This window comes from Uranotaenia lowii, chromosome 3 (genome assembly GCF_029784155.1).
Source record: "Uranotaenia lowii strain MFRU-FL chromosome 3, ASM2978415v1, whole genome shotgun sequence".
NCBI classification, from domain to species: Eukaryota; Metazoa; Arthropoda; class Insecta; order Diptera; family Culicidae; genus Uranotaenia; species Uranotaenia lowii.
This window is the reverse complement of record NC_073693.1, coordinates 249957818-250029906: the sequence shown is the minus strand read 5'-3', so window position 1 is coordinate 250029906 and position 72089 is coordinate 249957818. Positions and strand designations below refer to the sequence as shown.

At 36.3% G+C, this 72089-nt stretch overlaps 3 protein-coding genes across 4 annotated transcripts; all 3 read right to left on the bottom strand.

Annotated features, from left to right (window-relative positions):
• Window positions 1–1441: 1441 nt before the first annotated feature.
• Window positions 1442–6775, bottom strand: LOC129753278 (uncharacterized). Its single transcript, XM_055749077.1, has one exon. It carries the CDS (start codon window positions 6773–6775, stop codon window positions 1442–1444), a length of 5334 nt encoding a protein of 1777 aa, XP_055605052.1.
• Window positions 6776–28186: 21411 nt separating this feature from the next.
• Window positions 28187–31045, bottom strand: LOC129753277 (uncharacterized). Its single transcript, XM_055749076.1, has one exon. It carries the CDS (start codon window positions 31043–31045, stop codon window positions 28187–28189), a length of 2859 nt encoding a protein of 952 aa, XP_055605051.1.
• A 12852-nt stretch (window positions 31046–43897) lies between these two features.
• On the bottom strand, window positions 43898–45137 carry LOC129758797 (uncharacterized). 2 transcript variants are annotated; one of them, XM_055756422.1, is made up of 3 exons: window positions 44253–45137; window positions 44087–44182; window positions 43898–44027 (listed from the first exon to the last, which is right to left on the bottom strand). In XM_055756422.1, the coding sequence occupies exon 1, from the start codon at window positions 44978–44980 to the stop codon at window positions 44303–44305; it is 678 nt and encodes a 225-aa protein (XP_055612397.1). In that variant the 5' UTR covers window positions 44981–45137; the 3' UTR covers window positions 43898–44027; window positions 44087–44182; window positions 44253–44302. The 2 variants fall into 2 exon arrangements, with proteins under 2 accessions (XP_055612397.1, XP_055612396.1); XM_055756421.1 differs by having other exon boundaries at window positions 44087–45137.
• Between the last annotated feature and the right edge of the window lie 26952 nt (window positions 45138–72089).

The following is a 72089-nucleotide window of genomic DNA, read 5'->3' as shown; positions in this document are numbered from 1 at the left end:
AATATGACTGAAAACATTTTAAAGAATGGAGAATTCAATATTTTGAATGTCTGCTTCTAGTGGGTTGATTCTCGGCTTTCAGTCTCAAGATTTTTTTTTAGTAAAAACGACTTTATTTTTACATATCCAACGTTTCGATCCTCATAGGATCTTCATGAGGGACTAAAAGTTAATACAAAATTAAGTTTACGGCTACTGAATCTAAGTGATTCTTACCGAACGAGTCGGCGTTTTTGATCCGGAATATCTGCTTTTGCATCTGCTCCAAGGTCGTCAAAAAAAAAAATTTGAGTTTTGAAGAAAAAAAATCTGATTTTCTGCGATTTCGCCCAAAAATTCTTTGACGGTTTTCTGTGATGGGGTTTTCTTCAGTTTCATTCAAAAGTCTTGTCAAATTGCGTTACCATTCTCAATTTTTCCGATTTAAAGAAAATTATCCAAAATTAATATTGACATTAAAATTTAATTTTGAAAGAACGTCTGAAATTTTAATTATCTGTGTTCTATGACACTGATTCTGTGACGACAATCGGCTCAAAATTATCTGAAATCATAGATTTTTGTATGTGTTCGGGGGGTACCAATCAAAAAAATCCTCGGGTGGACAGATGAGGTCGTTGACCCGCTTCCAAGCTACCTTTTGTTATCCAGGACACGTTCGCAGAATGGTCATCAGCCAACAATAGAGTTCGCACTTTACAGTTTTTGGATTGCACCTCACAAATTTATTAACAACCGTTTTATGAAACAAAAACTACGTGAAACAACTTTTATTCTTACTATTACTAACAATTTGAACTTAAAATTATCATGCTACACAAAATATAAATTAGTATAAAACTGGAGTGGCCGATTGCCTTCTTCGTGCAACGACATGCACCGGAGATCCGAGTCCAACTGCCGAATACCGCCGACTCGATACTGCTACCGCGAATTGTTAACTCTCCGGAGTTCCATCCGCGATGTTTTCCTTATCAGAGAATCTTCGCCGTCATTATCACCCGTCCTTATCGGTGATGATACTCTGATGATGGATGATGATGCACTCGCTGAGAATGGGTGACGAAACAATAGACCGATAGGTTGGAGGGAGATCATGGTCTGGATCAATTGCTTTGTTTCACCCCAAAGCGCTTGTAGTTTTTCCCGCGTTGGGTGTTGGGTGCCAAAGCTGTTGTACTCGAACGCTATCGCACTCATCAGCGGTGGATATTTTGTTTGTCGTGTGAGAATATCATGGAACAATTGAACTCAACTACGCTAAATGATCTCCTGGGCACTGTCGAGGTTGGTCTTTTGATTCGGGTTCAGTTGTGGTACGATCGTTGAGTTGCATGCGTCATCATCGTACATTCTCACCCACCCAGAAATTAGATGCACGGCTACATTTCTGAAAAGATAAAAAACTTCGACCTGGACCTGGACATTCCTTTTTGGTTTACTATTCGTGTGAAGACCTCTCTTCTGGCCTCAAGATTTTGTTGTCGGTGACGGGCAGAAGGCATACTTTCTCGATAGGACGCATCAACGAACCAGACGCTGTTTTTAGAGTTACCACCCAAATGACTCCGTCAGTACCCGGATGCACCTCTTCAATGCGGCCCATCTTCCAGCGACAGGGTGGAAGATTCTGCTCCACGATTACAACCAGCTGGCCAACCTGGATTGGCAAAGCGGGTTTCCACCGTTTGGATCGTGCTTGGAGTTGACACAAGTACTCCGTTTTCCATCTTTTCCAAATTGATTGGAGATATTTTTGCATCAGCTGCATCTCGCTCAACCGATAGTCCTTGACGTCTGTGAAGTCTGGTTCTGGCATAGCTTCAAACGATTCCCCGATAATAAAGTGTGCCGGTGTTAACGGTTCGAGGTCGTTTGGATCGTCCGATAGTGCTGTGATTGGACGAGAATTTAGGCATGCTTCCACTTGTGTTAATAAAGTCGCAAAGTTTTCAGGTGACACAGGTGTTTCGCCGATGGTTCGTAGTAGGTGCTTCTTTGTCGACTTCACCGCTGCCTCCCACAGTCCTTCAAAGTGCGGAGCTCCAGGAGGGTTGAAGTGCCACTGGATACCTGATCTGCTGCAATCCCTGGATATGTCCTCACGGTGTTTCTGGTCCTTCAGTAGGGCGAACAATTCCTTCAGTTTATTCCGCGCGCCGACGAAATTGGTACCGTTGTCGGAATAAACGTCACTGCATCTCCCTCGCCTGGCAACAAATCGATGAAATGCCTGAAGAAACCGTTCCGACGAGAGATCGGAGACTAACTCCAGGTGTACGGCTTTTGTGCACAGGCAAATAAAAACCGCGACATAGCCCTTAACCGCGGCACGACGTGGGACAGGGCGAAGGTAAACGGGACCGAAGTAATCCACCCCCACTTTCTTGAATGGTCTAGCTATCTTTATTCGATCCGCCGGGAGGTCCCCCATAAACTGTTGGACAGGTGTTGGTCGAACTCTAAAACAAGTAGTGCATTTGTGGATTATATGTCTGGCCAAATTTCTACCACCAAGGGGCCAAAATCGAAGGCGAACTGTAGCTAGAAGAAGTTGCAACCCAGCGTGCAGCAAACGACGGTAATAATACTCCAGAATAAGTTTCGTCAAATGATGACGCGCCGGAAGGACAATTGGGTGTTTGGTATTCCAGTGCTCAGCTGAGTTCCTAATCCGTCCTCCAACTCTGATGATTCCATTTTGGTCCAGGAAGGGGTTGAACCATCTCAACGGTGATCTTCTGAGCACATTTTCTCCTTTTGAAAGTGCATGGATTTCATCCGGAAAACATTCTAATTGAACGCAACGAGCGACTGCGCTTTCTGCTTCAAATAATTCAGCTGTCGAGAGAAAAGATTCAAATTTAACTGCTTTCCGTAGGAGCAGAAACCTCCGAAACCGTAACAAATATGCCGTGTGCCGAATCAGCACGTTGTAGTTTGAATATCGTTCCAAAAACCACGCATTGAATTCCGTGTTTTTGGAAACTCCAACCGCCACCACCTTCGTCTTGCGCCTTTCTTCTTCTCCCGTTTCGTCGTTACAATGCTCGAAGCAATCCGGCCATTTGGGTTCTTCGAATTGCAGCCAAGTAGGTCCCTGCCACCACAATCGATTATTTCCAATTTCTTCCGGCGAAATCCCACGGGAAATAAGGTCCGCAGGGTTGTCGATTCCAGGGACGTGCCTCCAAGTGTATCCGTCGGTAAGATTCTGAATCTTGCTGACCCGGTTCGCTACGTATGTTGACCAAGTAGATGGAACAGCTTGCAACCAACGCCAAACGCAGGTGGAATCTGTCCAAAAATACGCCTGCCCTTCGAATCTCATCGATCCTTTCGCCATCTCAAACAGCTCCGACGTTAAAAGAGCGCCATTGAGCTCAAGCCTTGGAATTGATTGGCTTTTCAGGGGTGCAACTCTAGATTTAGAAGAAACAAGACCAATTCGAACCTCGCCACGCTCGCCAATACTTTTGATGTAGATGCACCCGCCGTACGCCTTTTCAGATGCATCGGAGAAACAGTGCAGCTCCATACGAACTGCTTCCGGTAAAATGACGCAACGATCAACCTTTATCTCGTTCAACAGAGGTAGTTTCGCATAATATTGGCACCAGATCTCACCCACCGTCGAAGGCAATGGATGATCCCAATCGATTTTTTCTCCCTTGTCGTCCTGAAGTGTCCAAAGCAACTGCATAAAGATTTTTGCAGTGGTTACAGTTGCACCTAGCAAGCCGAGTGGGTCGAAAAGCGAGGCGATCACAGAAAGAATTTGTCGTTTGGTCCACTTTCCCGGTTTTTCAAACGATGGAATGTTGAACTGGAACATCAAGGAGTCGAATTTCGGCAACCATGTCAACCCAAGGATTTTCACCGATGAATTTGATGATAAATCTATCGCTGGATCCTTGATAGCTACATTTCCCTCGGGCATGCCTTCCAAAACTCGCCGAGAATTGGAAGCAAATTTTCGAAGCCGAAATCCTCCTGCTGCAGCAGCATTTTCCAGCTGAATCCTCAGCTCGAGTGCTGCTTCTGTGTCCCTTTCGCCAGTTATCACGTCGTCCATATAGGTATCCTCTGTGAACGCCTTGGCCGCCAGTGGAAACCTATGTCGCTCATCGTTCGCAAGCTGCTGCAATGTGCGGGTTGCCAAAAACGGAGCCGGTTTTGTCCCGTAAGTGACGGTGTTGAGCTCGTAAACGTTGACTTCCCTCGAAGTTGGTGGTCGCCAAAGTATTGATTGAAGCGGTCGATCTGATTCTTGGAGCCTTATCTGTCGGAACATCTTTTCCACGTCTGCCACGATCATGACTTGCTTGGACCGACTTCGCAAGATGATGGAGCGCAAGTCCTCCTGAATTACTGGCCCCACCAGTAAACCGTCGTTGAGTGAGATTCCTGTAGACGTCTTACAGGAAGCGTCAAACACCACGCGAACCTTGGTAGTGGTGCTTCCCTCCTTAATGACCGGGTGATGCGGCAAAAAGCATCTCTGGACTGTATCATCCCCCCTTACCAATCGCATATGGTCGAGCAGCAAATATTCCTCCATGAAAGTGTTGTATTCCTTGCGAAGATCTGGATCCCTGTCCAGCCTTCGTTCCGTTCCAGCCAGTCGTCGGAGGGCAATCTCCCTTGAGTTGCCAAGTTTTGAAAGGATGTCCTCGTTTTTGGGTAAGCTCACTGTATACCGACCATCGGAGCTACGCTGAACCGTCGAACTAAACTGCTGCTCACACCGTTTTTCTTCCTTGGTGAATGTTTTCGCCGAACCAATTTCCTCGCACTCCCAGAACCGAGATACGAGTTGCTCTAAGGATTCATTCACCGACATGTTGCATCGCACGTTGAATGCTGAACCGAAAGTTGCAGCTCCTCCACAGACCACCCAGCCAAATACGGATTCCGTTAAAGTAGGAAGCTGCTTGCCCAAGGGAATTCTTCGACCACTTACAAAGAATTCGAAAAAGGATTCGATCCCGAGCACTAAGTCCACCTTGCTGGATTCAAAGAACGCCGGATCCGCTAGCTCGATATCTTCAGGGACCGCCCATGTTTCCGTGTTGATAGTCGAGCTGGGAAGATTGGAGGTAACCTTTGGAAGTACGAGAAACTTGAGTTCTCGAGAGAAATTCGTAGTCCTGGAACACAGCTTCGCTGTAACGCTGAATTTGACGCTCGTAGCCGCTTGACCGATTCCCAGTATGGAAATATCCTCCTTTTTCCTGGATAGCGCCATCCGCTGACATAACCGCTCAGTTATGAAATTACTCTCGGAACCGGAGTCGAGCAGCGCTCGAGCGGGGAACCGAATACCCATATCGTTTTCCAGTTGCACAACAGCTGTTGCCAACAGCACGTGACAAGTTTTGGAGTTGATTGCCTTGGAAGTTTGACAAGTTGTGGCCGCCGTATTCGCCACCTTGGATTCCGATTCCGTGGTGGCCGGAAGAAGTTCTCTGGTGTGTGAAGAATGAGCCGTAGAATTGCCACCCCTTTCGCTGATCGCCATTCGATCCCCTTTCTCTGACCGGAAACAAACCATGGAATGATGTCGACCCTGGCAATGCCGACAGGAAAATTTGGACTGGCAATCCCTAGCCAGATGACCTGACCGGAAACAGTTCCGACAAAGATTGTGCGTTTTTAATATGGCATCCCGTTCCATCACCGTTAGTTTTTGGAATTTTGGACACAAATGTAATAAGTGTCGCTCCTTGCAGGCTGCGCAGACAATCCCGGAAGACTGCACCGCTGAATGTCCAGTTCTGGTAACCTTGGGCTTCATTGAAACTTGTTGAACGTTTTTAGAATCGGATGGTTTGGGAGGAAGTGATTCTAAAACCCTAATTCGCCGGTGAAGGAATTCAGTTAGTTCCTGCAAGGTGTCCTGTTCTGCCGCTGCTGAACTCTCTTCCCACGCTCTATGTGTTATGGGATCCAAACGCGAAACCAAGAAATTAACCAGCAAAAGATCCTTGTAATCGGAGGATTGAACCACCTGGTCTAACGTGTTCACGATGCGTTCGAAACCTTCAACCAGCACATGCAATTCGCCGACCGATTCTTTGGTGAGAGTGGGCAGTTTGAAAAGCGATTGGATTTGTCGCTTTTTCAACTGCTTGCTATTGTTATAGCGTTTCAAGAGCATTTCCCAAGCCACCTGGTAATTGGCTTTCGTAATTTTTAGAGGGTCGATCATGGCCTTCGGCTCCCCCAATAAACAACCTTTTAAGTAGTGGAACTTCTCTACATCCGGAAGTTCCTGTTTCCAGTGGATGAGAGAAGTGTAGAGGTCCCGGAAGCTCAACCAGTCGTCGATGTTTCCGTCGAAGCTCTGAAGCTTTATCTGCGGCAGGCGGACGTGATCTAAACCACCTTGAGCTGATAAATCTGCAACGCGACTCGAGTTGTCCAGAACCGTAGAATCATTCGAAGCCTTAACCCTGTCCAGCAAGAAGGATTTCGCAAAATAATAGCGATTGCTGAACTCCTTCCGCTCGTTGTCGAAACCCGTTTCATCGCCAGCAAAGTCGTCGTGGGATTTGATCTCGACCAGTACCTCGCAGAATTTTTCCCAAAGTTCATCGATAGCGGACAACCTAACTTCCACCATAGCTGCAGTAGTATTATCTGTGAAACCCTCTACAAACTCCCAGATGTCATTGAAGGAAGCTTGGATTTCCCTCAACCGGACCGTCCAGTACCTCAGCGTCGGAACCTTGGTGTCTTCGATGGGCTCCTTGATCGTTTTCTTCGCAGGCATGTCGATGACGTCACAGCTCACAGGCTACCGAGAAGTGCGGGGGAAAGTGGTGGTGTAGTTGCTGATAGTAGATCCAAGTTCGGCTGGACATATACTGTCCTAAGTATATTTACCCACAGAAAAATTATTCGCGCCAACCAATGAATTGCATAGGGGGGCCAAACTTCCGTCTTCCAATAGGGACCGATAAACCAGGGTTGAATTCGCAAACTTGAGTCAGTTTGTTCTAACGAACAGTTGTGCTCAGGGAATTGCGTCGCAAGTAAGTCGAAGAGGATGATTTTATTTAAAATGTGTATTTCTGCTGTCCACTTCGGCAGAACATATACAAGAAGCACTATTCTTCTAAACTCACCTAAGAAAAAATATTGCTGCACCACCTCTTCGCTACGACGATGCTGACCAGAGTAGGCAGGGCCAAGGAACACCTCGTTGAATGACTGCAGCCGAGCAGTCAATTAGTGAGAGAACCAGTTTCTCTACTGTGCCAATAGTTGTTGTGGGACCAGGTACGATTTACCACCGATTTCGATACCGCCTTCGGAATCGCCAAACGGATGGAAGGTTGATGTGATGACCAGGAATTAACTAACCGCACCAGTTGCGGATGGATGTCGATTCGATCACCGTGAGTGATCCGGATTACCGATTCACACCTGCAGCATGCACCAGGTTGAGTGTGACCAATGGATCCAGGCTCGCACCAGTTACGAGAAACCAATAAAACGTCGGTTATGCCACCCAGGTGTGGCTCACGATTTTCGGATTTGCTCAGAATTCCAGTTTCTGAGCGGGATAATGATCTCCGGTGGTGTTGTTGGGAAGAAATGTCGAATTGTGGGTGTAAGAATTTGAAGTCCAATGGCTTCGGCCGAACATACACTGAAGTTAAGTATATTTACCTTACAAAACAGGATTTTGCGCTGCTTCAGTGCTCCGTTGTTCCCGAACCATCCGATAATTCGATCTTCCAACAATAATCCAGAACAGAATTGTTCCACTATACTCGAGATAGTGGTCCCAGTTCACTCCAGCATGCGGTGGTAGTTCAAAGTTCAAGTTGCAATAGAATGTTGTGTTAGCATGAATCCGTTTCAAGAAAGCTTCGACTGAACATATGTAGTGTGGGTTCAACTTACACGTGAAACCTTTTCAGGGCGCAAATGTTCAGTGAAGTAGGAATCCAGATGATGCGATGAAGCGCGCGATTTTTCCTCCAGCAATGGCGGTGTACAAAGGGCTATTGTTGCATGCACTTACAATACCCAATGGCGGAATTTTGATGGCCGGCCAAAAGCGTCCAAATCACGGGTTAGCGTCCAAGGTGTCCACCGTACATCCGGTTCGAAGGACCAATGTTCGGGGGGTACCAATCAAAAAAATCCTCGGGTGGACAGATGAGGTCGTTGACCCGCTTCCAAGCTACCTTTTGTTATCCAGGACACGTTCGCAGAATGGTCATCAGCCAACAATAGAGTTCGCACTTTACAGTTTTTGGATTGCACCTCACAAATTTATTAACAACCGTTTTATGAAACAAAAACTACGTGAAACAACTTTTATTCTTACTATTACTAACAATTTGAACTTAAAATTATCATGCTACACAAAATATAAATTAGTATAAAACTGGAGTGGCCGATTGCCTTCTTCGTGCAACGACATGCACCGGAGATCCGAGTCCAACTGCCGAATACCGCCGACTCGATACTGCTACCGCGAATTGTTAACTCTCCGGAGTTCCATCCGCGATGTTTTCCTTATCAGAGAATCTTCGCCGTCATTATCACCCGTCCTTATCGGTGATGATACTCTGATGATGGATGATGATGCACTCGCTGAGAATGGGTGACGAAACAATAGACCGATAGGTTGGAGGGAGATCATGGTCTGGATCAATTGCTTTGTTTCACCCCAAAGCGCTTGTAGTTTTTCCCGCGTTGGGTGTTGGGTGCCAAAGCTGTTGTACTCGAACGCTATCGCACTCATCAGCGGTGGATATTTTGTTTGTCGTGTGAGAATATCATGGAACAATTGAACTCAACTACGCTAAATGATCTCCTGGGCACTGTCGAGGTTGGTCTTTTGATTCGGGTTCAGTTGTGGTACGATCGTTGAGTTGCATGCGTCATCATCGTACAGTATGATTTCGACAACCTTGATCTACTTCTTAAAAATTTCTGAATATATTCTATTTGTGATTATTCAGAAACAGTTAAGCTAAATACATGTCATTTTGCTGATTTCGGAAATCAATAATTTTAGATTAATTTTTGTTTTTCATTATTCATAAAATTCCATTATTCATAAAATTCCATCCAGATCCAAGACCAACTACTTTTCACAAATTTCCAACGAAAGAAGATTTTGTAAATTTATTGCTTCATTCAAATAATTTCTCAAAGCTTTCCAATAAAGCTTCGAGTAGTTGCTTTCGAAACAACTTGAAACAATATTATCATATCAAATTACTCGGAAAAGTCTTTCCGCTTAAATGTTTAATGCCTTACAGGAGGACGGGAAAACCGCGGCTTTAGCTTGATTCCGTGTCAGGTGTGGCGAAACAAGGTTATGCTAGTCTTTGCCACTGAACGCAGCTTGAGTTAACTGAGTTTTGCAGCAGTAACTAGTCCGCAAACCGAACCGCGGGATTTCTGGTTGGGTTTTCTGAGAGCCACAAATCGGGGCGAAATTCCTAGCGCTGCTGCTTAATTATTACTTACTGCAACCGACCGAAATGAAAAAGACCCCCTTCCGGGCAAAACCAGCAGCCAACAAGCCAGCCAGCCAGCCAGTTGGATTGGGGAGGGTTCAGAAATAATGTAGTTATATGAGCCAGAAAAGTACCAAATGAACGGTCCCAGGGAGACCCCGCCGTTCATTCGTCCGTTTCTATATGGGGGCAGCTTTGTAACATTGCTGTTGAATTGCTCCTAGTTCAGAAGAAAGTTTACCTCCTCTATTGGGGAGGGTGGGGAATTCGGTGCTGAAGTGTTGTTCCGTATCGCTTAGCTTCCGACTTGTCCAAAGTTATTTTAGTTTTAGTTGAACGCTCTTTAACTTTAATTAGATTGCCTTTTATATGCCCAGCAGAAGTTTTTTTTTTATGATGGGGGAATTATGAGAGAAAAATCAACGCGGAATTAACCCTGATTTGTTCAGTTACTATCAACTCCATGCGATTGTGTTTTAAGCTTAATTATGCAAAGCTGTCGTGATTTTGAGCTCGGCGTTCTTTTGAACTGAATTTAGTAGAAAGTTGAATACTCCTTGCAGCCATCAGAGAAGCAATAATTTCAGGGTAAAGTTTAAGTAGTTTTTAGTATTTTTCTTCTATAGAAGATTGCTAATTATAACTTCGATCACGTTATAATTAGCAATCCGAATCTTTTTTCGCGTTGCCTCTCTAAAGTTAGTTCCATTTGATCTCCTGGAGATGACATCCTCGTAATCGACGACTTCAACATGCCTGGCTTGAAATGGTGCTTTTCACAAATCGGCTGTCTGTTTCCAGATCCTGTGCGTTCCTCTTTCACGGCATCCTGCAGCGTCTACTTAGATGCCTTGGAAGAATATGGATTTTGAAGCTATCTTGCGCGTTCTGGAACCCATCGAATGGAAAGTCGAGCTCGATCTCATTGCCCTTCGAAACTGTAACTAGCACAAGTCGCTCTACGCTCAGAACGAATACCACAAACTGAACTCGGGATATAAAAAGACCAGTAAGCGCTGCTTCCGGAATTATCTTAATCGGCTACAGCGGAACTTCAAGACCAATCCCAAGAATTTGTGGAAGCACGTAAACAATGAGCGGAAAGAAACAGGGCTTTCGTCCCACATGTTTCTGGATCAGAGTTGCAAGATTTCAGATAATCATTTGAAATTGATACTCACTGTAATGAGTATCAATTCAGTAGCATAATTAATTTCGTTGTGACGCTCAAAGCTTTCGATGTCAAACGAAATTCGCTGAGCATCACATCTAGAAAAAAATCACAAATCCAGAACCCCGTTAGATGAATCTTCAGCTATATTCCCCACTTTTTTCCCTACTATTTTTTGACGATAATTTAATTTGTAACGAATCTATGGAATATTTTAATGTATCATACAATGTGATAAGCTTTTCACACTGGCGGCACGCCAAGTTGAACGACTCCAAACGCTTCGATATTAAAAAATACGAAAGCGTTTTAATGATTAAAGTTTATTGAAACTTTTTAATAACGAAAGTGTTGAAGCTCGTCGGACCTATGTTTCAAAAAAGTGTCTGTGTACACAACAAATTACCTTATAAAATTTGTGAAAAAGTTTCATAATATTATGTGCAAATACGGCGCTTTGGTACTTAACAATTTATAACATAATTTCATAGTCAAGACAACTTAAATTAAAAAATTATAATATTTAGCCGTTAGCGCTATGTTGGTTTTAAAGATTAAAAGCAAAAACATAATACGGGATTAAAAGCAACATTTCAAATCGATTTTTTGGCTATTTGAAATCAATAAAATATGCTTGGTACGCTAAACATAGAATACATTAAAAGAAAAATCGACATTTGATTTAACTCTCAAGGGCTGAGATTTGAACAAAAAGAAACGATCAAAACTCAGGTTATTTGGAGTATTTTTTTATATTTTCTCGGCTGTTAACATACGAAAGAGTAACATATGATGAACTGTATTACGATCACATTCATCAAATCTCATAAGGTCTCTTCTTCAGACCATATTGTGTACGAGTGTAGGATATCTAAATTTGGAAATATTAATGAAGATCATGTATTCTATAAAATATGCATCTATACAATCAGAATTCAAACCTCCTTTTTTATATCTACTAAATGAGAAATTTTATGATAGAGGCCATGGTGCCGTGATAAGCTGTCATTTGTCAACTTCTTTCAATTCTTTTTTCAAACGATCTTTTTTTAAACGTCCTTGGTCCTTGACATCCCTTCTATTTTCCAAAATACTCATTGGGGGTGCAGTTTTCTGCAGAATTTTTGACAGGAATATCACTTAGAGACTGAAAAAGATCCACTTCAAAATGATCTACTAAGCCGTAAATGATTAATTTATATCAAATCATATCAAATTAAACAATGTTTTTTCCAAGGGTTTCACGAATTTTTTTTAAACGGCAGTTTTAAACGTACACAAAAATCGTTTTTAAAAATCCGGTTATGATTATTGAAGAACAATTCATTTTTGATGCATGTGTCTAAGAAGCTCATAAGATCATAATCAAGAAATTAGTAGTAAAGTAGATTAACAAAAGAAGCGATTTCACAATAACTTTAAATGGTAGTTGAAAACTATTTGATCTATTTTTATATTCAATCTTCTAGAAGCGCTCTATAGAACGAGTGAATTTATCGGACATTAGATAGGCTGGTATGAATCATATTCTTCATTTTGGTTTTAGGATAGAAGCCTAAAACCGCCGATTTCATTTGAAAGGGAAAATGTTGATATTTCTTCATAACATTTTTTTTGGTTGATAAATGCTTTTCACATGTGGTCGATTCCAGTCGGATGCATAAGCTGGGATGCCATGCGTTTTAATTGGAATGGTTTTTTCGTTGGTTATAATCTTTTATTATTTTTAAATGCGATGAATCTGTTTCCTAACTCAATAATTTTTTTGGAAGATTAAGAAACTATTTTCTTCATTTATATTTAAACTCTGCATAGCTACCTAAGAATTTCAACTTCGTTTTTTAGGCTGCCGCTACAAGTAGAAGCAAAGCATAGCTCGAATGCTCTAAATAAAATCATCAAACTTTTTTCTGCAAAATTTACATAACACTTTCGGTATTTCAAAGATACTAAATTTGTAAGGCCCAGCGGATCTTGAAAATTTCAATTCTGAATTTAGGTGTTTCCCAGCTTAGTTGTCTTTGCGGTACCAAATGTGTTAATATTTATAACAATCAAATAGGTTGCTATTCAGATTTTGATATTTTTTTTTCTATTTTCTTGTAATGTCCATGAGATTTGAGATGTTTTTTCTGGCAAGCACATTAAGTCATTGGAGGTTTTTTTAAAGAATTTTGAGCTTGAGCATTTCAATTTTTGCGATTCTTTGTCCATGATTGCAAAAACTTTGCATCAACGTTTTAAACAGATTTAAAAGTACATTACTGTGGGAAACTATATAACGTGCATGTCTTTAATCGTCTGAATACGAGCGAGACTTATCAACATATTTCAATGCTAAGTGTGGTCATAAACACCTTTTGCTCATCCTGTAAAACTTTCATTAACCTAAGACAGATATATTATAGTCAAATTCTTACAAGTCATCATAATACATTCTTCAGAAAGATGTTTTAAAATGAAAACTTTCATTCACAATCAACGTTAACGTTTTACCCTGAGATTTAAAAAGGAAAAACCTCACTCGATAAAATCTCAATCTAATGAGGTTTCGCAACCTTGCTTAAGACAGAAATAAAATGAACAAATTCTTATCATTAACCTAATTAAACTGAACTTTTAACAGTATGTTCTCTATAATTTTCTTTTAAAAATGTATAACTGGCCTTTAACATTCATCAGGTATAACTGACAGTTTAAAAAGTTGTGGTATGTTCAGCCTTTTCTGAACTGGAAAACTTGTTTCACTATTTCATTGTTCAAGAGTTTGCACAAACATTATTCCATGGCATCTCTGCCTTCAAAAAAGTAGTTTTTCAGCTTGTGACTCTCAGGCTGAGAAGGCTTCGAAATTCAAGACAAGAACCGTTTGTGATGCTTACGATGAGATTACCTAACATCACACTGAGATTCAGGAAGTTTCCCCCCCAAACTCAAAAAAATCTCAATCTTATGAGATTTCACAACCTTGTTCTGGACAACAACACAGCTGATTCCGACCCCGAAATTTGTGAGCTCTTCGCCGGGAAATTCTCAAGCGTCTTTACAACTGGGGGCATTCCTTCAGAGCAACTAGCCAGGGCTGTCCGGAATATTTTACCTCTAGGTTCATCTTTGAATGGTTTTCTAATTGAAGATGCAGCTATCTCGAAAGTGACAGCAAAGTTGAAAAATTCTACCTCTACTGGCCCGGACAGTATACTAGCAACTTTTTTGAAGCGTTTTATGCCACTTTTGCTGACTCCCACACACATATTGTTCAATCAACGCTGGACAACGCTATTTTTCCCCCACTGTAGAAGGAAGCGCATATGTTTCCTGTCCACAAAAAAGGGGACAAGAGAGATGTTAGCAACAACCGTGGGATATCAGCTCTATGCGCGATATCCCAACTCTTTGAACTGGTCGTTATGGATCCTGTTTTCTCGTTTTGCAAGCCTCACATTTCCAACGACCAGCATGGTTCATGCCTAAACGATCCACGACTACCACCTAACTGCGCTTCACATTTTTCGTTCATGCTTCGCCAAGAAGATCCAAACTGAAGCCATTTACACTGATCTCTCTGCTGGGTTCGACAAAGTGAACCATGATATCACTATCGCAAAGCTCGGACGCTTAGGATTCTGCGAATCTCTACTGGACTGGTTCCGGAGTTATCTAATGGGACGGAAGTTATCCGTTCGAACTGGTTAATCCTTTTTTAATTCCCTGCCCTCACCGGAGTGCCCCAAGGAAGCCATTTACGACCGATAATTTTCGTGATCTACTTCAATGACGCACTCTCGCTTCTTGACGACACAAAACTCGCTTATGCTGATGACCTGAAACTTTTTCACGTTATGAACAACCAAGAAGACAGCGACTTTTTACAGCAGCAACTTTCCGTATTTGCTCACTGGTGCGACATTTACTGTCTGCCGTTGAACCGCAACAAATGCTCGGTTATATAATTTTCCCGTAAGCGGCACACGCTTCATGCGGAGTACATCCTTGAAGACGAAACCATCACCCGAGTGAACCACATTAATGACCTGTGAGTTATCAACGATCATCGGCTGGAGTTCAAGACTCACACGAACTTTGTTGTTGACAAAGCTTCTTGAAACCTCCCAGACTCTACCACGCTGCTAGAGGCTGTCCCTCTCAGTGTACGACCCCGAGGATTAAGAAACCAGCATTTGCAGCTTTACGTTCCCATTCGCCTGAACAACTGAGGCCAACAGCGATTTTGTCGGAATCTTAAAAACTTTTAATCGTTTTTATGATCATTTTGACTTTGACGTTTCGAGAAATGTGTTCCGATGGAAAATTTTAGACGTGTCCAGAACTGTGTTGAGTTGATTTTTAATTTAAATAAGTTATGTATCATTAAGTTATCATTTGATTCAATACGTGATCCATAGATTTTATCAGTGCATAGATTTTTGATACAGGTTTTAAACCGTTTTTCTACGTCACATAAAGAAGGTAATTTTTTTTCTTAAATTAAAAAAAAACTTAAGAAGTTTAAAATATAAAAAAAATATAAGAAATTAAATAATTTACATAGGTTAAGGTCAACTTAATTAACCTTTTTATATTGTGCGTAGAATTTAAAACTTGACATTTTTAAAATAGGAAACGCAGAATTATGATCCCCAATAAGTTTTTCTTCACAGTTCTGATTTTTACGATCCAAGGTTTTCAGAGATCCAGAGATTATATATCTGAGATGTTCATATGAAAGGTAATAAATCTTTCATCAACTGTCTCGAAGATGGTGACTTATTTATGCTGCTGATGAGAAAAAGTTAGATACAGAAGACTTTTTCACCTAGTTATATTACTATTCTCTTTCAGCAAATTGTATGAATTTTAAGGTTTATTTGAAGGAACTTCAAACCAATACTTATTTATTTGTCAAACCTTTTGTAGACTTGAAAAAATTGTATATTGAATAATAATTTTTACAATAACATGCACAAACCCGTTCGATAATGAAGACAAAAATTAATATGAGTTTATCTTTTGAATAATAATATTGAAATTTTAATTTTTTTAGCGTTTCATCTCTTAAACGTAAACACCTACGAATGGAAAACCGAATCCCAATTTAAAAAAATGGGCGATTTATTTATTCCAAAATCAGTTTTCTTAGTTCATGGTTTTTCGTTCGTCAGAAATCAACGTCCGAGTGTGCTCAAAACTAATTAATCCAACATGTCATCGAAACTACACGAAAAAATGGTGTGGCTATTTCAAAACCGTTGTCATGCTGATTTTACTGTTTCTTCGTTTAAGTATTATCAACCTCGCAGTATTGCATTGATTTAGTAAAAGTACGTATGATACATTATTGCATTTAATATACACCTGGTGATTTTCGACATCTCGCAATTTTTCGGGCCGAAAAAACTATGGTCATGATAATTTCATCATAACTTCTATTACAACTAGCGTCCGCATAGTAATTTCGCCGAACAAAACATTTTTTACTCAAAAACAAAAACAAACACAAGTTAATAGCATTTTTGGCACGTTGATTTAGTAACTCATTTTGTTAGGACTTTGGAGTCATGAATTCAAATCATTTGTCAGATCTTGTTTATCACCTATGGAATTAGATTGAATCGATTTGAGGTCATTTTTGAATGTTTCAAATCCTGGGATCTATAAACTTCGTTTTGGTTTAAACCTTATCCATGATTTTTTGTAGAATTTTTAAGTGACATTTAGGCTCATGTACCTTTAAATTAAAATTAAATTCAAACTTTTAGGTTTGAATGGGGAAATTGAATATTTTGTAACTGAAAAATCAAAATCATTCTTGGTTGTTCTGTGGAACCGAGCTCTTCATTGGTTTTTGTGCCAATTTATAAATTTTTCAAAGGAAATTTTCCGCTGAATAACTTTGTTGAAGACTGTGACATCGTATCTAATTAGGAAAAACAGTTATTAGCTGTTGAATAGAGGTATGTCTTTTGGCATTGAAAAACAATAAATTGAATTGACATCACTGCTGGATGCCTAGCGAGGTATTGACTACTTGACTACATTTCATGCAATACTTCGCTGGGCACCAACCAGTGATGTCAATTGAATTTATTGTATTTCAATGCCAAAAGACAAACCCTTGTTAAACAATAAATGAATTTTTTTTTCCTAATAAGATACGAGGTCACAGTCGTCAACAAAGTTGTTTAGTGGAAAACTTCATTTAGAAATCAATACTAATGATATGAAATCGCTTGGTACATCTTTGTACCTGAAAATATTCAATTTTCGAAGGTAATAGAAAGTATTAGAGAAACATGAGGTATCAAAGAAAGAAAGAACAAAAGTCGTAAATATTATGATTTTTTTCGAAAAAGATACAACGCCTCACCGACAGGACTTGAACCCGCAATCTCCGCTTCAGTAAAACGGCGCGTTAGCCAATTTCACCACGGTGAACGTGATGGAATCGACCGATCGATTATGTGCTCGCTCGCTTTGATAGAGAAACAAGAGAGATCCATAGTGGGAAAGATCACATGCGCGATACATGTACATGGTGTTTCGATAGAAAGTTTTAGAGCTGTTGATCGGTGGAGCTCGACGTGTACGCTCGTGTCGGTCGATTCCATCACGTTCACCGTGGTGAAATTGGCTAACGCGCCGTTGTACTGAAGCGGAGATTTCGGGTTCAAGTCCTGCCGGTGGGCCGTTGTATCTTTTTCGAAAAATTCATATTGTTTACGGCTTATGTTCTTTCTTTCTTTTATGCTTCATGTTTCTCTAATACTTTCCATCACTTTCGAAAATAGTTCATTTAGAGAATTTCTACATTGGTACAAAAACCATTAGCAGGCTGGGTTCCATAGAAGAAACAAAAATAGTGTTGATTTTTCAGTACCTACAAAATATTGATTTTTCTCATAAAAACCTGAAAGTTCAAATTCACTCATGTTAACGATACTTAAAAATTCTTCAAAAAAAATCACAGATGAGTTTTTAATCGGAACAAGGCTTTTTAGACCCCAGGGCTTGAGAAATTTTAAGAGGAGAAATCACCGTGAATTTGTTTATTTAAATTAATTTGCGACTTTATCGGCGAGGATTATAGAGTTGAAATGAAAGACGGATAGAAGATCAGAAGAAAATTCTAAGGTGGTGAAAAGAGCGAAGAGCATTTGAAATAGAAGCTTGACCACATACTAAATTCTTTGTCCCGCATCAATTAACTGTATTGAAGAAGTAGTACCCAATAGAGGAGGCACTACATTTTTCGATACAGTTAATTATGGATGGTTCGACCGCCATGTACGACGACGTATTACAGGACCCGACACTTAACGTTCTTACAAAACGAAAAAAGGATTAAAAATTACCTTTTATGTTGACCGGTTTCGGGCTCGAAGAAATTAAACACACTTGCAGCATCCTACTATGTCGTAATATTTGTCGAAAGGATGGTCAAATTTATAAGAATTTCCTTTTAATAAGGGAGAAGAGTGACGACGTAATCGGCGCCTCGTCTTCGTTCATTAGCGGTTTTCGGCCGTGCTAATGAACATTGACTCCCATGCGTTTAAGTGTGAGGTTTTTCTAACGCATTTCTTGTACCTCACTTTTTCCCAATCTATGGCGTGATCTAGTTGTGTTGCGTGGGAAGCTACACTAGATTCGTTGATTTTTAGGTTTTCTATTGCGTTCCTATGTTCTTTTAGTCGATCTTTTAACCTGCGCCGTCTTTGGCCAATGTATGTAAATGGCCGGGCAATTTTTGCATGGTATTTCATAAATACCTGATCTTCCATCGCCGTCTGGAATCTTATCTTTTAGCGAAACCAACCGATCCTTAAGAGTGTTCCCACTTTTGTATGCTGTTTTTAAACCATGTTGAGAAAGGACCTTGTTAATTCCATTATTGGTTAGCCTGGGGTAGAACGGCAAACTAACCCTTTGGGATTTTTCCTTCTCTGGTCTTACAGTAGTTTCATCTCTTCGAATTTTCTTTCGAGCGTGTTTTTGTAGGATTTTTTGTACAAAATCGTTGTCGTATCCGTTAAGGGCACCTGCTTCGAAAATTTTTAATTTTTCTTCTTCAAACTCATCTTTTTCCATGGGTATATTGTTTAGCCGATGGGCCATGGAATGAAACGCGGCTAGTTTTTGTGACCCAAAACGGTTCGAATCAACTGTGATATATCGGTCTGTTGAGGTTGGTTTTCGATAAATTCCAAATTTAATGCTGTTGTCCTCTTTTCTTGAAATCAGAAGATCGAGAAAGGGAAGTTTTCCGTCTGATTCTTTATCTACTGTCAATTTAATGGAATTGTGCTGAGCTCTAGGGTCTGTGGGAGATAACGTTCCTTAACAACGGCAAGGATGTCATCTACGTAGCGCGTCCCACGCGTCTGGTGGTTTTGCATTGCCATTCTTGAGAAAGTGCAACAAGGAAAAGTTATTGAAACGAATAATGTATAAGATACAAGATCCGTTCCTTATTTTATATTTACAATACATTATGTTTTCAAGTAAAGTATCTATAGCTAAATGTAACTGACAAGACATGTTTCGTCAAGGGTCGGAAGAGTCGAAAAGAAGGACATGCCATTTCAGAGTAGGGCCACTTACATTAGGGTCATTTTCGCTCATTGTCCATGATAAGGTCGAGATGGTTTTGATTAAAAAAAAGACCAAATGAAATGAAGAAAAAATTGAGCATTCAATTTTCATTCATTTAAAAAATCCGGTTCAATTCATGAAGTAAAGAACTTACAACAAAAATAGCTCATATGTCCTATTTCTGTCTTTTCCGCCATCGAAAAATTTAATCGAAACAAAAAGCAAAAGTTATTTGGTGAAATTCGGCTCGATAAATTGAAAAGTACTTTTTTTAAATTTGAAAGGCCAAATTTTTTGAACTTTGAGCTTTTAAGTGTTAATCAAATGTTTGATGTATGGCCTTAAAAAGTTTAAAGGTCATCAGTTAGCAAAACTTAGAAGCGGAACTTTCTTGTTATTTCTACTAGTTTACTAAAAATTTAGCGGCTCATTAAACTCGCTATTCGATTTTTTTCTTACTGGTTTTCATAAGATCAAAAGCTAAATATTATTTCAAAGCAACACATATTAGGTACAAAAACCCAGTAGAGAACATAAATTCCTGGTGATTAAATTTTTCTCTCTTAGAAACTTTTCTCAATCCCTTGATCTGAGGTTCCAATGATTCACACTATTCGACAGCTAGTAGTAGGACTTGTTCTGCTGTCATGTAAAGTACAGAAACTAAAGCAATCTTGTTAGTCTATGACGCTAATTAATGAAGTCCGCCATGGCGAAAAGCGAATAACTAGTCACCGTCCGTCGTCTTAACGTCTTTGGCATAGCTGCGCTGGCTGCCAGTATGAACTTGTGCAAAATAACCAACCATTTTACATCGGACGCTATCTTGACAAGGGCGATATTTACAATTATACAGCGTGGCAGCATTTACATTACAAAAGCGTCGGCGACAACGTCGTGTCTTCTTAACTATTGCATTGCTGCTACCAGTCAAGAGATTGTACTTAATCTCCGAGCGACGGGACAGAAATGCTGTGATATTCGACCGCCCATTTGTGTCCCAGAATTGATCCTATCACAGCTCCTCCTTCCCCAGAAACATCGTCTACCGCCAACAGCCTCAATCCCTCCAGCTTCAGCTTCAGCTCAGAATGAAAATTGCAATGTTTCGGACTGCAGGAGTGCAAACAAACTGAAATTTAATTAAAATTCAATTAACTAGTGTCGAATGTCGTACTTTGGTCAAAGTTCGTGCAACCGCACCGCGCCCTCCAGACGACCCGCACCCAACTTTCTACTGGGAAGCTGCTGGAATGAATGATTCTCGAAATCTGGCGAGCGTCTGTCTCATTTGGGGGTTAAGGCGTGGCTTCAGAGCTGATGCCGGCTGCAGGCAAGAATGGATGGATCAAACAAATTTGTATTCTTAAACCATTTTGAGCACTAAACTGTGTTGAATGGTGAGAAGGGGATAAAACACCCGTACATAAAATTGAATTAAGGAAAAGAGTTTTAAGAATTCAGTTTTGGATAATTGTTGGTGATTCATTCAAATTAGAATTGATATTGAAATTTCATTGACTTCAGTAATTTGTTCACTACAATTAGATTGAACTTTTTTTTTCAGATGTCACATGCATATGGCTCTGTATCGTAGGGATCAGGCTGGCCTATAGTAAGTAGACTCTGAATATTGGGTCAAGTGGGGTAATTATGAACACGGGGTAATTCCGAACAAGTGCCATACGCGCTGCTGTGGGGGATGAATGAATACAAAAAGTTCCAAAAGTGATAGTTTAACATCCAATTAATAGCTATAAGCTGTTTCCGATCTGTTTTCAAATCCTAATGATATCATTTCAGATGTTTTAAAAAACCATTACCCCGTGAAACGGAAATCGTTTTAGACAATGTTCAATGTTTTGAATATCTGATCACAGGAAATCCAGCTGGAATGTTGTTATCTCCTGTTTTACATCCAGTTTAGGATGCTTTGTCTGGATTTTGAAAAAAAATTGAAATTTTTTATTCCCACTGATTCACAGATGAGTGTTCATATTTACCCCATAGTTTTCGTCCTATGGGGTAATTATGAACACATGTTATTATTCATTTCCTTACATTTCTTTGGCCTTTTTATGGTCAAATGTTTTATTCATCAACTTAGGGGGCCATTTACTAATTACCCAAGCATTTCCAGACCTCTTTCCCCCTCCTCCTCTCGTAAGAAACCTCCAACCCTCCCCCCTTCTGTAAGATCTTAACACATTAAGGATCGCGAAGAAATCTTAGTCGGGAAACATCAATACTCGGCATTCTATATCACAAAAGAATCCACTGGACCCAAAATATTTAATATTTAAATAAGGTCCTCAATGTGTTTAGTGTTAAGTTTTGAATTTTTGAGAAATTGATTTTTTGAAATAAGATTCGGTTTAAAAAATAAAAAGCTATGTCAGTTCTTGTCAGTCTTTAAAAATAACATTTGAACACAATTTTATCAAAGTTCAAAAGTGAAAAAAGTGCATAAAACAGAAATTGAAAATAAGCTCAATTCGTAACCACATTTGTAAAAGTCTTCATTCCGTCTAAAAAATTAGCGATAAGAACTTGCTCTTTGGGGATAGAAAAAAGGCAGTCAAATGTTTTCTTAGATTAAGTGAGTGGTGCGTAAGCATAGTTTTACCTGTGATACCAAAACCGAAAACGTGTATTCCAGGAATAGTTTTTTAATACCGAATACAAGTTTTACGTCCTTCCTAATCAGTTTTTTTGGTGTTGATAAATAAAAAGGTTATAAATTAAACTTAAAGAAATGTTTATTTGACTTAAAATAAAAATCACCATTTGTTTGCAAAAGGTTTGCTGCTCGAGCTTTAATTCATAACCGCGTTAAATTTAACATTATTATGAACTTAAAATCTCTGTGGTCAACAGTCAAATGTATGAAAATTTTTGATAAATATAATAGATGAATTAGTCCACAAAGCAAAGATCAAAAAGGTCAATTTTCCTGTATGTTTGGACAACTTGCTGCTATTCAGAACATTAGATTTTTTTAGAAAATGAATATTTTTTGACTGAAGATTTTCTCTTTCAGTTTAGTGAGGAAAACTTCTGCAGTAATTCAATTATTTTTAGAGAATAGAGCTACTAATGTGAAATTTCGTAGATGTGATTAAAAAATGTATTAGTGTAAATATTTTTCAAAACAGTCGATCATATATAACTGACAAGCCTAGCAAAAAATGACTGTTCACTGATTCAAGAAGATTTCAATCAGTGTTTTTGTGAAACAACCATCTTAATAGAATTTCAAATTTTCTGTATATGTATAGGTTTCAATTTTATGAAGGCTGAAAAGCCTAGCTCACGACATCTAGGTGAAGACTTGATGTTTACTGCGCAGAACCTTTTAACGGATGTAAAAAATATCGAGTAGCTTAACTCGCCTAAAATTTCACACGAATGGAGAGGTCCTATCAATTAAAAATGTTCTGAAAAGACATAAAGAAACGGAAAAAACCAACCAAAACGTAAAAGATGCAACAAAGAAATTGAACTCCTGAAACAGAAGATAGAAAAATCAATAAAAAAGAACACTAAGTTACTTTGTCTGTTGCTTGATATATTCTTTTCGATTACATTTGTTTATTTTACAAGTTTTACACATGAATTGAGTTTTTATAAAACAACCCTTATTCTTAACACTGCTTATTATTATCAATACTTGGTGTTGAATTGAGATTTTCTGACATCATATAAATCATATTGGACAAGTCTCGGGGTAATTATGAACATAATTTTTTAAGTAAAAAATCACCATACACTGCTTACTATGAGTAAATGTAACGTATAACTACTATTACTTTTCAAAAATTTTATACCAAGTTCGTAATCCGTGTTCATAATTACCCCCTAGACAGGGTGGTAAATATGAACAGACGGGGTAATTATGAACAGACGTCTCAAGGACGTGGGTTGCGACCAAAAAAAAAAGTTGCTCTACAGAATGATGAAGAGCACGGAAACAATCATTGTTGGCAGCTTTTCAGAATTTATGTTAAGAAATAAACATATGGTGGCTGTAAGTGTGCCAAATGAAGAAATTTTGTTCATAATTACCCCACCTAGCCCTACCCAAACTTGATTTCGATTTTTAATGCAGTACCGTCAACTTTTCAACTTCAATGGCTTCTGAAAACTTAATGTTCACAGATAAATATACCGCTTGTATATCAAAAGTTTCAAGGTTGATGGAACATCTAAAGCGTGCTTCATTTAGAATTGGAACAAAATTTTGCTCATAATGTGGCGCCAGCACCTGACAGATTTGGAAGTTCTTGGCGCCCACCTGCTGGGAATTTTATCAGCTTCACGTATGTATTTTTGACATTCTGCAAATCGACTGTACTTTGTAAACAATCAACATGGAAGCCGAAAGAAGGGAAAAGTTTAGCACAGTTGTTTGGCTAGGCTAGCTAAACAGCTGAAGTTGATCAGAAATACCATATGACGCGTTATCAAACGGTATGAGGAAACATTGACGACGATTTGGAAGCCTTAAGCCAATCGTCGGAGTGGAACAGTCAACCGGAATCTGCGTGGTAAGACTTTGAAGACAATTAAGAAGAATCTGTCGGACCGTGATTTGGCCAAAAAATTCAGTGCTGCCGGACCCGTGAGGAGAATTCGACTCCGGGAAGGAATCAAGTTGTATCGAGCTAGCAAACAGCCAAATCGGACCATAAAACAGAATAGTGGGGCCAAAATCCATGCTCGGAAGCTATACAACCAGGTGCTGACCAAGTTGGACGGGTGTCTTCTGATAAACGATGAAAACTATGTCAAGGCTGATTTCGGGTATATCACAGGTCAAAAATTTTACTTGGCAACGGCTTGGGGGAATGTTCCAGCCAAATTTAAATTTGTTTTTTTGCTGTCGAATTGGCACAAAAATTTATGATTTGGCAGGGCATTTGAAGCTGTTGCAAAAAAACGAAAGTTTTCGTTACAAATGAGACAATGACGTCGAAACTATACCAAAAAACCAAAACCATCCCGTAATGTTTTGGCCAGATTTGGTAAGCTGAGTAAATTTTTAATTTTTTTGTACAAATGTATAGGTATAAGGGTGCTGTTCTAGACCACTGCAAAAAATGACTTTCTGCTCTCATATATTTTTTCGATGTCTTTAGGTTTTTGGTCACCAAACGTTAGTTTAAAATTTGAAATGATTTGGTTGTTCCTAGATCAGTATAACGCGTTTCAATTTAGTATGGAAATTTGTATGGAAGAAGAAATTCTTGCGTATTCAATCATCTAGAAACTTAAAATAAGCTTGAAATGAACTTTGTCTTAAGTTATTGGTTTTGCCTATTTTTAAGCTTCTTTTTTTGGAAACATGAAAAGAAGCTAAGTATTTAATAAAAAATGTTATGATTATTTAAAAATAAAAAATCTGAATTCAATGAAAACAATTTAAAAATGCGGGTTTTGCTGGCTAGAGTTTTCACAAATTTCAAGAAATGTTTTTATCGAAGTTAAATAAATCAACAAGTTCATTGGTTATGCAAAGCTATTTTCATGCGATTTTTTTTCATTCTAAGGTTAAACAACTTTTTAATGAGCAGCCAAAAATGGTAAAATTGAACAACACCCAATATCATTTCAGGGGTTAAAGTTAGTTTTAAGGTTTGTTTGCATGTAATGTACTGCAAGAATCATAGAATTTTAAAAATCCAAAGATAATTTTTTTTGAACTTTCAGTCATCTCTGGTGATTTTTTTTAATTTTTTTCCAATGCAATTTGCAATACAGAATTAAACCTCATTGGCTAATTCAGAACTAAATGATGCGCTACCAAAATGTTAATAGCTATTTGCGGCAGTAAAAACGATTAAAAAAAGTTATGAGAGAGGTAAAAATTTATAACAAATACAAAAAATTGTACTAGCTGTATGCGTTAAAACTAATGTTTGGATGGATTTTATTTGGAAACTAGCTAACCCGGTAAACTTCGTTTTACCTATTACTTAATTAAACGTTACAAAATGTTTACTTAATCTAAACACTTTTAACTTCTTCGTGCTCGTGAATCAGTTTTCATGAAAATCTTCTTCAAGTTGTTCGAGCTGTTTCCCATTTCTAGTTAATTTTGTATGGGAGTCCAGAAGAAGTGAGATTCGTGAAACTATTATGCAAACCATCTCTGACCCGAAAACCCTCGGATAACAAATTTCACTTAATTCCGATTGTCCGTTTATAAGTGATGGTGTTACAAAGAAAATGCCTCCATTATTATATATAAAGGGTGATACAGTCAAAATGTGGTCAATATCAACTTGACGTATATTTTTCAATTTAGCATTTCAAAAACCTGAACACCCCTCATTTTGAAGGTGTGTGTGTGTGTAGAATGTTGCTCCTATTTTGATTTTGGAATTCACTCTTCAGTTGTCAAAATGCCGTCCAAGGAAGAAGAGCAGCGTACCAGAATTTTGCTCTTGCATCGCGCAAATCCGAGCTACTCGCACGCAAAGCTTGAAAAATCGCTAAAAGTTGCCAAATCAACCGTTACAAATGTTATTAAAGTGTTTGGGGAAGGTTTGTCGACATCCAGGAAGTCTGAATAGGGGGGAAATCGAAAACCGGAAGCCGCTAAGGCGACAAAGAGAGTTGCCGGTAGTTTCAAGCGAAACCCTAACCTCTCTCTCCGAGATGCCGGGTGTATCGTCTACAACTGTGCATCGAGTCAAAAAACGAGCCGGACTATCGACTTACAAGAAGGTAGTGGCTCCAAATCGCGCTGATAAACAAAATACGACGGCCAAAGCGCGATCCCGGAGGCTGTTCACGACGATGCTGACGAAGTTTGACTGCGTGGTAATGGACGACGAAACCTACGTCAAAGCCGACTACAAGCAGCTTCTAGGACAGGAGCTTTATACGGCAAAAGGAAGGGGAAAGGTAGCAGATATTTTCAAGCACATGAATCTGTCAAAGTTCGCGAAGAAATATCTGGTTTGGCAAGCCATCTGTATCTGTGGCTTGAAAAGCAGCATTGTCAAAGCTTACAGGCCTGTCAACCAAGAAATTTACGTGAAAGAGTGTTTGAATAAACGTCTGCTGCCTTTCCTGAAGAAACACGGTTGTTCCGTACTGTTTTGGCCGCATTTGGTATCTTGCCATTACGGTAAAAAGGCCATGGGGTGGTACGCCGCTAACAACGTGCAGGTGGTTCCCAAGGACAAGAACCCTCCCAACACGCCAGAGCTCCGCTCAATTGAGAAATACTGGGCTATTGTCAATCGGAACCTAAAGAAGACCAAAAAAACTGCTAAGGACGAGCAGCAGTTCAAGGAAAACTGGCTTTCTGTGGCGAAGAAGGTGGACAAGGTGGCTGTACAAAATCTGATGGCAGGGGTTAAGCGTATGGCCCGACAATTCGGGTTTGGAAAAGCGGAAGTCTAAGTGAATATTTTTCCTGAATTTTATACTAATTAAACTCGAAAAAGAAATTTAATTTGATTTTTTAAATAAACGATTTCACCGATCTACCCGCGTATCTACCGTATCACCCTTTAACTGTTTTAGATCTAGAATAAGAAATCTGCCACAATTTAGAAACCATATTGTCTCGATAGAAAACTATACATTTTAGTGATTTATATTTGTAATGTTCCCGTTAAACTTAGAATTAATCTATCATGTAGACTATTCAGTCAGATGAAACATGATAATAAATGTTGATGTAAATGTTAATGTGACATTATGCAATTTTTGGACACCATACTGTGAAATCATCGCACCCCCCGTGTAGAATTTTTGTAGTCCGTTTTTGACGTGACTCAACTAGAAAATTTATTCTTTTGTTAATTTACAATGTTGTTAATAAATATGAGACCAGATTTCTTACAAATAAGTCTTCTACTTCGATCAAAACGAGTTTGCCGAAGATCCTACAATCAGTTCCGGAATCGGATTCCTGTTAAGTTACGATAAAGTTACTTTCTGGCGTTTTTATAACAAAGAAGGTTACTTACTATCTGATGGAGAATATAAAGCAAGATATTTCGCAAATACAATATTTATCCGGGAACGACAATTCACGGCAGTGAATTCGACCTAATCGGGACACATTTCTTCAATTAGCAAATCGTATTTGATATTTGGAGAATAATATTACAACTTACGGTTAATCAAACTACTGATCGGAACCTTGCTAGAATAGCATCAAACTCATTACTCAGCTAAGAAAATGCTGCACTTCGGAACGAGAGAATACAATTTCAGGCAGAACTATAATTTTCACCAACCAATCTATCAAACACGTTTTTCAATTTTTTCCGACTTTCCAACTTTTTCTTTTCTCCTTTCTCTTCTCATCTGTCTAACTATCAAACTGTCAAAGCTAATCTGTCACAAGATGGGTTTGATGTTCCCCCTAATTTCACCATCTCAGGGCCGTAGCAACACCCCGCAAAAAATCCCCTGTCATCACCTCAGTTCCGCCATCCTACCGCACCCGAAAGACCCTGTTTTGTAAATCTGGCAGATATTTAGCAATCTACCTGTTCGCGAAGGTGGTCCAGAGTTCTCCAGCAAGAATATATCCAATTTTTGGTAAATCCAGCTCAAGCTGCAAAACGTTTATTGTTCATGATTTGTGTTAATAATTCATATGATCAGACTTACAATTTAGTCTCCTTCTACTTTTACTATCACGAACAGATCGTACCAGAGAAATAAATGCAAAGTAAGCTAGAACTATACAGATATTATAAGCAAATATTTAGAAAAGAGAATTATAAATCTTACTCAACAGTGATATAAACGTGATATAAACGTGTTGATTACAATTACAAAATGTTTCTTGACACTTATGTCTTACTAATCAGCGTCGCGACGCCTCTTCCAATCTGTCAACCAGCAGTCATTCGAAATCTGTATGTGGTTCGTCCGAGGGACTTCGTAGCGCGCAACATCCTCCCCCTCATGTCGATAGAACATCTCGTTCGGCGTCATGTTCACTGCTTACATCCAAAAGCGCAAGTTTCGTACACGGACGACTTAGAACTCGCCCGTTGCTCTGCACATCAGCCATTCGAGATACTCCGTCTTTTCCAGGATACACCTTTATCACTCGACCCCGGATCCATCGGTTTCTCGCACCCTCATCAGCTATTACGACTAAATCTCCAATATCGATCGGACGAACATCCTCAAACCACTTTGTTCGTCTGGTAATAGTTGGTAAATAACCAACCACCCACCGCTGCCAGAAATTTTGTAATACACTCTGAATCAGGTCCCAGCTACACCTTAGAACTTTGCCCTTTACGTCAGCCATTTTAACACCCTGGCATACTCCTTGAGACCCCAACATCAAAAAATGATTGGGAGTTAACGATTCTTCATTCTCCGACTTAAGCGGTATAAATGTTAACGGTCTTGAATTAATCATGTGTTCAGCTTCAATTAGAACTGTATGAAAGGATTCTTCATCAAATTTATCCACAGATGGCAACGATTTCAACGCTGTTTTAACGGATCTCACCATCCGTTCCCAGCATCCACCCATGTGAGGTGCCGCAGGTGGTATGAAAAACCATTGAGTTCTAGTGTCGGTGAACGTACTTCCCAAATCATTGTTAATCGCCTTCAATTCCATTTGTAGCTCACGGCTCACTCCAAGGAAATTGGTCCCATTGTCTGTGTAAACCTCTTCAGGGGCCCCTCTACGTGCTACAAATCTACGGATAGCTTTTTTGCATGAGTCGGATGACATGGATGCAACAACTTCTAGGTGAATGGCTCTTAAAGTCAAACAGGTGAATAACACTACCCATCTTTTGACCGCTTTTCTTCCTATTTTAATTTGGTATGGACCAAAGTAGTCAATCCCAGTAAAGGTAAACGGACGTACCAGGGGTGTAAGTCGTACGCGTGGAAGCGGACCCATTTTTGGAGCCACAGGTAATACTTTGTAGACCTTGCACCACTGGCAGGCCTTTTTGGCTTTTTTTAATTCAACTCGTAGTCTAGGTATTCTGAACCGTTGTCTCAGTTCGTTGACGACAGTTTCATCATTCGCGTGCCCATAATGTCGATGATACCAGTCCAGTATAAGGTGTGTAATGCGATGATCTCTTGGTAGGATAATCGGGTACTTGGCATCGTGTTGCATCCAATCCGCGGCCTGCATTCTACCATCTACTCGAATCACCCCAAACTCGTCGATAGTTGGGCCCATGGAAGCTATGGGGCTAGATTTTGAAATCTTTCTCTTATTCAAAACGCTCGCCGTTTTATTATATCGGAGTACATCTGCTTCTTTCGAAAAGGAATCATTTTGCGCAATTCTCCACAATGTACGTTCTGCTCTTTTCAAGTGATCGCTTCCCATACCAATGGTGTCGATCTGCTTCCCCAGAAATGTCTTCATATAACAATCTTCAAAATAATGAACGTAGCCTGTTTTTCGTAGAATGCGTTCCCATTTGGAAAAGCGGTTGACGTCGATGATTGGAACACGTGCCACATGAGTATGAACACTTTCGATGCGTAATTCTTCCTTACTACATTCAGCGTGAATAGTGCGATCTCTTGGCCATTCGTTTTCATCCAGTTCGTATAGAAATTCTGGTGCCTTATACCAACGACTCTCTGCGTCAAATGAAGGACCTCGTCCCCACTTCGTAGCTTCATCAGCGACATTGAGGCGTGTGGGAACCCATCTCCATTCTTCAATTTTGGACAATTCTAGTATCTCATTTATTCGATGAGCTACAAACCGATTATAGCGACGCATGTCCGATCGTATCCATGACAGTACTGTCGTCGAGTCACTCCAAAAAAAAACTTCATGGATGGTGATGGTGTGTTCTTCCTCTATAACCTTCCTTAGCCGGGCTCCTATCAAGGCCGCAAGCAGCTCCAGACGTGGAATAGACAAAATCTTCAGAGGTGCAACCTTTGTTTTCGAAGATACCAGAGCGCATCGAATTTGATTACCTTCTACGACTCGCAAATAAGCTACTGCTGCATACGCTTGCTCACTCGCATCGACGAATATGTGCAGTTGAACGTGGTCATACGTGTTTTTCGAATACCCAGGAAAGTAGCATCGTTTAATTTTCAAGCTTTCTATATCTGGCAATGCGCTCAGCCACTGTTTCCATTTAGTGAAAATCTCTGTAGGTATTTGTTCGTCCCAGTCAATTCTCTCTCGCCACACCTCCTGAATGATTATTTTTCCATGAATCGTAAATACGGAAATCAGTCCCAAAGGGTCATACAAACTCATAACCAATTTTAATAATTGCCTTTTCGTTGGAATGGTTTTACAATTAACTAAATCTGCAATCTCCTTGCAAAATTGCACGGGAAAGGAGAATACATCGGAGGACGGTTGCCAAATCATTCCTAATAATCGTTGACCTTCTGAATCTTCACCAAAATGCATATTCTTTACAGCTCTTGGATTGTTGGCGCCGATTTGTTCCAGAACTTCGTTTCGATTTGATATCCAATTAACAATTTCGAATTTCCCCCTGGAGTGGACTTCAGTCACCTGCAGGGCTAATTCCACCGCTTCCTCGATAGTGTCAACACACTGTATGTAGTCGTCTACATAATGCCATCGGGTGATAGCATCAACTGCTCTGGGATAATCATGTTGATGTTCTGACGCATTCAAATTTTTTACAAACTGTGCATGCGCAGGCGAGCACGTTGCGCCAAATATGGCCACATCCATCACCATGGTTTCCAATGGTTTGTCCGGCGAATCTCGCCATAGAAACAACTGCGCACTACGATCTTCAGGCCGCACCAATATTTGGTGAAACATCTCCTTTATATCCGCTGCAATGGCTACTTCGCGCTCTCGATAACGAAAAAGTATGGACAAAAGTGAAGTAAGAAGATCGGGACCTTTCATGAGCATACTATTTAATGATACACCGTCGACCTTAGCAGCTGCGTCCCATATATCAGACGAACCTTCTCAGGCTTTTTTGGGTTTAGCACTACTCCCATGGGTAAAAACCACGTACGGCGAAGATCAAAGCGTTCGAATTCAGCTTGGGTGGCTTTATGCGCATAGCCTTTAAGTTGATAATCTACAATTTGTTGACGGATCTTGTCATACAGAGTGGGATTTTTCGTTAATCGTCTCTCCAAACAATTCCAGCGTTTCTCAGCCATGGGGCGACTATCTGGAAATTCAATGTAATTATATTTCCACAACAAACTAACTTCAAAACGGCCACTTGGTGTACGTCTTGTTGTTTCTGATAGTATTTTACAGGCTCGTTGGTCTTCTAGCGTCTGCAATTCTGGTGCAGCTCGTATACCCAGACTTTCAATCGAAAAGAAGTTTTTCACAAATTCGTGCAAACTATCATTGGCTTTCGTAGCACAAATGTGTAACTGGCGATGTGGCAATGTAATCGCTTTCCCTGGCACTCGACCGAAAATTGACCACCCAATCCGTGTTTTGGTAGCAACTGGCTGACCCTGTCTGCCTTCTCTAGCCTTCAATGTCATAAGCAAATGAGCATTGCTCAGTCCGATAAGTAGTCTCGGCACTGCGCATTCATAACTTTTTACGGGCAAACCTTGTAGATGTGGATACTCCTGTGACATGCTGTTGAAATACAGACTTTGTTCAGGCAGATCGAGACTTTCAACAGTATATACTTCGGATAATTTATGACGCCTAGTCTCACTAGTTCCTGCGATCTCAAATTCCATAATTCGAGTATTAGAGATGTTTTTGTTCACTCCCCCAGTCCACTGGAGGCAGAGCGATGTTGTAATTCCGTCGCCACCTAGTTCGTTTGCTAAAGATTCCTCTAACATCGTGACAGAAGATCCGTCGTCCAAAAATGCAAAGGTTTGTACATGGCCTTTGCTACCAAAAAGCGTTACAGGTAGTAGGCGGAAAAGAATGGATGATGTAACCTCACGATGTATAGACACGGTGGCATGCTGCATTACTTGTGGTTCGAAATGTAATAAGCGATGGTGTTTCTTTGAGCATTCATTTATCCCACAAACTTCTCCTTTGCACGGCCATCTACTATGGGCAACAAGACAACGTCTACAAAGCTTATTATTTTGTTTAACTAGCTTCCAACGGTCATCTATATTCATACTTTGGAACTTGAAACATTTCTCCAATGGGTGAGCGGACTTCTGACACGCGACGCATGTTTTCACTCCAACATAGTTCAGCTGTTCTGTCTGACTCGATTCGGGTTGTTCAGAGTCATCGACTATTTCAGCGTGCGTGTGAACAAATTCCTTTCCTTTGCTTTTCGATGTTGTATTGCTTATTCCGCCGTTCATTACTAAGCGACTAGTAGCGGTGGTTACGTGTTGCATGTATTTGGAAAAATCATTAAGATTCACGTGGGAGAACTGTGTCTGATACATAGCCCAGTTGAATTGGGCTGTAGGTGGTAATTTGTCGACAAGTTCTTTAAGCAATGTAGGATCAGACAAATGGTTTTCCAAACCTACGGCTTTGAGATGGCTACACATGTTTTGTACAACTAATCCAAAGTTCAGCAACATATCTAATCGATGTTCTTTCGGGGCTGGAGTACTGCGTACCTTATTGACCATGTGATGTACGATCTGTTCTGGTCGGCCAAATAAAGTTCTAAGCGTCTCTATCACTTCAGGAACCGTCGAAGGGTGCAACAGGAAACTGCTCACGGCTTCTTTAGCATTGCCTCTCAGACTCTGTTGTAGGCGAAGAAGATTTTCAGAATTCGAAAAACCGCATAACTGTGTGGAGTGCTGATAGCTGCTATAAAAGAGTGGCCAATCCACGGGGTCTCCGCTGAACACAGGAAGGTCTTTTTTCCCGACATGACGGGCAGCTAACTGCTGCGGTGTTGGTCCAGAAAGATTATCACTATGCTGATTTGATTCGAACGATGGATTTGCGATTGAAGCAACCGGAGCGGGGGGACAGGGCAGTTGATGAGGCAACGTGGGTGGTGCAAATTGTGGGATATCGAAACAAGGGCTTCTTCCCCCGATGGGTGTACTTAGATGTGCATCGATCGGTGCATAGTGGTTTTCAGAGGGAGTGCGTTGTATAAAATTTTCACTTACCGATGGTCCAACATTTTGGGGGAGGGTACTGTTACCTGCCGCTGCCTTACAGTTCTGTAACTGTGTGGGTCCGTTGTTTATTTCCGACGATAAATTTTTATACTGCTGAGAAAGTTGATCCAGCCGACTCATAAGTTCCTGTTCAACAAAACGCAATCGACTCAATTCACGATCACGCTCTTCCAATGCTTTCTCAGCTTGTTTACGATACTCGATACGTTCCTCTTCCTGACGTCGTATTTGTCTACGATATTCCGCCTCCTTTTCCTGCATTTTCTCCACATCCGCACGATGTTGTTGTTCAACCAACTTCAGCTGATTCATCAATTCAATTTCTCGCTTTCGTCGAATATCGTTTTCCTGGGCATGTTGTTGTTGTAAACTCTGTACACGACGAAGGTTTTCGGTTTCCAGCCGCCACTTCTCGAATTCTGGCTGTGAAGGCTTCGGATAGGCTCCAGTTCTTTGTTCGCTAGATTCCACATCCTTTAGCAGGCGTAGAAAGGGTTGTATGTCTACCATTGGGAATTTAGAGGCACTCGGATTTTGCATAGAAGCCTCATCTGTATCAACAGACTCAATGTCCTGACCCTCTCCTATGGAAATGCTACCAGTAGTTCGTTGTAGTGACGTATGATCTAAATCCACAATCCATTCAGCGAGATCAAGAGCAACTGCTGCGGGGGTTTTCTCCTCATTCACGACAGGTTTATTTACTGGGGTCGACGTTTTCGCGGCTCCCAGCTCGCTCACTAGCGTAAACTCTACTGTTTTTCCGGAATCCACGGGTTTGGCAGCTTCTGACGTCTTTGGCACGATGTTCCGCTCGGATCTTGCAACGGTTTCTGACTGTTCTTTCACCCAATCCGTTACTCTGCAGGATCCGGCTTGACTGCTGCGTTTACTCCGAGCACTATCCCTTTCATCTTCCTCATCCTGCTGTCCAAGCAGTTTATATTTTTCGTTGAGATAAGTTTTATCACGATCCAACTGCGCCTTGGCTGCTGTTTCGTGCAGCTTCCGCTCTTCTTCCAACCGTTCCAAATCACGAGCTATGCGAGCTCGACGAGAGCTGCTAGCCGTAGATTCAACCGTGATTGAACTAGGTGCTGGTGGAGGGACCCGGGGCCTGCACATCACGCACCGATACGCTATCTCGTGGGCGTTGGCAGTAGTCACACCGGCACACTTGAAATGTTCCCATCCTTGGCAACCCATGCACTGAACCATAAATTTATCAGCGTCATTCCGTTGATCACAAGAAAGACAATCTTTTTCATGACCTCGATTTGCCTCTACGAAAGTAGCCTCGAAGAGTGTACCGCAATTCTCAGAGGTATGGGACGATGCAATTTGGAGGTTAGCTTTCATTGCCTCTCGAATCGCCTTAGTCTGCGATCGGGTATGCCGCTGATTCTGGTTGGAAGCCATGGTACTTGAATAAATTCTTGAGTTTCTGTTCGCGAAGGTGGTCCAGAGTTCTCCAGCAAGAATATATCCAATTTTTGGTAAATCCAGCTCAAGCTGCAAAACGTTTATTGTTCATGATTTGTGTTAATAATTCATATGATCAGACTTACAATTTAGTCTCCTTCTACTTTTACTATCACGAACAGATCGTACCAGAGAAATAAATGCAAAGTAAGCTAGAACTATACAGATATTATAAGCAAATATTTAGAAAAGAGAATTATAAATCTTACTCAACAGTGATATAAACGTGATATAAACGTGTTGATTACAATTACAAAATGTTTCTTGACACTTATGTCTTACTAATCAGCGTCGCGACGCCTCTTCCAATCTGTCAACCAGCAGTCATTCGAAATCTGTATGTGGTTCGTCCGAGGGACTTCGTAGCGCGCAACACTACCCGTCTTTTTCTAATCGCTTTAAAAAGTTGAACAAAGTTTCCTATTGCGGTGTTTAAGTGCTTATATTGAAGTAAAATAAAAAAGACACAGGTGATAAAAGATTTGTAGCAACTCTCGTACAATTCAAACATGGAATTTTCATAAAATTTCATCGTTGTGATTAAAATTTTCGGGAATGGGCTTGAAGTTTGTCGGATAAAATATGGTTTAAGCCTTTTGCCCCATCGCACCCCTCTCGACAAAGTAGTTGACCACCGCGAAAAACTTTTCCCCCCAGTTAAGATGCTAATGATTGGAAATTCATTCGTACTGTGCTGGCATGAGCGCTAACTAAGTACCGGGTAATCAGCCAAACATTGTCGTCAGCATCGAGAAGAAAGATAAGACAACGTCAATGTAAGATGAGCAGACCGAATTCAGGCAGAGCAGTTCGTTCGTTGGCTGCATAAATGAATGATGAAGCATTATCTCGAAGATCCGTTTCGGGGTTTACTTGCTTTGCCAAATGCTAACTATAGAATCTTTTGAACCTTTGTTTACACGATCAACGAACGGTTTTGGTTCTGGATTTACTCGGATGAATACTAATTTACAATTAAGATTGGTTTCGATAGATATTACTTTGAGGGAGAGACTTGTTTCGAAGGGTCGTGCATCGATGGTTACGGAAATTGTCTGACCGGAAAGTCGGAAGTTTTTAATCACAAGATTGTAGCTACGTTTTTTTTGTCTATTTAGGTTAATTAATCTTGAGATAATGCAAAGTCACGTGTTACCGCAATTTACGGTTCGAAGAACAGATTATTAAAAATTGCCTAAAGTGAAATATCGTAAGCCTTAATCTAAACGTTAGAGGGGGTGCCAAAAATATGAAATCCGAGTGCCATTAAATCAATGGGTCATTAGAAGTGAGCATCTGTGATCAGCTACAATAGTTTCAATTTCCTTAAGTCTGCCCTTGAACGGATTCGGCACATCGATCGATTCGAACAATTCAAAGAATGAAAAGCAATTTGCGATTGGGACGTTCCGTTTCACTCTCCATATCCAATTTCATCTGATGGCCACACCAAACGCGCAATAAATGCCACCCACAACGATGACCGAACGGGAAAATTGTGTAACGGGCAGTCTAAGAGTTAAGTCCATCTTTTGCCCGGGCACTACGTGATTTTGTAGAATCTTTACGGAAAAGAGGGATGAAAAACAAAACGAGAAAGGACCCAAGCGTAAGTGGCCAGGCCAGGGGCGTAGTGTAACATTTCTTCCTAGAGTGAGCGGCGGCAAGGCAGGGAACGCGTGCTTGAATCTCCGAAAAGAGGCACTTCCATCGTTTAAATCGTCCAGCAGCACAACGCATCACGGTGTTTCTAGTAGAAAAGTTTTATTTAACAAAAATAAGCTTCCATAATTTTTAAACAATTGGAAAGATAGGGATTTTGCATTTCATTGAAAATTTTGTAATAATTCTTCTAGTAGGTTTAGTAGATTCGTTTTAATTTTGGTTTTAATGATTTTTTTATGTGAGTTCAAAGATTCCACTATTTGAACACTTGTTCCACCTCGTTTTTATGTTTGATGTCATACGTTGGAGGTATTTGTTTCAGGCATTTGATGTGTGTTAGATTCAACTTGAACTTAAATTGAATTTTTTTTTTAAATAAAAAAGGTTATTCCGTGTTAGTACATTAACTCAATTTGAAGAATTTTCTATTTTTTTTAATTTATAACCAGAGCAAAGTAAATATCAAAGCATGACAAATATCGGGAGCATCTTGCAACAGTGGTTTACCTGTTTATCACAGCACTTTTTAATTTTTTTTTAATATATTGTTATATAGGTATTATTTAATGATGACATAGCTTGAGCTAGTTTTTTTTTATGTTTTTGATTGACATAAGAAATTTAAAACATCAAGCAGACGAACCAGCCAAAGGCTGAAAGTCTTCCGAAATAAAGAGAGAAAAAAAAAGAAAAAATCAAGAATTAGATGAACAAATTTTAACATTTTTAATGCTGCAAAAAAAATTTCCCAGTATGACGGATTGAATTAATGATATCACCAACAAACTTTATGTTGGTGTAATTATTAACACTGCTGGTGTCAAATATTTTTGGACAATCACCAAATTTATTTAAATTTATTTTTAAAGAAAGATATGTATCAGATAAATTTGCATGTTTTTGGCCGATACACCATACTAGGGGTGATCCCAAACTTTTGGACGATAACTTAAGTGTCTATTTTATTAATTAAAAGTACATTCTTAAATTTTTACACAAAATTTTTTGATTGTGTTTTGAGAAGTATAGAATAAGAATTCTAATGCAACTCAAATTTTGAAGTTTAGTTCACCCTATCGTAAGATGATTGGCTTTGAGTATTGAGTGCAATTTTTTGAAAATGTTCTAACTTTAGGTTAAGTTTTAGGTGCAAAACTAAAACATTATTTATTGGCAAAATACCTCCGAAATAGCTATTGCTCATTATCTTTCAAATGAGATCAGAAGATTTGCAATATGTCCTAAGACGGCTGAGATATGAACGATCAAAATTTGTATGTTTTTAGCGGGTGATCCCAAACTTTTGGCCGGCAGTGTAAATATGTACGTCATAAACAAAATTTCAATCTTATTTTCATCAGTAAACAACCAGTAAAGGGAATAATACAGCGCCTACAGATAGAAACAAATGATGAATTTACAAAAGAATAGCCAAATATGGGACAGATTTGCGGTTAAATTTAATACGCATCCGAAATATACTCGCAAGACTGTCCCTTAAATATTTTCTCCTCAGCATCAAGAAATTCCGAAGCCAAAAAACTATGGACGATATTCTACAACAATTATTTTAATATCTGTGAAGAAAGAAATGGAAAAGGTAAAGTTTCAACCCAGAAATCCACGAAAGTTTATAAAAAACATTAAAACCGTTTTTCTTGATTTGTTGTTTTTACATATGGGACAGTCCTGCCGACAGTGTCCTAAATGTATTAAAAATAATGTAACAGTTTTATTTAATAAAAAAAATGCAAAATTTGGTGCGAGCGAAACAAAAAATTACTGCAATTGGTGTTTTTATGCGCCATGGTCCTTACGGCATCACACATTAATAAAAAAATTGCATATTCTCCAACGTTTCGTCAAAAATTTTCATCAAAAATCAAATTTGTTGCAAAAACCTCTTTTCGAGTAGGTGGAAAATCAATTTTTTAGAAAATTAAAAATTAACTACCGTGACTGCGGGTATTTCCGTGTACCGAAGCGATTTTTGTTTTTCTAGGCTGAGTAAAAAATTCAAATGAATGATTCATAAGGTCACAAACCCACCCTTGGTTAGGGTTTTTATGTACTTTAAGGAAAAAAAATATCGTAGTTGATGAAATACACGAAAAAAGTTTGGAAAAATGCATCTAAAAAATCTGATTCGTGCACATAATTCCGTGCACTCTCTCTTGCATGTTTTGAATTCCGTGCACTTTTGCACCTAATTCCGTGCAATCTGAACTTTGTTATTTATCTACAGTTTGTGTTGATTAAATAAATGGGATGACTTTCAAGCTATAATAAACCTGGTAATAAATCTGGCACACCCCAGCCCCTCCCCATTAAATACTTTCGTAATTAGTGAATGACCCCGAAGAAAAATATAGTAAACAAAGTATAGCAGACTCAACTTTGCATTAACGCTTTGCAACACCAGAAAGTGACGTTTCAACCGAAGAGTGCTGGCGTATTTATTTTTTCTTGGGCTGTGTAAAGCCATAGTACATGGGAAATGACAGGTAGGACATTGCGCTTAACCTTACTCGAAAGCTCCGTGTAAGTACACAGTATGCTTGCATACCAACATACATAGTTATGAAAATTTGGCAGTTTTATATGGATTAGCAATCAAAATTATTAATTCTTCCGCCGAAAGCCATTCGATTCTTTTGAAAAGGGCTTCAGATTAAAGATTGATTCTTCAGGCTCATCGGAAACTATTTTTTGCATTGGATTTTCGGATCTGAGCTATAAATAATAAGCATTCTAAAGTAATTTTCATCGTCGTCCCTCTTTTTTTTGAGAGCAAGCAATGTAATATTTTCTTCTGTCTATGTTATACATTTGATAAATGATCTAAAATACGTCGTATATCTGTGACAAAAAGTCAATTTGATTGAATTTTTATTCAAATCTAAAAAAAAAGGCCACACAAGGCAAAATGATCATCAAATTTAAGTTTTAAATCGAGAAAAACCCCATTGAATATTTCATTTAGCAGTGTTGAAAAGCCAAAAATTGTTCGTTGCATTAAAATGCATCAGTATATGTTTTTCTCATAATTTTATATCTTGTCAGTTTTAAGAAAAATGTGATTTTTTGATAAATTCCATACATTTATCAGTTTTTTCCATAACTATTTTTCGAGGCCTCTTACTAATACGTTGAAATAGAGTGGAATGGCATACCTTGTATATTTCAAAGTACTATGGTGTAAAGCATAAAATGCTGTAGGTATTTGACAGCATTGTCCGTAAGTTCAATGTCTACACGATAGCATAAAATTATGTTGGATATAAATAATTTTTCGGATAGAAAAAAACATGTTTTCAGGAAAATGCATGGAATTACCCGCAGTCACGGTACGTCAATTTGGTGTCCCATCGACTTTAGAAATTTGATGGATAAACCGTATGATTATTTGTGAACCTAACTATTTTAGTAGCCATTGATGTTGAAAAGTGCCGCAAGTTGCTCCAGTTTACGGGACATAATAATATGGAAACATAGATGTCCAGGTTCTACCTTTTTCAATGAGTGGCAAATAGACTGCCCCAAATTTTTATGGGAAATTTCAAACCTGTGAAATGTTATGCAATGCAGGCTAAAATTTATCCTAGGCCTAGTACAAGATCTCATGCCAAATTTGGAGCTGATGGGATCACAGGGAGGGGTCGCTTAATGAGCCTGAAATTTGTATGGGATTTTGAGACATTATGTTTAGGAGGAACATGAAAAAAATATATTTTCCTCAATAGCTTTGCTCCGCTTTGGCCGATTTCTTTTGAATACACTAAGGTCTTTTTTTACGCGGTTTGATTTTGCTCAGTTTTTCTAACACGGCTTCTTTCTGCGCGGTTTTTTTTGCCATGGATATAATTCTTCTACATGGCTCTCGCGAATCAATAGGTTTTTTGAGCGAAAATATTCCGAGTCCTATACTTTAACGACAGAATTCAAACCGCGTAAAAAAACCTTAGTGTATGAGTTTCCTTTTTTTTCAGCCACTTTTAATGAATTGGATTGCAAAATTATTAGATTTTCAAATATTTGGTTGTGGTTAATATTCACGGAAAATAGGTCAGGCGAAATTGTAAGAGAGGGTTAGATTACTTGATTTCCTTTTCCTGTGTTCTTCATACCTATCTGTTAGGGAAAATTATCCTTTTAAAACCCATTTTTGCGCTAAAAAATTCACAGAAGCTTAGTTTCATGATTAGGGTAAGTGAGCCTTAACTTGGCATGCTCCTAATCTTGGCATGCCAAAATGCATTTTGGTGATTTTCATGTCAAACATACGCCTAAAAATGAATAAAAATTAAACATAAAAGGAAATCGCATATGGCAACATTCTGCATAGCATTTGTCCACAATTGAATCCAAATGACTACGTAATAATTTTTTTTCGCATGACAAACTGCAAATAAAATTATGATCTTCGGAAAAAATCTAAAATGAACCTACCTTGCTAGTGCATCTGCCATCTTCGGATTGTTTTTTTATAAACACACTCCCTATGAAAAAATCACTAAAAAAATACCATTGGTTGCAGCAAAACATGACAAAAAATATAAAATTATAACTTACTCCAAACAACGTACATTTTCTATCTAAAATTGAAGAAAATATAAACATATTTTTTGCCTAATCTTGGCATGCCATTCCACAAATAGAAGTATGCATGTATGTGTGAAAACGACATCAGCAGGCAGTCGGTAGCCGGCAGCCGGCGGCCGTTCGTCGGCCGACGGTGCACAGTGGTCTGGAAATTGAAAAGCCGGTCGAAAGTAAAATGAATGATTGAAATAAATTAAAAATATCATGAATGTATTTTGGACTATAATCAATTCATTTATCTCTCAAGCCGACTCAAGCGTATTTGGCATCTTAGTTGGAATTATAATGCTACAATTTGAGCTGCTCTTTTATGGTAAATTTCGAGAACTTTTCTTCTCAATAAAATTTACCTCTCAGTAAATTAATTTACCGAATCCGAATCCGAATTGATATCTTGGATCTAAATGTTGAAGTTACTGTATCCATACCCAAAAAATTCCGCACTTTGAAATGAGGTTTAACGTATTTTGATTTAATTTGATTTGTATTGAAGATGAACATTTGCTGCATAAGTGTCGCTTTGAAAGGAATTGTTATTAAGCTCAAATTATGACACTCTAAATATTATGTATATTTAAAAAAATAATTGCACTGCAATGTTGAAATACTATGTTGTAACAAACTTGAATTTTTATTGTTTGCAATTTCATGAGAAATCAAAAATAATGTTTCGACCAAGTTTGTTTTCTATTATAGATCACTGTGCATCAGCAAGAGGTGATGACGTTTGTTCTCTGTAGGAAAGGAATATGCGAAAGGAGCGCTGCCGAGTTTGGGTGATGATTTTGCATGAGTGCGAGTGGGATGCAGCTTGAATTTCACCCAGCTTTCGAATTTGTTGTTCGCTTCCATTGGCTATAGTTTCCAAACGAATGAGTGAGATGCAATTTATTTCTATCGGACTGGCTGAAGTGAGCGAAAGTTTGTTTTGTTTTGCTATCCCGGTGTGCGCAAACGATTGCTAGAAAATTCTTAAGGGCGACTAATATGTATGATTCAAAGAATCGTTCGCTGACTTAAGTTTTAGCTTTAGCTTGCTTCTTGCCTCGATCATAATGGTTTTTAAAATGTAGGTCCTCCTTTTATGGGAGTGGAATAAAAAAAATATGAATATTTACTATCTTATGTTAACCTGTTAACTTCAATGGAAACAGATCTATCATGATTGCATGTTAAAGATTTAGTAAACGATTTGTTTGCTTGATTAATGAACATATTTATGTTAATCAATGCAACAGTTTGGAACTTATAATAGAAATTATAAACACACAAAAACTGAAATAAACAAGTAAAGCTTTTTTACGTAAGATTATAATTCTACATGCAAATATCAATTATAAAAATTGATTGACATTTCGTACTTTCGACTTTTTGAAAACAATACAGAACATTGATGTGCTTCTTTCCGGGATATTTTCAATGAATTCGTGGGGACTGTTGTTGTATTAGTGAGGCAAGTTTTTCCTAAAGACGGCCAATTTAAGGAACTTATAAAGGGCCAAAATTCGGCGCGGGGGCTATAATGAGGAGCATTTCAATCAATAGTTTGATCAGGTTTATCTCAAATTATCAACCGCTTTCAAGCAAGGACATATTTTTACTGCATTTCAGACTAGCAAGCAATCATATTTGTCGAAGGACTTTTGAAGGTACACATTACAGGAAGACTGCAATCATGAGAAATCTAGTCAACCATGCCTTAGGGGCCAAGATTGGGTACATTTACCCTATTAACCACTTTTTTTGGACGAAATACTTCATCGTTGAGATTTTTTCTTGGCAAATTTTTAAAATTGTATAACCACAGGGGCTAAGGAACATGATCTAAAGTCCTTTTTCAGTTTTAGTTTTAACGCACTTCAACCATTTTTGGAAAAATTTTGAGACTGACTTAAAGTCACATTTCTTTATAGTCGGGTTATTTGAGGCACTCTAGTGACAACACATATTCCAAAATATTGATAATGTAGGAATACTCTTTGGCATAAACTTTTCTATCAGGATCGAGATTATGACTGCTCTCCTCTCCTCAAGTATGAGATCCCGTTACATAAAACACGAAATTGAACAAATTGTTTTTAAATCAAAAAACTGTTTCTAATGTACTCTTGAATTTTCCTAATTTTCCACTCCGTTTGAGTGATTAAAAATCAGAAGAGGTTAATATGGTTGCTAGAATGGTGTTAAACTTTAGCGAAACTTTCATTTCAGAATAACGATTATATGAATTTGGAAAATAAACATTGGATTCAAAATTCAGAATCAGAACACAGATTTTTAAATTCATAATATAGCAAAATATGAACTTAGAAATGAAGGCCTGAGTCAGAGAAAAGTTTAAGATTTATGTTTTTTTTTTAAATTTATACAATAACAGATTCATCAGACTTTTCAAATGATAAGTATTATATAGATTATCCAAAAATCATGTTAGAAAAGTACACAATCACCAAAAATTTAAGTTTTCCTAACATCTTAGGTATATTCTTCACTACAGATGAAAAGGATGTAGAAACTTGCAACTTGCAAGGAATGCTACACAGCAAGAAAAATTCGTGTAAATTTAGAACGAAAACGATGCACGAAAACGGAACATCGATTTTGATGTAAAATTCTATCACGGTTTATTTTTTTCAAGGATGTAATTTTTTAAGCGTGTAAATTTAGATTGAAACAAAAGCCGTCGTGTAAAAATACACAGGGATAAAAATTTTAATAATTTATTATCGTAAATATTGATATTCACGGAAAGCGTCAAACTGGAATTGTTGTTGCATCCGATGATTCCTAGCAGGGGGATGTTTTTACAGATCAGCGTCAGTATCTTCAAATGGTTCAGGAACATCATGATCTTTCGGTCAGCGCTTGGACACTTGAATGACAAAAGTTTCTCCGGATAATAACTGCCCGTATATCAGCCTCAGCGCAAAAATCTGACCTTGCTGTAATGGAGAAAAAACTAGTCAATTTCAACAGCATTCTTCATTTCACGTATACGTACGACTTTAAAAGACTCTAGAAGTGCTGTTGTAAGTAGCTACGCCTTTGATCGACCTGTTTCCGAATAATTTTTCGACTTGTTTACTTTGTGTGCAAACTAACGAAATATAAAAAGGCAGAAGTTAAATATTTGCATTCAATTTTAAATCAAACAGATCTAATTTTACACTGTTTAAATTTCATTGACCGGTTGATTTTTGCATGACACAATGTAAAATTATAAGAAATTTGTTGAAATTTGTTCACGTAGCTCTGACAACTCAGATTGGCTGCTCCTACTTTCGTCGATAGCTGCAGAAGATGTATAACGAGTTTTCGCGATGTCTGCAAGCTTATCCGCCTGTTCAGCTAGTTGTGACAGCTGCAGAGTTTCCTCGGAAATTTTGAGCACAGCTTGTGTTGTTTCCGGAAGCTGTTGTAGCCATAGGGACTTCAGAATTTTTTCGTCCGTAATGAAGTTTCTGGCTAGATCTCGCATTTCCCGTAGTAGCTGAGATGGCTTGCGGTCGCCTAATTCACATCCTCTTAGGAGCTGCTGTATTCGGTTTTGCTCGCTGACGCTGTACTCCTTAAGGATCCTTTCCTTGACGGTGGTGTATTTATCAACTGCCGGCGGATCCCGGATTATATCCGAGCAGCACGCAAGTATCTCCGAATCAATTGCTGATAGAACATGGAAATACCGGGTGTCTTCCTGGATGATGCCAGCTAAAGTGAACTGAGCTTCCACTTGGGCGAACCAAAGAGCTGGATCGCGTTTCCAGAAAGGGCCGATTTTGATTCCAACTCGATTAATCGCGCTGACTGGCGGCGCTTGTGAAGTAGATGCTTGTGCTGCCTGGAGCTCTGCTTGCAGCCGGATGATTTCGTCCTTCAGGCGCTGATTATCCGTCATCGTTGAGCTTTGGGCGCCTCGGCAGTGGATTTTATGTGTAGAATTCAGGTTATGTTGCCTTGAAGAGAGACATAAAAATTCGACACACAGCCAATTGCGCCCAAGTGTATAAATTTGTGTGTTTTCTTACCCACTGTGTGGTGTATCGATTCCTCCGTTGAATTCCTATCGTCGGGGTCACCAATAAGGAGTACCAATCGAAACGCCAGCGGATAATTGTACAAACTTATATTTATTACGGAAAGCAAAAGTAAACAACGCAATGTGCGCCACTAAATCTCCAAGCCGAGTGGTGAGAATTTAGTTCTCTCCGATGTCGCAAGATGTCATCCTTGGATGCAGTACAGGTTCCATAACTAGCGTACCGCAATTACATCAAAATAGCTTATTTCTATCCTATTTTTGAAAAAAAAATAGATCACTCGTTTTTTAGATTCCGTGTACTTTTAGAAATTTTTTGCTGTGTACATTAGACTGAGTCGATTCAGGATAATTTTCGAATTTCTTAAATCCTGGGGTCTAAAGAACGTCTTATTTCAAAACTCATTGATGATTTTTTGCAGAATTTTTAAGTAACGTTTACATTTGAACTTTTATGTTTGTATGGAAAAGTTGAATATTTTTACTGAAAAATTTACATCATTTTTGGTTCTTCTGTAGAAGCGATCCTGCTTATGGTTTTTGTGCCAATTTAAAAATTCTCTGAAGAAAATATTACGCTAAACAATTTTTTAGAAGACCGTCACAACAAATTGTGGAAGATCCGATAGAGCAAAAAAAAAGATGGGAGTTTTAACACCTTTGGTATTTTTTATTTTATTAAGTCTTTCGATCAAGGATCTGAAACTCGTTCGTTTCCACTCATCGTTCACTGAGAGATTTCTCCGGCGAAACAAAAGTTTCATTGCTCTTGCCTGCAACATTTCCATGTGACTGTTTTCAGGCTAGAAGGAATTCCTATGGCGAATCCACAGCTTCTTGTATCATTCATGCAGAAGCATGCAACAAATATCCACCGACAAGCGATACATTCACTGGCGAACTGCGACATTCAAAAAACAACTTGTTGCAGTTCGCTGCTGAGAGCGAATCGGTCGAGAACATGTTCACTTAAGTGCTTCGCGAACCAATAATCTAAATTATGTTTCGTCTTGATGGTCCAACGAATTGCGGTAGTGTTCAGCTGGGGAAGTATAAAATTGTTTTGTTATAAATGAGAAACATTAAAAGTAATTTATCATTGCTTACATTTTTTTCAAATCGGCTTTTTACAAAAAATACAAGTTCTGCAGAAGTTCGAGAAAAAATCAATTAAATATGAACGTTAGTGTTGCCATTGATGAATGAGAACCGGATTGGATTTAAAAATGCAATCTGAGACATCGATCATATTTAATTGGTGCTTAAATGAGTTAATTATAAAAATAAAAAAAAGGTCGAGATCTTATGTTATTTCTAAAAGCAATGTTTGTAGTAAAGATGTAGATGTGTAGTAAAGATGTGTAGATGTGTAGTAAAGATCGAATTTCTGGGAATATTTTTCGAATATCTCATTTATTTTAATATTGATATGGAGTATTTAAGAATTTGATGATAAAGTAAATCAAAACTGATTTCAGTTCACATGGTGCCTGGCTGTTGAACCCAAAAAAGGTATTTTTTATTCTTAAATTCTAGTTAGTGTAGGAAAATTGCGACAAACTTTCCAGATTTTTTTACCTTTTTAGTATTAAACATGGTATTGCTTTAACTTTAAATACATGTGTACTGTGATGCACTGGAAAAACATTAAAAAACTATAGATTTTTAATAAATTTATTTTTTGAGGCCTTGAAGATGGTCATAAATTATTTTAAAAGACTACTATATATTTAAAAAAATCCTTTATCAAAATTTGCAAAAATTGAGGACTTAGCTTTAAAACAAAAATAAATTTTACAAATGTTTACTCAATATAAACACTAAGAATTTGAAATCAAAATAATGACCAAGACAATTTAACAATGTTTTTTTTTTTATCAAAGTTTTCAAATAAAAGTTTTTGACAATAATAAATCACTATCAATATCTAGAAACAGCAGCTCATATTAGGCTTCAGAATTAAAAATAAAATTAAAATTTCCAAATTAAAATACTTTCAAACACACAATTTAAAATCTGAAAATTTGATAAAAATTATCAAATAAACTTCAGTTCCTTTCAATCGATTAGTAAATAATTAAATTCAACATAAAATTAAATAATAATCAACTCAATTCTGAACTGGTATAATCGTAATCAGATGATACCAAATGTTTAGGTTCTAACATTTGAATTGGCTGTAGAATTTGAGTCTGAAGTTTTTCGTGACATTTTGCCTAACTCTGATCGGTTACACCCACTTTTTTTGTTTAGAAATCATTCTGTACACTATATTACTTCAACAACTTAAAAAAAAAGAAAATTAAATAAAATCTTTACTTTCAATTTTCAAATGTTCTATTTCTATCCCCTTGTGAATAGAGACAATTGTTAATCTGGATAAATGATTAATGATGAATGGTTAATGATGAAACTCAAAAAATCTGCTTATAAAAATGTGAAAAAAGCATTTTCAAAATATTGAATGTTTAAAACGTTAAACAGTGCATAAGACTACATTCTATTACGTTATTCCTCGAGCATATTTTTTTTTATTTTTACAATCCTCAATTAACACATTTTCCATTACCCACGCTTCAATTTTACATGAAATTTTTCGCTGCCTATTGCCGGTGCAATAGTTACATTATTATCTTGAAGCTTCAAGCAACGCCAGACAAAAGTTGTTGAAAAAACACGCGTTCCCGCAAAAACATGACATTCCCGCAAGACTCGACATTTGTGATCTGCATATGAGCGAGTTAAAGAGAGCGTTCGCTCTCGAATGCTTCACTTTCAAATTTGACTTGAAGATATTCGCAAGCGAACGCAACAAGCCAACAATTTCCTCTTTTCAGTTCTTTTAGCAACTGATACACCAAACGGAGATTTGGCCTGTGGGCAAACAATCAATTCGTGTGGATGGGATAGGATTTGTTTCGACTGTGAAACACGCAACGCAACGATTCCCTCTGATGATGCTAACATTAAATGTCGCGCAACATCCTCTCTTTTCACACAGCAAAGGAAGAGAATTGTAGTACAATTTGAGGGGGCTTTGGAAGTATCGCCTATATTGGATCAATCATGAACGAGTATCGGACCCTTGCTTTCGATAATAAAAATCACTATATTTATAGGTTTTGTGCAACCATGTAGTGTGCAACTTTCTTGCAACTTCAATTCATTAGTTTTTTGCATTATTTTTACTATCCCCCCTCTCGATGTTACAGCTCCGAGTGACAAAAGAATGATTTAAATTCGTTCCGGCCTAATTATACACGATAAAATTAAAAAAAAGATTTGTGTAACTAACATGAAAACATTGGAAACTGCAAAGAAATTTAAACGGTAGAATCCCCTAGAATTATTTTAAAGTCAGTCTTGAGTGCAACGATACAAAAATTAGCGATGCTTTTTTTTTCGAACAAAAAAGTTTTCTAACAGAAACACCGTGACACGTGTATGTGATAGGATGTGTAGTTCTGTTGCGCTTTGCGAGAAATGAGCTTAAGTGGTTCTACCTGATTGGATTTGTGGCCACAGATACCGCAGTTCGGTGGCGAGTAGCACTGTTACAATTCAATCGCTTCCAGAAGTCGCTTCCCGGTCTCGATGTCTATCTGGGCTTATAGTCATATCTTCTTTCCCCCTCTATATATGTGTGCATACATACAGGCGTTTACAGCCATATATGAGAAACCCTCCGCAACGAGATGGAGTACCGACAGTTTCCGGCATCGACGAACCGGACGAACCGACCCTGTCTGCAAATCGTGGAAAGGGAAGAATCAGGGAAAACCGTTGATGTGGGTTTTACATTTGATTTCTTTCTTCACGTGCTACTGATTTGCGGGAAGAATTCCAATCGAGCACCCAAGTGGCCACCTAAAGAGAGAAAGAGAGTAGTGGCGTATAATTGAAAGCACCGGGTTTCGATCCCAAGGAATAGAATCAAACGCTAGGTATTTAGGAAAGGGGTAAAGAAATTGATTACATCCTGGCCGCAAAATTGGAGCGAGCCTAACAACCAACACATGTGCGCACATTCATACGCAGCCTTATGAGGTGCGATGGTCGGTGGAGCAGATTTGAGTTATCGTACACCTCACGTGTTACCAATCTGGAATTAAGCAAATGGTCTGAAAAATGAGATTCGTACCTTCATTAGTTTGTTTATCGAAATCGTATAAATTAGTTAGATCGTTCTACATTTAGGATTTGAAAAGATTATTTTGTGGTTTTAAGTTATTTTTTTTGTAGGAAATACACAAAAACTATTTTTTAAGGTAATATCGATAATGGGCTATAAATTTTATTCGAGTATTAAGTATCGAATCAGTTACCAGTGGTATTCAAAAGGAAAACAATTTTCAAGTTCTGAATGCTTTTTAATTTAAATAAAATAGAAAATGTAAATCTTGCCGTGCTTAAAAATGCTTCAAACTTGAGTCCAACTACAGTAAGATGAAATGATGGGAATAGAAATTGACCATGAAAATGATGATGAACACATGGGAGAACAATTCATGGGCCCTGGAAAGGCGCAAGATGTGGGTTTAAGTCCTACCGGGAGACAAGGCGATTTTTTTTCGCATGTTTTTCAACATCTATTTTCATCTTAGCTAGTCCCTGAAATTTTATATTCATTTGTCTACAAAAAAGTTTCGCTGACTGAATGTTTGAGTCAAGACCCATCTCTGGGTCGCAGTTTAATAATTTAAATGCAACTTTATTGACATTATTTCTTTGAAATAATTATTGACACGAGCAATCGCTGAGACATTATGCTTGGCAGGTAACTTGTTATATTGAACCTATTTGAAACTAGCTTTTCTCCAAATCAGCATCTTCGAATGTTTTGCCATTTTTAGCGGGCTGAACAACCATCAATAGCAATATCATCATCTTTGAGCGTTATTTCTCCTTTTCTTTTTACATTAATCTATTGAAGCGATTTGTTTACTAAGGAGTGTTTCCGAAAAAAATGCAACACTTTGTTTAATGAATAACTTTCGAATGCATGAATACAATAAACAGAGTATAAACTTATTGACCTATTGAAGGGAAATGTTTTGCAGAGAAAACGGTCGCATTTGGAGGCAGTCTTTTTCGTATTTTTAGACATTCATCGTGTTAATCGGTATGAAGACTGAGAATTTGCAGTTTCCACAGTTCGTTTGCCTGCTCAAGTACTAGACAATAAATTTTTCAATTTTAAGACTTGTTAGCGATAAAATTCTGGCTGAACACCGCTAAAGAGTTCGTTTTGCTGTTCATTACGATTTTTTTTTCAAAATATCTCCCCACAAACAGTCCAAATATTTTGCACACGACATGACCACCGTATTTTGTTTTTTTAACCAGTGCGTGGGCAGCTTTTTTACCTTCTTGAAATGAAGTCAGGACTATCTATAAGACAGCTAGACGTAGCTCCATTAGTTTTTCCGGATTGCGCTTGAACATATTTCTAACATTCCTCTTATTCATGGAACCAATAATCTTCGCTTTAATTCGAATTTTAGCTCCCTTTTTCAATCCTCTAGAACTTATTCAACGATTTACCATGTAAACTTTGGTCGAAAAGTTGGTTTCCTGCTGTTTTGGGTCTCCCACTGGGACTTTACTGGATTTTTCAAGATCCTGCTTAAAAAATTTTGTCTATGAACTTCAATATTGGAGGCTATCTCAAAAACCTCTTGACAGATGTTCACCAAATTTTGGACACCTACATATTGAATATACACTTCTTATATGTCTAATCCTTTTTTCAATCAAAAAATATTTGTTTGTCTTTGGAGCCACTCTTTTTTGTACTTATATATTTTCTGATTAAATTTTTGATTTTTATTGATGTTGTATTTATAAGGGCACAGTTTACTGACATGTATTTTAAACCAAGATAAAAAGCTTTTTGAGTTTTTTAAAAGCGTTCTTAGTTTCACCGAATTTGAAACAGATAGCAATCTCCTTGCCTCAAAACAATCTCACGGCTTTGACTTACCCACGCCGATACTGGCTGAACCAGAAGTATTCAAAAATTTGTCAACAGTCGATCAGTCTAAAGGTCCTGACGACATTGGTTCTTACATCGTGAGAAAGTGTTTAAAAGTTTTCGATTCTAAAAGAAAATTTAAAAAATCGAGCAAAAGATGTACAAATTTTCATTTTTTTTTTTTGGATACCGTAAACAATTTTACCCAGTATGACGGATTGGCTCAATTCTATATCACCTACAAACTTTACATTGCTTTCTCTATCCTATACTACCACTGTTGGTGTAAAAATATTCCTCAGACAATCACCAATATTTTTTCAACAACATTTTTTTATATTTAGTTACCAGTCTTAAGTTATCAGAGCCTATATGCATCAAAATGCAAATACAAAATTCACTTTTTAGATCTCGTTTCCATACGCTGAAATGTTTTTGATTTTTTTTTGTTTTCAATTTTATCCATCCAAACATTTTTTTTTTGGTTTCAGTTAGTAGAATATTTTGCCGAATTTATCACCCCTAAATGTATGCAGTACCCAAATGTTTTTTTCTTTGAAAATATTTTTGACAGAAAAAATACAAAATTTTATTAAAAAATATACCAAAAATAACTGCAATTGGTACTTTATGACATCACAAATATATAAAAAAAAAATTAAAAATTTTCAAACATTTCCATTTGATTTTTGGTTAAAACTATGTTTATTGCAACTTAACCCTCTTAGAAGGGTGGAAATCACATGTTTTGGTATATTTGAAAAAACTGAGGAAACCAACAATTTTTCTTACTACCTATTCTCGTCTTAAGATGTACAAGCGGTGAAACCAATAATTTTTCTGATTACGTACACTTGATTATCTATGGACTTGAAGTTTTTGATGATGAAAAGTGTTGCGGTATGCTCCAGTTGACGGTAATTTAATATCTCGGTGAATACCTAGTGGCTCTAGAGAGTGTAGTGTTTTTGTTCTAAATTAGAAATTATTTGACTTATTCACTACATTTCTTCATTTCTTTTAAAAACTTTAAATAAAAATTTCGAATTTGTCATATAAACCGCATTCAATGGCAACTAACCTAATTACGCAATGTGGTACCTCATTGGACAAAATGAATGTCATGTTCATGAATTGTGTTCCTTTTATTTTTTATTTTGATCTTTTTAAACGAATTGACAAATCCCTGAAGTTTTCCGGACTTTATACAGATGTCATATTATTTGAGCATTGAAATGCTAAAACTTCGAAAATTATTAAAAGAGATATGTAAGACAGATGCTAAACTTATTGTTTCACATTTTCATTGTATTGGTGGCTCCAGAGTGTATTTGCATCTTACCAAAATAAACATAAATGTATAGTGTGTTATTCACAATCAAGTATGGGGCACTTGTTTGGTTCTGATTATTTGAATGAAAATATAACAATTCTGTTATAATTTCGTCGGAAGCAGAACAAAAATTACTGATAATTTTCTCTAAATTTTGCGACAGTAGCTCTTAACATCATCCTCTTGGTTCAAAATCTTAAAAGATAGATCACTTCCCATTTTTAAATTTTGTTCTGCTTGGATTCGTTCTGATATTATATTTTTAATCCACATAATTGTTTCCACTTGATAGCAAATGATTTTAAATTTACTATATCATTCTTATTTTGAGAAAAAGCGCTTATTACTGGAAAAAACAACATTTTAAATGAATTTAAATGTGTGCCCAACAGACCTTTTGCATGTGTGCGTGCAGCAAGGGCCCTATTACCAATGCTGTTTATTATATCTACTTAATTATAGCCATCGGAAGATTCCTTTTAATTAAACCACGGTATAAGAAAATTTCAGGTAGCAGTATTTCGATAGCACTATCTTCTTCAACAACTGACGAGCATTCGGAGGTATTTGCTACACACCAAGAGGTTACCTAACTCAGATAGTTGAAGAAAGGGATACACATTTATCAATCAAAAACGCTCACTGAAGAAAATAGTAAGTTGCTGTCGAGTACCCGGTATCTGAGTCTGTCTTAATCCATGGTTGATTTTAAAAGAATCTTTCAATTGCTTTGATTCAGTAGAATTGTTCAACCAAGTAAGCTCACAACACACACTAAAGCAAATTTTATCTGTTTTCCATTTTCATTCAGGATGGAAATAACAAGGAAACAAAAGTTTAAAACTTATCGAGCTTTAAAAAAAATCAATATCAAGAAATTTAAAAAAAAAAAAAGAAATAAATAGGATAAGGATTCCTTCAAGTTATTGATGTGCACAGTATAATGAATGATTCACAGTACTTATTCCTCAGAATTTTAATGAGAACTTAATGCAAAATTGATTCATCCTGTAAGAAATGATTCTAAAACCTTTTAAATTTTTTGTTTAAGATGCTTGTTGAACAAGGAATAAATAGTTTAATTCAGCAACGTAGAACGATTAGCTTTCAAAGTATGTTTTATAATAAGATCATAAATACCACTTTCCAGATTTTATCAATTTTCAGTAAACATCTTATATACATTCTATTCAATATAATCATTGCGGTTTTATAGCTTATTAATTTAGCATTTGAAAAGTATGCCCTGAATAGTACATATTTCAAGTAAGCCAGTGGCTCCAGAGAGCTTTTTATTGATATACCAATAACCCACGGTGGTCTTTTTGGCAATATCATGTTCTTATTTAGAATTGATATAGCTTGTGATATAGCTCAGTTGGCAAGTCAGTTGCTTCTTGAGCCGATGTCCACGAGTTCGAGCCCAAGAGAAAACATCGAACACAGTTGTACCGGATAAGTTTTTCAATAACTGTGCGCCAACTGTAACGTTGATATAAAGTCGCGAATGCCATAAAAAAGGTAAAACGACTATAATCGAAACAAAAAAAGAACAAATTTTCTCGGTCTTCATATATCATTAAACGTTAACTACATATAAAACAAAAATCTAAGAAATTTCTTTGAATTGATATAATACTTAGTCCTTGAAACGAAAGGGGTTTAATTGTATAAAAACTAATTTTGAAAAAAATACGCTTTTATATTGTTGTGTTTGGCCATTTTCCACACGTTTTCCGAATATTGGCAATTCTCTTTCTAACGTAAAAGTATGTGAAAATAAATTGATATGTGATGATAATGCTTCTAAATTAATGCTACCCGCTCATTTTCGCCATCTTTCATTTCACCAAACCTTCTATCCATCTATATAAAAAAAAATCATAATCTTTAGATGTCCCTACTAAAAAGGACATCGCTTTTTAGCGCTAAGGCCGATAAATTAAAGTTTCAAACATAAATTACGGTGGGTAATCTTTTCATAAAATATAATTTGAAAATCTGATAAAATCATAAAATATAGTTTGAAACAAAGAGAACAGTTGAAAACCTTTGGCTCTGAGGGCCTAATACAATTTAGCAAAAATGTTATCATCACTGAATGAAGAAACAAAATACAATTACGTTTTTAAATTATTTTAATTGTGCGTTGATTGAATTTGTTAATTTAATCACATATTTTCCAATGTTCCTCGATTGGTTTTTGTTATCTTCATATCATTGGTATGAAGAGCATTCAAGCGGCGCCTAGTTTAAATATTGAGGAGTTTAGATAGCCCCATAAAGATAGTAGAATCGTAACAAAATCGTTTTAAAACCATCAAAAAATCACCGAATCATATCAACATCATAATGAAAATTATACTTTCACATCGACTTCAACCATTCGTAACTATTTCCATAACTTCGTTCATCCATCAAAATACATAATACATATGTTGATAAGCTTGCTCTTCAAATGTTCAGTATTTGTATTATTTGGAAAGCTTCAACAGAAAAGGGTTTATTTATGAGAATTAATCCAAATCAAAATATCTTTGGATTTGGATTAATTTGGATCAAGTGAAAAACTAAACTGAATTTAGTTGGGTAGTTGAATTTATCTAATACTGGTTTTGTGCTAACAAATCTCTAAGAAGAACAACATTGTTTCAGAAAAAAAATTTACTCTGAAAAGGTGCAATGATTTCAAAACAATCGAATTAGTATTCATCCTATTTATGGAAGGCAAATCGAGATACAGTAAAATTTGAAAAGAGTTGGATTGAGTTGAGGTTTAGGTCCGAACTTGGAAGAATAAATATTACTTATGATTATATCAAACAGAAGTTCGTTGAAACAATGTTTTTTTTTAATGTCAAAGGCTTGTGCAGTGCACGTTAATTCATTTCAACAATTCTATTCTGCAGTTGTATTGGTTGGAAATACCTGCAATTCAAATTTTTTAAGCAGAACGGAGAACTTGAAAACTTTAGAAAATGGGCGATAATTGTTTTTTTTAATGTTTGGAGACCATGAAATCGACTTAATGTACACTGTAGGCATGGAATTTAACATTTCTGGGATGAATTAACTGAGAAGGTTTTAAATCCCTTGGACATATTGACATTAATGCTTAGTTTGGAAATACTTCTACTATTTTGACTTAGGCAAATGTTTTGTTGATGCGTTTGCAAAAATCTAATATTTTTTTGGTTCCTTTGAATATTCCAGAATAATTTGTTTTTTTTTTGTCCCGTAAATTTCATTTTTGAAATTTTACCCACCTGCGAAATGTTGGCCACTCTTTCAATTGAGTGTCCGTTTCCCGATCATTTTAACGCTCTAAGAAATTAAAAAACTTATCCTTTTTCCCGGAGATTCTTAAGTTAGCTGAAATGAGTCGTTAGTGACTCGTGATTTATGTTGGTTGATAATTGAAATTCGTTTCAACGCACTTTTGAAAAATTATCTCATGCGAAAAAAAACATAAATCTTTCAATACACCTAGGTTTTTTTTACGCGGTTTTTTTTACACGGTTTTTTTTACACGGCTTTTTTTACACGGTTTTCGGGAATTAACAAGGTTTTTTTTACACGGTTTTCGCGAATTAACACGGTTTTTGAGAGAAAATATTCTAAGTCCTTTTCAAAGGAAAACACTTAGAACCTTTTTGAAGTTGGGAAAATCTTAGCTCTGAGACTAAGAACATGAGACCTGAGACATGAGACTTGGAACCTGAGACCTGAGACCTGAGACTTGATACCTGAGACATTAGACCTGAGACTTGAGACCTGAAATATGAGACCTGAGATCTCAGACACGAGACATAAGACATTAGACCTGAGACATAAGACCTGAGACATGAGACCTGAGACCTCAGACACGAGACACGAGACACGAGACATGAGACTTTAGACCTGGGACATGAGACTTGAGACGTGAGACCTGAGACATGAGACCTGAGACATGAGACATGAGACATTAGACCTGAGACATTAGACATGAGACATGAGACCTGAGACCTGAGACCTGAGACATGAGACCTGAGACATGAGACATGAGACATTAGACATGAGACCTGAGACATGAGACATTAGACATGAGACCCGAGACATGAGACATGAGACATTAGACATTAGGCATTAGACATGAGACCTGAGACATGAGACATGAGACATGAGACATTAGACCTGAGACATGAGACATTAGACCTGAGACCTGAGACCTGAGACATGAGACCTGAGACATGAGACATGAGACATGAGACATGAGACCTGAGACACGAGACATGAGACATGAGACATGAGACATGAGACGTTAGACATGAGACTTGAGACATGAGACATTAGACCTGAGACATGAGACATGAGACATTAGACATTAAACATGAGACATGAGACATGAGACATGAGACATGAGACCTGAGACATGAGACATGAGACATGAGACCTGAGACATGCGACCTGAGACATGAGACATGAGATCTGAGACATGAGACCTGAGACCTGAGACATGAGACATGAGACATTAGACCTGAGACATTAGACATGAGACATTAGACATTAGACATTAGACATTAGACATGAGACATGAGACATGAGACTTGAGACATGAGACGTGAGACATGAGACATGAGACATGAGACATGAGACATGAGACATGAGACATGAGACATGAGACATGAGACATGAGACATGAGACATGAGACCTGAGACCTGAGACATGAGACATGAGACATTAGACCTGAGACTTGAGACATGAGACATGAGACATGAGACATGAGACATTAGACCTGAGACATGAGACATGAGACATTAGACCTGAGACTTGAGACATGAGACATGAGACATGAGACATGAGACATGAGACATTAGACCTGAGACATTAGACCTGAGACATTAGACCTGAGACCGGAGACTTGAGACCTGAGACCCATGCCTCAGGTCTCATGTCTCATGTCTAATGTCTCATGTCTCAAGTCTCATGTCTCATGTCTCATGTCTCATGTCTCATGTCTAATGTCTCATGTCTAATGTCTAATGTCTCAAGTCACAGGTCAAATGTCTCAGGTCTAATGTCTCATGTCTCATGTCTCATGTCTAATGTCTCATGTCTCATGTCTAATGTCTAATGTCTAATGTCTAATGTCTAATGTCTAATGTCTAATGTCTAATGTCTAATGTCTAATGTCTAATGTCTAATGTCTAATGTCTAATGTCTAATGTCTAATGTCTAATGTCTAATGTCTAATGTCTAATGTCTAATGTCTAATGTCTAATGTCTAATGTCTAATGTCTAATGTCTAATGTCTAATGTCTAATGTCTAATGTCTAATGTCTAATGTCTAATGTCTAATGTCTAATGTCTAATGTCTAATGTCTAATGTCTAATGTCTAATGTCTAATGTCTAATGTCTAATGTCTAATGTCTAATGTCTAATGTATAATGTCTCATGTCTCATGTCTAATGTCTTAGGTCTCATGTCTCAGGTCTCAGGTCTCAGGTGTCAGGGCTAAGGTCTAAAGTGTTTAGTTACATGTCTTATTGTTTCAAGTTTCAAAGCTGCATAAATTTAAAGGTCTTTTTTTACACGGTTTTCGGGAATTAACACGGTTTTTTTTACCCGGTTTTTTTTTACGCGGTACGTATACCAGTGTAAAAAAAGACCTAGGTGTACTGTACCGACGCCTGTCGGTTGGAAGGTTTCAATCATTTCTTTGATTTCCCGTGTTTGGTAAATGGCAGAATTTATGTATGTATGACACGGTACCGAATATCGATTGGCAAAACTCCCACCACGTTATGCCACGCCACGCCGCCAAAACGGATGCAGAACAATAAATTTCTCCATAACTTCTAATTATCGGCTCATTCATTAAACCACGCCGTGAAGCATGAAACCGATTTTCTTATTTTCTCCATGTGCAGCACCAGCAATCTGGTGGGGAGTTTTTTTTTCTCTGTTGTTTCGTCTCGTGAGTTTCTGGGGAAACGAAACGAACGAACGAACGAACTTCAACGCCACAAACCTTTAATTGCTTTTGTTTGTGTGGGTGGAAATTTGTTTTTTCCTGTCCATGTGTGTGTGCGTATTTGTTTTTTTTTGCTTGATGAAGTTTTTCCACGGATTCCGGAAAATGGAGAAATTAAAATTCATGTACAGCATTCGTCAAATCCTTCAGCAACTTTCGATGTTTTATTTAAGAGCGACAAATTTAAGAAAGCTCGATACTAAAACGTGACAGGACATGACAAGGCATGAAAATACATGACAAGACATGACAAGACATGACAAGACATGACAAGACATGACAAGACATGACAAGACATGACAAGACATGACAAGACATGACAAGACATGACAAGACATGACAAGACATGACAAGACATGACAAGACATGACAAGACATGACAAGACATGACAAGACATGACAAGACATGACAAGACATGACAAGACATGACAAGACATGACAAGACATGACAAGACATGACAAGACATGACAAGACATGACAAGACATGACAAGACATGACAAGACATGACAAGACATGACAAGACATGACAAGACATGACAAGACATGACAAGACATGACAAGACATGACAAGACATGACAAGACATGACAAGACATGACAAGACATGACAAGACATGACAAGACATGACAAGACATGACAAGACATGACAAGACATGACATGACCTATTTCATAAGGAAAATCATTATCAGGGAATTAGAATATAAAACCTTGAGAAACCAGCTAACATTTCAAGATGTGCACCATAAAAGGCCATCAAGATACTGTTATAAATAACGGTTTTGCATGGCAAACGCGAAATGTGGAATATATTTATTTAGCAGCGTGACTTCCCCAAGTGATTCCACAACTCAAAAGCGTACCTACGATGTGGAAGAAGCATCTTCAGGATAGAAAACTAGTAGATATAGTAGTCACACACAAGTGGCGCACTACTCGATCTTATGAATACTAAGTTGCCGTTTTCTGGAGTGTAGAAAATATGACCCTGAAAAAAAGTTTTGGAACCTGAGAGCATCTATTTCACTTCCCGGCAGCCAGCTAGCCAGCAAATACCGGCGCAAACAGGAAAAAAGATACAATCTCTTCATTTCCTATATACCATACATATTCGTGTTTCTTTTTTTTCTATTCAGGAAAGTCCTCGGATCCGCTCAACCATGTTATATGGTAAAATTTATGCGAATAGAGAAACATGGGAAAAATATTCCGTGCCCATTCACGGAAACCGGAGAGTAGAACGGGTTGAATCGGGAAAGAAAGAAAAATCAAGCGCTTCAATCTATTCAAGCTGAGGAGAAAACGAACGGAAAGCCAAATAACCAAGTGGTATAGTTGCATTCAAATCGGTCGAAGAGAGCCCAAACGAGCTAGAAAAAAAAGTACTGCCTCAACAGAAAGAAAGTGTAAGCAAGTGAAGTAACACACCGGCGACGGCGGGCGCAAAAAGTTATTGATCGTAAATTTGGAAATTTGATTTCCCTTCGTTCGGGTTTCCCGGGTCCAGTACTTTTCTCATGTCTTCCTGACAGTGCTTTCCGTATGTCGATAAATAACGTACGACGACCGTATCATAATTCAATATACTAACTAGAGCTTTGTCAGTGAAAAAGCCGGAGCTTTCGAGCAACTTGTATTGGCAAATTGATAATGTCAATGATGTTGGGTTTTTTTTTCTGAGTCGGACTCTAATTATTAAAACGGAAACTTCAATCGTTTTGGGAATTTCATTTTCTGCTTCACAAGAAATCAAAAATTCCGTTTAGTCTGTACATTGTAATTCCAAAGTTCCATATTAGCTGATTAAAGGTCCCCTTAATGAATCACTACACCATTTTCTTGTGAACATTTTACTCTATACTGAATTAAAAATGATTTTTAATACATTTATGGAACTTGTTTAAACAGATAATATTTCCAAAATAATATTTAAAACGAGCTAGTTGGAACGATCTTACCTTAAAATTTAGGAAAATCAATAGCACTTTCAACCAAAGACTAACAGCAAGATCCTCTGATTTGCCAGAATGTGATTAGACTTTCGGGGTTTTATGATTCGATTCGACTTTTTACCTCTGCCAGTCGGTCGGCAACGAACGAGGGAGTTTGATGAGGGAGGCGAACCTCAGATTCGAAATTAGTTTTCTTGGACCCGAAACATTGAGGGGTTTTTTGGCCCTTTGCCCCGGAGCTTTCAGCAGAACCCCGAATGCGAGACAGACTTTAGATAGCTACTCTTTGGGCTGAATGAAGCACCAAAGAAGTTGGGAAGAATATCATTTTTGGTAGCCTTCTCTATATCGCACACTTTAGGAAGGATAGCAGAAGTATAGAAAAAAAAAATCAGCTAGCTATTAATTTAGGTTTTTTCTCATTCTCCTATCGGTTGCATGGCTTTTGAAGCACCCACCGACGATGGTGAATGGCCAGGTGGATTCAAATGGTTGTTGCTGATTGGATTCGATATTGGCCATAGAGCAGAGGTGCAAAAAAAAACGTTGCACATTAGCTAATTTTAGAAACATTAGCATTCTGGTTTATGGATTGAATCCTTGCAATAAAGTGTAGTTGAAATTTTTAATCGTGTGACTTGAATGGAATTGGATTCTCTTTAGATTGATCATAGTTTTCCAAAAATAAAAATCAAACAAATCATTTTAAACTTCAAAACTTCCTAAAAATAATCATCGCTAATAAACAGACACATCCTTGAAATTCTTGGTTTACGAATTGTGAGGCTAATTACTAAAAAAAACTCTCTTACTAATATCTAACATTTTACTTATTTTATCGGAGTTACTTTTTACTTAAATTAGCATTGAAATATCTTTAATCTATGCCAGCGAAACGAGTTATTTAAAATCTTCGAAATATAAGTAACAAAGTAGCCGTTAGGTTGAGCTTGCCAACTTGTCCTGTTTTTACCCGGACATTCCCGGATATTTGAGACAAAATTAAGGAAAAAGTCCGGTCCAGCCCGGTTTCCCCGGATTTCGTTGAAAAAATCCCTGATTCCACTCGGATTTATTCAGTTTTTTTTGAGCGAAATCTTACAAAAAAAAACTCAAATTTAGTTATTGTGAATTTTTAATTTTGCGTCCAAAAGGAATGTTTTGGAGCAAATTTTATTGTTTCGGTATTTTGGAAGCTAAAAATGCTATTTAAAATCTGCTGATATGATGAAAATGATAATATTTCAAGTGTTTTCTTGTCAATTCTAATTCAATAGTTTTATGATTTTTAACAAATTTGCCCACATGTTGCTCGGTTTTTGGGTTAATAATAAAACTGCTCGGATTTGCTTGGTCCGGATCTTGGTCAAAATTCACCCTAGTTACACTAATACAGGCCCTTACGAAGGAACCGTCCATGGGGGGTGGTGCCAGGGTTGCGAAATTCAAATTTCGCTAGAAATAATATAAATCCCAAAAGTGCATAAAAATGAGAAAATAGATTTTTACAACCATTTTCTTACCCCTGGCCATCACACATATTCCAAAACACAAAATAAACCATAATCAAAGTTTCAAATCAGTGCTTTTTCCGGTAAGTCATTAATAAATCATTCAGAATTATGTTCCTCTAAGAATTCGCTTGAAAATAAATTTAAAGCAGTCTAGTTTACATGTAGGTATGAGTCAATATTCCCGAAACACTAGCAAACGAATGCGATTAAAAATTTCGTGTTTAACCAGAATGTAAACCTTTGGCCTTAAGAATGAGTGCATCAAAAAAACACATAAAATTTATCACCAGATTTGAAAAAACATTCTCCGAACCTATATCATATCAGGTTAGAAATTAACCATGACTGAATAATCAAGAGAACAGAGAGATAAAAAGCTTGTTTTGACTAATTTTGGAGCGTTTAGTTTTTATCTATCAGCTTTTGTTTTTCAGATATCTTTTGAAAATAGGTAAAATTTATTAAAGAAATTTGTACACTTTTTGGCAAAACTGTAGCACAATAGAGATATTATGGATACATAAATTTTTGATAAACTTTTCCGAAGACCGCGAGTAATGGCTTCTGTGTAAAAAGTTATTGAATTTTTTTTTGTAATTTTTTCTCAAATCTTCCAATAAACGGGATTTTTGACAAAATTTCCAAGAAGATTAAAACTAAATTTAATGTTGGATATTTTTTAAAGCATGAGTGAAATTGTGTTGCAGCCTTAAAAAAAGTTGAAAATTAGGAGTTTAGTTTTCATGTTGTAAATTCATCAGTTAGACACTTTGATCAATTTTACTCAAAACTATCCATTTTTCAAGGTTCTTATCATATTAATTACATTCCTTCTCTACATTTACAAGTTAAGGGTTGATTTAAAAATTTTGCTGCAATACCTTGAATTTGAAAATATAGTTAATCATGACTAGAATACTAGAAATATGAACGATTTGAAATTTCCGCTTTGAACATAACAGATTTTTTTTTCAAAACACATGATTGAGTTTTGAATTCAATGTAAAAAATGAAGGGAAAAAATTAAATAAAAATATAAAGCGCAGATTTAATAGTTTAAAATTTAGAGCTCTGAACATTTTTTCCAAGTAAGTTGAGAAATTAGTTCCTGGACAGGACAAAAGGTAGAAACTATGCTTTTCTTATTCTAAAATCTGGTGCATAAGCTGGAAAAAGTTTATATTTTAAGAACACAAAAATTTAGAATTTAAAAACATAGACACACTTATAAAAATATTACAAAAAATCAAAAATTTTGACTTTAAAAATTTCGGTAAATGTATTAATAATGAATAATAAAATAATAAAATCATAAGATGAAAAAGATAAGTTTAAAAAAAAATTCAATAAAACGTCGAACCATTTAAAAACAAATGTATAGAACACAATTGAAGAATTATAGGAATGTAATTTTCAAATTTCTGAGGATGAAAACTTTACATTGATCCCTAAATAATAAACGATTCAAAAAAAAGGAAAACATTATTTAGCGCTTATGTTTTAATAATTGATTTGGTATATTTTGGCCTCATGAACTCATATCTTTCGTCAGATTTTATCTTATTAACTCAAGTTTTGCTTATATAGAGTTTCAAGTAAAAAATGAATAAGTTTTGAAAAAAATGATTTCGAATTTGTTATTCATGCTTCATTGTACTTGGAATTACATTACATTACATTACATTACATTACATTACATTACATTACATTACATTACATTACATTACATTACATTACATTACATTACACTACATTACATTACATTACATTACATTACATTACATTACATTACATTACATTACATTACATTACATTACATTACATTACATTACATTACATTACATTACATTACATTACATTACATTACATTACATTACATTACATTACATTACATTACATTACATTAGATGACATTACATTACATTACATTACATTACATTACATTACATTACATTACATTACATTACATTAGATGACATTACATTACATTACATTACATTAGATGACATTACATTACATTACATTACATTACATTACATTACATTACATTACATTACATTACATTACATTACATTACATTACATTACATTACATTACATTACATTACATTACATTACATTACATTTCATTACATTACATTACATTACATTTCATTACATTACATTACATTACATTACATTACATTACATTACATTACATTACATTACATTACATTACATTACATTACATTACATTTCATTACATTACATTACATTACATTACATTACATTACATTACATTACATTACATTAAAAAGGTTTAATTTTACTTAACAAATTTGTTGAAACCTGCAAAAAGATTTAATTTTTGCTTTTAAAAATTATCTAAAATTCGATTTAGTCTAAAACTAATAAACATTCATTAAAATTCTCGCATAATACAGAATAAGGTAATTTAACCTAAATAAAACTTCTATCACTTTTGGTCTTGCAAATAACTTGCTGTCTTGGGGAAAGTTAAAACCTTTATTTTAAAATTTGTTATATTGTTTTAAAGTGTTGTCAAAAAGTCAGAAATTTTTTAAATGATTTTGACTTATTTTTAAAAGTTATTTTATGAAACAATAGCTAATAGAAAAAAAATCATAACATATTTGGATTCATGGCATTTAAAGATCTCATCAAAAGAAGCTTTTAAAAAATTTTCACTTTAGAAAAATGTGGCATTGTGTAAGTTTTCAAAACCTGTTGGAATGTAGAGTTGAGCATTTAAATAAAAGAACAAGAAGAAATCATAAAATTGAGGTCAAATTTGATTTCTTGAAGAATGTTTAACATCAGCATAATATTTGTACTACTAATTTGTTGACAAAAACTTCTCAATAAAAACCCATCCTTAGGACGAGGTAGTGTTACTGTGTGCCAAGATTTGACTTTCAAAACAGAACTAATACAACTTATAAATCGAAATTTACAATTAAAAATTAGTGATACCAAAAGTAATCACGGATTAAATTCTGCCGGAGGCGAGCCAATTTTTTGACTCGTCTGTAAACACTTATTTTGTTCTATGGTAAATTCTTTACTTCATCTGTAAGCTGTTCTTAGGAAAAATCTCCATGGCGGGGGGGGGGGTCAAACCCCTAACCTCCCCCCCCCTCTCCCGTTCGCACGGGATTGATCGCAATTTTTTTCTGAATTCAACGACGACACCATGAGCTAATCATAACATAACTATCAAGTTTTGAGATAATGTTATAATTCAGATACAGCAAGCAAAATTTTGAAAAGCCTTCGTTTTTAATTGTTTGTAGTCGTCCAAATGTGTGATGAAGTTTTTTGCAGTTGCTTATTATCCGTTGGAACAGCATGAGAATAACACTTCCACCTACGTTTTGAAGAGAACACACAAATTCTTATGAATAGGGAAGAATGGGGATACTCGATCCCATTTTTTTTAACGTGTCTTTTAACAAGTCTCTTTAACGAAAAAAATATCAACGCGTTTAAAAGTGTCAGGCAAAGAAAATTCTAAAAATTTGCCTACTACCCTTTATTCATTGCATACTTAAAGGCGAAGTTTTCTAATTTTAAGGTAAAAGCACATTTTTAGTCTGTTTATCAGGCAACTTTGGGATAAACATAAGTTATTGGATAAATTAAAGTAATGCTAGGATTACCAATGATAAAAATCTATTCAATAGGAAAATATATCTTTTTGGACTCTAGGAATGAACTGAATCCAGATCATACAATTTGAAAATTGTTATTTGAAAAAATTGATGGTCTTCAATCGGTTTTAAAATATGGCATAATGAATTTCATATTATATTCTAACAATTGGTTTATTGGAATCAAATTTTTTTTAATATACCTATATTTTCCATGTAAGAAACATTTCAAAGTGATTAAAAAAAATCTTCAAGTCATATTTTGTTAATTTTTCAACCTGGAGACTGATCCGAAAATTATAAATACACTTTTTTTTTCTTAAATAAAAGAAAAAAATGTTTCAATTAATTCTCAAACAAACCGCAAAATATTTTTTCCATCAATTAATAATTAATTCATTTCATTGTTCAACACATAAAATACAATGTCATTCAAACAGGCCCGTGCGAAGGACCCGTTCAAGGGGGGGGGGGGGTTTCGATATTCAAATTTAGCCGAAAATAATAACAATACCAAAAATAAACAAGAAAAAAGTAAATTGATTTCTACACTCTTTTCTTACTTATTATATAACAAGTTCAAAAAATAATAAATTCTACTAAAAAAATCAATCGAATCAAAGCGAATCAAAATGAATGTTTCAAACCAATGCTACTTTCGGTAAGTCATTGATAAATCATTCAAAATAATGTTCCTTATTCTGAACTAGAAATTTGCTTAAAAATAAATTTTAAGCAGTCTAGTTTTCAAATTTGAAATCAATATTTCTGAAACATCAGAAAAAGAATGCAAATAAAGATTTTGAATAAAGCTTTGGACATAAGAATTATAACACATATAAAAAATACATTAAATATAACACCTGATTTAAAAAAAAATTAAATTTTCGAAGAAAAAAGGTCAGATCAAGTTAAAAATTTGCCATAATAAAAAACTGTTAAAAAAAGTATAATGATTGTTATTTATCATTCATCTTATTTAACATTTCTTTTCTTCATTTTCAATGGAAAGATTGATCAAAAAATCCACTGTAGTATCTTGAATTTGGGAAAAAAATTATCCCGATTAGAAGTGTGTATTCTCGATTTAAAAAAAAACATTTTGAGCTTCAATAGTAGTGATGAAAAGAAGAAAATATTTAATTTTTTTCACGACTGTCAGTGATCAAAGTCAAAGTTAAAACCCTTTTCTATATTAAAATTCATCCAGTTATTCAAACAAAATACAAAAAAAAGTTCTGAAGTTCAAAATAATAACTTTTACATATATTTATAATATAACTGTCAATTATACTGACCAATTATAGGTTGAGAAATGATCAATAAGAAACTGATAAAATGAAAATAAAAAATTCCAAGTTTTGTTGTTAATATTCAAACCACAAAGATAATACAAATTTAGTTAAAATTGCGCATTAAAATTTACTTTAAAATTGCTACTTCAAATCAAATCAATTATAAATAAGATAAATTAAAATTCATGATTGATTAAAAATCATTATTTAATATAATAAAAAAAAGATAAACATTAATTTATTTTCAATCGAAGGTTTTAAAGATTAAAATTATAAGATCTGAATATTTTGTCGTTATCAATTGGAATATTGGGTCCTGAAAAGAACAGGAAATCTTATCAAAAATTTAGTTTTAAAGCAGTAGATTATGTTTTTAGAACACTAAAATTCAGATTTGAAAAACAAAGAGAAACTTAAAAAATATATTTCGTATAATTTAAATAGTTTTTTTTTAGAATTCGTCTAATTAATTTGAAAATTTGATCAAAATATGAAGAAAAAAAAGGTTGTTTTTTTTTAATTTTAGAAGTTTTTTTTTAAACTCGTCCAATTATTTAAGAAAGAAAAGAATTTAATTGATAACTTCTAGGAACAGCAATTTCATGATGAATGATTGATTTGGTATATTTAAGTGTCCTGAACTTGAATCTATTTTGTTTATCATCTTGCGTTTTGGTGATATGGAGTTTATTAGCTTTAAAATGCATCAGTTTTAAGCGAAATCAATCATTGATAACTAATGAAGTAACACATCAACGGTTACAGGAAAAAATCTGATTCTGAATTTGTTTACTTTGCCCATTTCATTGAATTAAGGAATATTATTTCAAAGATGATGATGCATGATCTCAAAAAGTTAAATTTTAAAGTTTATAAAAAAAAATTCTTCAAACCTGCAACATGATTAGATTTTTGCTTGAAAAATATTTGAAATTCAATTTGGTTTAAAACTTCAACAAAAATGGGGAAAAGTACACAAATTTAAAACCTATATAATTTATTCGCAGAATTCAAAATTACTTGAAGTTTTGAGGAAATTTGAAAATTGATTTATACCTTGATTTTTAGATCTCGTGTTTTAAAGTTTAAAAGTTTTGTTTTAAAGTTTTGACAAAATGCAGATATTTCTTGAATAATTTTGAATATTTGCAAGTTATTCAAAAAACAAAAGCTGATAGTAAATCTGCATCTTTAGATCCAGGGCACCTAAATGAGTCAAAATAAGCTTTTAAATTCTTTGCACCTCGAAGGATTTTTATTTCATGGCCTTGTGTAATTTATCGAAACGTTATTGAATGTGATGTTGAGCACTTGGAAGAACAAAAAACACAAAATAAAATTGATTCTGAAATTGGTTTGTTTAAGAATATCCATATCAGCACATTTTTTTGTAAATCAAATTTTCTGTAAAAAGCAGAGAATACTAGGTTTGAGATTTTGATTTTCTGATGGCCATCGTGAGTCATGATACATGGCTTCCAGCTTGTTGATCTATAAAATTTGTATTTGGTAAACTAATTTTGTAGCTAAAATGTTTCAAATTCTGAGTTTGTTTGGTTACACTTCTGAATAAAAACCCATTCTAAAGACGAGGTGGGGTTTTTGTGTGTCAAGTTTATAGTTTCCATGCTAAAGGTTGATTGAAATGCAAAGCGAAATTTACAATTGAAAACTAGTTTCATTCAATTCGTAAACGGCATATAAGTATGTAATGTCGTAAAATAAAATGTCTGAAGCCTAGGGTGATTTAAGACTAATTTCCGCCGGAGACTAGAAAAATTTCTGACTTTCTTGTTAACACTTAACACTTATTTAACACTTTTTAAGGTGAAGTTATTTTTTCTTTACTTTTCGAAAATTTTACTTGGAAAAAATCTTCAGAGGGGGCGGGGGGTTAAACCCCTAAACCCCCCTCCCCCCGTTCGCACGGCCTTGCATTTAAATATAATGCTATTTTTCTCAAAATGAGAAGCATTTTTTAAAGTTGATGTAAGACAAAAATAACTTGTTTAGTTCATAGCAATTAAGTCTAGAATATTTTTCAGACGTATTCGGACTGGGCAAATCCGGGCCATTTTATCTAAAAACTTGACAAAATCCTTGCCTCACATTTCAAAATTCTCAACCCGAAATTCGGGCAATATCCGGACAACTTTGTTCTGAACCACGGAATTATTCAATAAAAAAAGAACATACTTTAAAATAATTTTTTTCATTAATACACGTCAACAGATTTTAAATCGTATTTTAGGCTACTGAAAAACTGTTCATGATCATAAAGATTAAACTTGCTTATAAAAATAACCGTTTTGGGCGCATTAAAATAAACTATAATAACTCAATTTAACTTTCTTTGTTCAGTTTTAGAAATGAAACGCATAAATCTGTTCATATCCAGGCCTTTTTCTACGAAATTCAGACAAGCGGGCCGGACCGAACTTTTTTTCAATTTTGAGTCAAATATTTTGGCAAGCCTGGGTCAAACCGGGCACTCACTTTAACAACCTGGTTCAGTAAAACGTTTTTGAGCACGTTCTAGCAGTGTTAACATTTTCGATTGAAGAAAATATTCTTTAAGTTGCTTCCATAAGATAATGATTCTAGATGCTTCTCCAGAATCCTAGCCCGTGTGAAGAACTCTTCCAAGAGGGGGTTTAAGAAATTCAAAGTTAGCTAGAAATAATAACAATACCAAAAATGTACGATGAATCCAGTAAGTCATCCAAAAAAAAATATTCAAAATTTTGTAATTCCATGTTTTGTTGTAAATATAAAAAAAAAACAAAGCATCTCGAATGCATTGAAATTTTGCTTTGAAGTTGGTACTTGTAATCATTTTTGAACTTTTCAGAGATAATCTTAAAAATCATGATCGATTAAAAAAGATGATTTCTAATAAAAAAAGTAAGTGAAATGATTATACACTTTCAAATGCATTTGATAAAGTTTAAAATTTTAAGCTCTAAATATTTTTTGGCTTCCAATTAAAATATTGGATCCTGACAAGGACGACAGGTAGAAACTGAGTATTTCAAATTTAAATTTGAAGAAAATTTATTTCTCAGAGAACAAAATTTCAGAATTAAAACAAAATGACAAATTTATCATAAAATATCTCAAAAAATTTAAATTGTTTACGGGATAGGCGAACAAATTATTTGAAATCTAAAAAAAACTGTAGTTTATATTCGGTAAATTTTTTTTAAAACACAAACAAAATATGAAAATCATTTAGATAAGTTTTTAGATGAGATTTTTTTTCAATTGAAACTTATTAACATCTTAAAACCTAAATCAATTGACATCTATTGAAAGCATTATTTTGGTGCCTATGTTCATGTAGTACAATTTGTATTTTCCTTAAATTTCCTGAACTCGAACTTTTACACAGATTTTGTCTATCCTGTTGTTTTGGTGATATAGATTTAATTGTTTATAGATTGAGTGTAATCAATCATTGATAAGGGATGAACTTACAAATTTACATGACATTATTTAGAATGATGTTAAAAAATTATACTCTAGAGTTTTAGAAAATTGGAAAGATATCATAACAAGTATTGCTCACATTACTGAAGAAAGTTGAGAAAAAGGTTTTATTCAAATGAACCTTTCTGTTAAAGTCTGCAGAATAATTTTATTTTTGCATTACAAAATATTGTAAATTCAATGGTTGAAAATTCTTTAAAAATTAGTAGAAATTCTCATATTTAGCAGAATTAGGAAAAGTAAACAAATAGAATACTTGTTTCTGCGCAGATGTCAAACTTATTTGCGGTCTTAGAAAAAGTTGATAATTAAATGGAATCCTTAATTTTTTTTGTTATGCTTTTATTTTTGTTAAAAAAGTTGTGAATTTCCATAAATGATTTTTAAATATTTTATTTTTTTTCCTTTCATACAAAAGATGAAAGAGAAAAAAGTTATTGCATATTTGGAATTTATTTATTAGATGAAAATAAACCCTTAAGTTCCTTGCAACTCGAAAAATGTAAATGTTTTGGCCTTGTGTAATTTATCAAAACCCTTTTGAATGTGAAGTAGAGCATCAAAAGAACAGAAAACACAAAATAAAATTCAAGCTAAAAATTGCCTGTTTTAAAATAATCTAAGTGATAAATAAAAAAGTTGAGGTTAATTTTTTATTGGCTAATTCTGTTGACTGTCGTAAGTAAATAAACGCCTGTCTCATGGCTTCCAAATTGTTGACATGCAAAATAATATTCTATGGTTAGCTTCAAATTCTGCATTTGATTGCTTCCACTTCTCAATAAAAACCATTCTAAATTCATCTTATTTTTTGTGTCAAGATTTAAGTTTCAAAATAGATAATCCCTTGAATTACAAACTGAAATTTACAACTAAAAATTAATATCAACTTGAAAGTGTCTTAAAATGAAATGTCTTAGGCCTTGAGTGATTAAGAACGAGGCGAACTAATTTTCTGACATGTTTTTAACACTTTTTTCAAACATCTTTCTTTCTAATTCCTTTCTTAAATTGAAAACTTTACTTGAAAAAAATCTCCATGGGGAGGTTAAACACCTCCCCCGTACGCACAGCCTTGGCAGAATCCCTTGAATGTAAAACGTATAGAAAAAGTCTTATTCTGGATAAAATAGAACAGGACTACCGAGTGAACAAAAATATTTACAATCAAACAATGAACGAATGGAAAAGTTAAATTAAATAAACTAAATAGAGGATCAAAAATGGTTGCTAAGCAATATTAAAAACTTTCTTCAATTGCAGATTTTAAATTACTCTGACTGAACTACAACATTTTCGTCTTAAGTGTTCGCAGTGTAAAAAGCTAGAAGTTTTCTTAAGAATTCAATGTTTTAAACAAATTTCATTTATGTATTTCTAATTCATTATTTTCTATAAACTAGCTTAAAGAACATGTACATAAGTATAGGAAAGGTAATACAAATTACTTTTTTAGAGATACTAAAATGTCCAGCATTTTTCGGCGATGTCCCGCTTTTTTTTCGTGGAATGTCCCGCTTTTTCTGAAAGTATCTGGTACACAATAGGCCATTATGTCGAAAAGGATTACTTTTCGATACAGTTCTCAAAACAATGTTGAAATGTGCTTCTTTTCGATACTGTTTTGATTGAGAAGGAAAAAACTACGATCTGTCTCTTCAGGTTGAAATTCGTGATCCTAAAGGATATTTTACGGTATTGCTAAAAAAGTGCTCTTAACTCGTTGTAAAACTCATGTTTTTCAGC

Bases quoted from the DNA above. Each gene is read 5' to 3' on its own strand.
- LOC129753277 (XM_055749076.1), bottom strand. From the start codon at position 31,045: ATGTTTCACCAAATATTGGTGCGGCCTGAAGATCGTAGTGCGCAGTTG.
- LOC129758797 (XM_055756421.1), bottom strand. From the start codon at position 44,980: ATGACGGATAATCAGCGCCTGAAGGACGAAATCATCCGGCTGCAAGCA.
- LOC129753278 (XM_055749077.1), bottom strand. From the start codon at position 6,775: ATGCCTGCGAAGAAAACGATCAAGGAGCCCATCGAAGACACCAAGGTT.